The following is a 72,089-nucleotide window of genomic DNA, read 5'->3' on the forward strand; positions in this document are numbered from 1 at the left end:
GTGCCGCAATTAGGGCCACAAGTAATTGGACACTGTTGAGATGCCATAAACTCCTCTCTGCCAAACCCAAAGAAATCAACTCCATGATGTTACTGGAAGGCAAAGACCACAACTTTCCTTTATTTTTTTCCAACAATATGGTCAATGAAAGGACAGCAAAGTTCACAGACCCTCCCTGTGGCTGGAAGAAAGGACAGTTTGGAAAATTCATCCCCCAAACTGAACCTACAGAAGGAATTGGGAAATGATCATAGGATCATGAAAACATAGATTTAGAGCTGGAAAGGACATTATAAGTAATCTAATCTAACCTTCCTCATTTTACAGATGAGAAAACTGAGGCCTAAAGGGATTAGATAACTTCTAAGGGGTGGGATGCCCCAATGAGACTTCAGCAAAAGTTAAAGATACATCATAGAAGCTAAAAGACAGAGACATTTAAAGGTGAAGAGGGAAGTCTTCTGGTGGAAAATAGACTTTCCCTACCACAAAAAGGCTGGGAGTCTTAATATTCTAATTACTTAGGAAGAAAGCAATTGAAAAAGGAATGTCTGGAGGGCATTGACTGAATTCACCCCTCTTGTCTGAGCCACTCTGCTACATAAGATCTGGAACATATGAGGTAAAAATAATTGACCACCTTAAGGCTATGTAAAATGGTTTATGGATGAAAGGTACTTTTCAGGAGGAAGAACAGGTTGAAAAGCTAAGGGTCCCATTGCCTTAGCAGCTGAAGAGAATACAGTACACCCCACCACCACCATCCTGCCCGGAAATAGCTGAATGTGGGGGGAAAAAAACCTGGAGCTGTCATTCTAAAAGAGAGCCCCAGAAATCAACACACTGACCTATTAGGCAGATGTGTCCAACCCTGAGAAAAGCACAGTGGTTGAGTTACCTTCCTGGCCTACTTCAAGAGAAGATGAGTCTGGTGAGGAACTATTACAGTCACTGAAGGTCCTGCTCCATCCAGAGCATATGCAGGTTCACCTTTTCCAGCAACTGTTTCAGCAGAGACATTGCATTGAGAAGCAGTAGGAGATAATGTTTGTAAAGTGTTTTAGAAACCTTAAAGTACTATATAAATGTTAACTATCATTCATAGCAGTGGTGGTAGTAGTAGTAGTGGTGGTAGTAGTAAGAGTAGGAATAGTGGTAGTAGTGGTATATTGAAAAGTAGTGAGGAATAATGTTCAAAAGGTAGGTTGGGGTCAGAATGGGGTGGGGCTGAAAGCTGGGGATGATATATATCAAGCACAAAGAAGGACACTTTAATAAAAAACATATTAATGCCAGAAAATTATTCATTCCACAGCACATTGTTTGTTTGTTGTTGTTGCTTTTTCAGTCAAGTCCCATTTTCAGACCTTGCCTAGGGAGTGCCAAAGCCTTTTCCTAGCTCTGCTTAGGATCACACATCACTAGCACAATGGAGTGAAACTTCTACTGATTATTACCTATTGATCTTTCACTCATCTCTCCTGCTAGTTTTTCTCCAGAAAATAATGGTCTTCCTGCCACTCCAACATCCTCCCATCAATATTAATATATATTCAGTCAGTTTCATACAACAAAGGATAGTTAGGACAGTCAGTGTGGAGAGACAGCTGGGTAACTCAGAAAATGCCTCCTGAAAGCCAGAGATGCCTCTTCTGGGAAAAGGCTTTCTTATGTGACTTTAATGACTATTACACCATCAAAGAAAGAGAAAGACGAAATGGCTATTTGGCTGACTTGGCCTTTAAAGGCTTATACAATCTGATTTTCACCTAACCTTTGCAGTACTATTTCATTATTCCTACCCTTTTTCTACCCTGTGTTGGAGTCAAGCTGGTGTCCATCCATCTTCTGCCTCTGGGCTCTCTGTGGAGAATACACTTCTTCCTCCCTACCATTTTGTAGGCTCCTCTGTTTCCTTCCAAGCACAACTTGAAGTGTCATCTCCCCCCACAAAGTTGTTAGCACCTTCTCATGACAAAAATTAATTTGTATATACTGTGAAAGTCAGACTCAGGGTCAGCAAAACTTGAGTTCAAGTCTTGCCTATGACACATATTGGCTGTGTGATGCTAGACAAGGCTAGAAGAATTTATTGAGCACCTACTATATGCCAAGCATTGTGCTAAGTATTAGGGACACAAAGGCAAAAACAGTCCTTGCCCTCAAGGGGTTCACAATTTAACAGAACAGCGTACAAACAACTATGTACAAATGTATATGTGCGCATGCGTAAACACATACATATATGTATGTGTGTATACATATTGTGTATATATGCATAGACAGCTACATAATATATGTTTGTGCATGTATGTATATATGTATATATATGTACATGTGTGTATGTGTATATATATACATACATACACACACATGCGTGTACATATACATAGTTGTTCAGTTTTTGTGGTCATGTCCAATTCTTCGTGACCCCATCTGGGGTTTTCTTGGCAAAGACAGCGGAGTGGTTTGCCATTTCCTCGTCCATCTCATTTTACAGATGAGGAAACTGAGGTAAGCAGGGTTAAGTGACTTGCCTAGGATCACATAGCTAGTAAGTGTCTGAGGCTAGATTTGAACTCAGGAAGATGAGTCATACTGATTCCAGGCCTGGCCTTCTATCTACTACACCACATAGCTCTGTGTGTGTGTGTGTGTGTGTGTGTGTGTGTGTGTGTGTGTGTGTGTAAATCTATATCAATATTTATATCTCTATCTCTTTAGAAACAATCTCAAAGGGAAAACACTAACACTATAGATGACCAGAAAAAGCTCCATGAAGAAATTGGGGTTATAGGAGAGGATTGAAAGAAGCTATTTGGGGGAGGGAAAGAGGGAAAGGCATAGGGGACTTCCTTACTGAGAGTTCCCTATATCAATGAAATCACAAATTGTATGTGTGTATATACCATATACATACATATGTATACACATACATATACACACAGACTCAAAGTGGGACTGTGCTATATAGGAACTAAGTCAAGCTATGAATCTCACCCCCTTCCCCTCCCCAAAGAGGACAGTGATACAAAGAGGGGAGAGGGAGAATGCCTCCCAAACATTGCGGGATTAAGTTTGTATATTTGTAATTTTATCTTTTGAAATAAATATTTATTTTTGTAAAAGCTAATCAACTGCCAGTGGCCAAATGGAATTGGGGTACAGGGGACCCTCACTACACTTGAGGGAAAACCATGGTGAGGGCAGGGGCTAATGGCAAAGAGCCACAACATCCCTATATCTCTTTAAGGGAACCCTAAAGGGGAGAGATGAAGCCTGACCTACCTGGCCTTCCAGACGATAGGGGCCAGAATGGCTAGTGTTACATAGCTACACGGACTCACAGACACAGACAGACAGACACGCATACACACACAAACACCACAGTGTTCCAAAAATCTTAGCTCAGTTTGATCTGCAGAAAGCCATGTAGTTTTTGGACTAGGTTCAGTCCTGGAGAAGTCTGACCTCCAATTAGGAGGATTATGCTATCTACAATCTATTTCACAGAGACTATCTCATAGTCATTGGTTCATTAAATCCCCAGGGAAGATGCTAATTATAGTAATAATTATAACTCCAGAGTCTGAGTTTCCCTAAAGGAGGGAGTGAAAGAAGTTCTCAATATATAATATGAATAAGGTTTGGGATATGTAATTTATTTCTACACAGAAAAAAAATGCTAATCTTGGGAAAATCACATTACGTATTAACAAGTTTAACAGGATTCAGTAACAACTTATAACTATGGTTACAGTCAATGGGGAGGGTAATATTTAAGCCACATCATGATATTAAGCAGTTTTGCTATAATGCTAATTAGGTTTTTTAAATTTCTCCTGGGCTGGGGACTATCCAATCAAACTGCAAAGTTTGAGTTAATTTTCATTCCTCCCCAACGCAGAAGCTTCCCTTACATCTCCTGGACAACCACAGTCACCACCTGGCAGGCCACCTAGCACCTTCCAACTTTTCTGAACTCACATGATGACTGTCAGTCTTGGATACATTTACTTTTGGATACAAGTTCCCCTAAAATAGTTAATAATAATAATTAACATTTATGTAGTACTTACTGTGTGTCAGGTACCATACTAACACTTTACAATTAATCTTATTTGATCTTCACAACAACTCTGGAAGGTAGGTGCTATTATTATCCCCATTTTACAGAGAAGAGAACTGAAGTAAACAGAGATTTAGTGACTTGCCCAGGGTTGCACAGCTAGAATTATTTGAGAGAAAGGACTGTTTTTTTTTTTTTTTCCGATTTGTAATAGCAGTGCCATCACATTGTAATCTTTGAATAATAAGTGCTTAACAAATGTAGAGTCAAGTAGACCTTGCCAGGTCAAAAAATGCTCTCCTGAAGAAAAGGATTTCCATGTCTCTCAGATAATCAGGTCAACTTTACATTGATCAAATTTCTGGAAAAATTGTTCAACTCCAGCACTGAGTTTGCCTAGGAGGTTATACATCTTTAAACTAAACTTTTTGCTAAGTGGTTAAATCTCTGTGTTTTCAAGTTTGTTGAGCTGCTGCTTTTTCCCCAAATAGAAGAACCTGGGAGGCAGTTCTCCCTGTCAAAGATTTGCTGGTGAATTCCTTAGGGTCACTCTTCTAGCGTACAGAGTCATTCATCATTCTAGCCAGCATGCACAGAGGGGGCCCCTGGTGATTTACATGTTCCAGATAAAATATGATGTCTCTCATGATGTTATCATCATTTTGGCTCATGCATCTGAACACTTTTGGGGAGAGGTGTTTTTTTTTTTCCTTTTTAAATGATGAACAACTCCCAGACAGATTATATTGTACTTGTCAAGGAAAAAAGATATAGGTGTGTTTTTTTAAAAAAAGATAAACAACTGAGTCACCACTGCTAGTCAGCTTAGCAACAGGAAAACACTTTCCCTTTAGAATTAACCTTTTATCCCACCTGGATAGCATCATCAAACTGTCTTGGTCCTGTCTGCCTTTATTCTTAATCCATTTAGCTCTGATTTTTTTTATCTTATAACCATGTCAAGCTTTGTGGCTGCTATCTTAACAGGAACCCTCACCTCCATTTCAGCTGTTCTGAAAGGTACCAAAGCATGAATTAAGCCTTCTTTAAACCCTTCTAGCTACTGAGTTACAGAGTTCTTCTGGTCCCATCCAAATGGTTTGAACAGATTCTGTGGGAGTTTTATTGTATGGCTACTTGTCTAACACTGGTCAGGTTGCTGAGATAACCATGAGGTAAACTGAACCCAATTGCAAGTGACCTTATATGACACTCAATTTTTCTCAACCCCATGCAGAAGGACTGTATTTGGATAGGAAGGATTTTTAAGCTGATTTCCAAGCAATTCATATCATGTTTTGTTTTGTTTTGTTTTGTTTTTGGGGGGGAGTGAGGCAATCAAGGTTAAGTGACTTGCCCAGGGTCACACAGCTAGTAAGTGCCAAGTGTCTGAGGCGGGATTTGAACTCAGGTCCTCCTGATGCCAAGGCCATAGCTCTATTCACTGTGCCATTTAGCTGCCCCCTCTTTATATGTCATTTATGCACTTCTCAAATTTGAATTATATTTCTTTGTTTTGTTTTTGTACTATATTTCATATGTTCTGTTGTTGTTCAGTCATGCCCTACTCTACATGACCTCATGGACTTCCATGGGGTTTCCTTGGCAAAGATATTGGAGTGGTTTGCATTTCTTTGTATTTGTTTTCTCTCCCCCTATTAGACTATAAGCTTCTTAGGTCCTGGAGCTCTCTATCTTTCCCAGAACCTAACACAGTGAGTTGCCTATAACAGGGATTCTTTTGTGGCTGTTGTTTTTGGATAATTCAATATTTTATTTTCCCCCAATTACAAGTCAAAATAAATTTTAACATTCATTTAAAAAAATTTTCAGTTTTAATTTCTCCTCTTCTCCCCCTACTCATTGAGATATAGCAGGGATTCTTAATCTGGGGTGCATGAACTTGTTTTTTTTTTTTAAATATTTTGACAATGGTATTGTAATATGATTGGTTTCTTCTGTAATGCTATGTATTTTATTTTATGCATTTAAAAACATTATTCTAACAGCAGTCTATAGGCTTTACAGATTGTCAAAGGGGTCCAAAACTGAAAAAAAAAATGTTAAGCACTCCTGTCCCATAGGATAAAATACAAATGATTCAGATTAGTGTAACAACAAACTAATGTTGTCCAAGGTGCCAGTAAGGTGATCCTTAGATCTGGATATTGGGTTCATTCCTAGGAGGAGCCAAACCTCTAAAAGGAGGAGTCATGTTCTTTATAATTTTTCCCCAAATCTTTCTATTCCCACTACAGATCTCTAGGGCAAACCACTAATAGTTTTAAGTTTGGTTCATGTCTGGGCTCTCCCCAAAAAGGTACTCAACGTAGAACAGATATAGGACAGCTATTTATTTCCTCCTTTACAAAATAAGTGCTTACAAAAGTCTCATAATTATATATTGATACTTAAAACAGAGGCAAGTGCATGAGTTTAAAAAAGGATAAAGTTGGGGAGAGCAGTTGAGCTAGAACAAGTACACATAAGATATTTAAGTAGTCACCACAATTTGAAAGAACTGAGGAGCTGATTTTCAAGATATCACAGAGATAACAAATGATTTGAAAAAAAAATCACAGATGACATTGAAGCTATCATGGGTTAATCAGCAATTATTAACTGATGTAGCTATTTTATCATACTTATAACCATGGGATGATCAACATGTGTTGAATTTATCCTTCATATATTAGGAAAAGGGCCCAGGTGGGATTTCTCAGGATTTTTCCTGCATATTTACCATCACCCAATGACCAAAAGTTGTAGAGAAGATCCCTTCTCTTATAAACTTAACTTCATGAGTCCTAAACTTGTCATTATAAATTTATTTATTATTTACAAAAAAAGCACTTCATTCCATAGGCCAGAATATAGCTCTAAAGTTTTCCTTAAAGAGCTCCCCACCTCTTACATATAATAAAATTGTTCAAGATTTATTGATAAATAAAACCACAGATAATTTTGTTAAATGATTCTCTGATTATCAGTATTGAGTGAGAGAGATGTATAAATCTGGTTATTACTGCTATGTAGTATCTCTTACACAGAGTCTAAATGCAAGAGAGATTCTTTGTAGATCAATCAATTGTGTATTTATTCAGTGCCTACTATGTGCCAGGAACTGTTCTAGGCACTGGGAATACAAAGACAAAATGAAAAACAGTCCTTGCCCTTACAGAGTTTACATTCTACTAGGAAGTAACAAGAAGCATACATACTGTGTGCCTCCCTCTAATACAGTGTAAGATTGCTGGGCCAGGGACTGCCACTGGTTTTATCTTTCCATCCTCCATACCTATCAATACTTTATATTCAGTAGGTGTTAAACAAATGTTTGTTGAACAAATATATGAAAGCATGTATCTCTATGATAAGAACTTATACTTACCTAGTGTTTTGCACCATAGTAAGCATTTTCCTCAGAATAGCTCTGATACCATGGAAAGAATCAGAAGAGCTGGGTAAAAATACCATGTTTATCTTACCTACGTAACTTTGGGCATGTTATTTAAATTTCTGGGTTTTAGTTTTCTCATCTGAAGGGGTTGTATTCAATATCCTCTAACGTTACTTTCACCTCTAACTCCTTTGAATTCTATGAATTATTATCACTATTGTTATTTTTATCCCCATTTTGCATATATGAAAACTGAGTCTTAGACTGGTAAAAAAATATGCCTGTGGTCATCATTCATCTAGTAAGTATCAAATCAAGGACTTGAACTCAGACCTCCTAAACCCAAGTCCAGTGTCCAACCCAGATCTCTTGATTTCAGGTACAATTGGCTTTTCCATCTTACTGTATTCCTCTACTTTCACTATTTTATTGCAAAAGTAGTTCATGAATTTCAAGTTTTCATTATTAATAATTAGCACTCATGTAACATTTTCCTTTGATTTAAGAGATTTAACAAAGGTGAAGACCTTGCAGAGACAGACATTACCCTAGGACACAATCCACTGTGCTTTGAAACAATTGATTTTTGAGCAGCAAAAGCATGTGCTTAAGTCAATATCCTTTAATGGCTAACTTTAATTATTTGATTAATAATGTACAGTTATAAATTGAACATCAGTAACACTAAATAAATAGAGGTGTTCAATAAAAGGTAGGAGGTACTGTCTAGAAAAAAGGGACAAAGTAATTATTAGGTTTGGGAGTTGTCCTAGAAAATACCTTGGTTGGAATTATTCCAACTAATATTTTAACTGCACTACATTGTACAACTGTACTACAACTATTATATATTACAGTTGATAAGAATATTAATCAGTAAACATTTATTGAAAGCCTACTACCTTCCAGCTCTGGGAATACAAAAGGAGGCATATAGTCCCTGCCCTCAAGGAGCTCACAATCTAATGGGGGATGACAACAAGCAGACAAATATATGTGAACAAGCTATATATAGGATAAGCAGGAAATAATTAATGGAGGGAAGGTACAATCATTAATAGGTGTTGAGAAAGGTTTCCCATAAAAGATAAGGCTTTAGTTGTTACTCAAAGGAAATCAGGGAAGTTAATAGGTAGAATTGAAGAGAGAGAGCGTTTCAGGCATCAGGGACAGTCAGAGAAAATGCCCAAGAGCATCAGAATATTCATTGCTAAGATTATTTTGGTAGCTAAGAGGAGAAAGTAAACTTATTGGAGTCAATGGAGGACTGGATGAGGAAGTTGATCAAAACTGCAATTCATCAGAATTAGAATTACTCAAGGAGTTGATTTTTTTCAGTCATTTTGCAAAGGAATCTGATAACAAAGGTCCAAGAAAAAACCATCTAGTTCTTCACTTGGCAATCAAAACACAAACATGCAAATGATTTATCTCATTTTTAATCACTGGACTTCAATTATTTTTAACTATAGGCTATTATATTCTTATTATCAGAGATGATTTGATAAAATAGGCACACTTCTCTCTTGAATGTTTCTCATATGTTTTCACATACCCCTTTTTAAAATCTTACTTTTAATCCTAGGCTATGTCTGTATCATACTAGAATATCCAGATAAAGCCAAAAATTTAAGCCAGTCATACAGATGATGTGTCAACATGGCGCCAAATAGCTAATTCCCAAGAAACATCTGGATGTTTGGTAATGCTTGACTATATTTTTCTTCTATTTTCACCAAGATATTTTAGCATTATATAAGATGGATATTATGTTACATATACTATTATATTACATATTATTATAATTATATATTGTACTATATATATATTTACATATATATATATATATATATATACACAAATTATATAAAATCAAAACTTGCTTTTAGAGATCATTTGGGAAAATCCCTCATCTCTAAGGTCAATGCCTAAAAATTATCATAGACTGATCATTTTTCTCCCATTTCCCTGCCAGCAGGAAAAAGAAAGAGCACAGGAAAGGCAAGCTTTCTAAACCTCCATGGACACTGGGCCCAGCTTTAGGGACATAAAATAGCATCCTCACTAGGGAAGAACTGAGGGAACAAAAATTGAGAAAGCCAAGGCATATGGCTACAGTCTACCATAGACTATAGTCTATAGTACAAAAAGCTATGGCTATAGTCTATTACATTTCTGCCTCTGATTTTGTTGTTGTGGCTAAAGTGTTAGTTATTGAGATATTTTCCTGGACCTATCTCAGAAGACCAATTTTCATCTTTTTTAATCAGTCTTATTAGAGACACCACATGGTGTGATGAATAACTCTGAAGTGAATTCATGTCCCACCTCTGACAATCAGAAACTCTCTGGACTGCCAGACCACAAGAATAAGTTTTAACAGTTGCTTAACTATTGGTGGAGGGAATTTCCTCACCAGGAGTTCCTTATACCAATGACATTATAGGTCTGAACCAACAATAATAATAGATATATAAAAAGAACTGTGAATTCTGCTTTACTTACATTACACATTATATGATCTTTACACCAATCCACTTGGGTGGGTATTATGGTTATTATTATCCCCATTTTGCATATGAGAATACTAAGGCTCAGTGAGGATGACTTGCTCATGTTCACACACCAAGGCAGGATTTTAACTAAGGATTTTCTTAGGCAAGTTCAACATTCTATCCTACACTGCCTCTCTGAGTCAGTCTGTATTACTTCTTCCTCTTAGATAGACAACTGCAAATACATCACTTGGAGTGCAAGGGTTTGCAATGTAAATGTAAAATAAACTCCCCAAGTAATTACATTCAGTTTGTGAAGGACCCTAAATCCTGAACTCAGCTGTCATTCCACTTCAGTCAAGGAAAGTTCTCAAGTTTCTCCAATGCACTCAGTCAGCAACTGGGCACCACAATAAATCTTCATGTGCTTATCTCTTTAGGGGTTCACCTCTTCAAATTGCCCTAGCGCATTATGGAGATGGAATACTAAACTTGTCCATTGGTGCTGGCAGGTGCTTGTTCTGTTGGGGACAAATGAAGGCTCTCCCTACCCCCTTGGAAGTATTGTTACCATCAGGCTGAAGGTCCAATAAAAATCAGATCATCCTAAACACCTGGCTGAGCACATGGTCCTGAACCAAAGGCACCTCTAATAAGCCCTGTTAGGCTATTCTGACCTAACTTTTGGGAATAAATCACAGGAAGGCACTCAAAACTCTTCTTACAAAGTTCCTATAAACTTAGCAAATGCTTTTAAAAATGGGGATCAAAGGAATCTTCCCTCATAACACCTTTCCATATCTCCTTATTGAACACCAACTGGTTTTTAATGGATAATTTCCCTCTAATTTATCAAGACAAATAGAATTTCATTTCCGTTTTCCAAGATGGTGCTCACTCCTTCCCCACAACGTAGGTGTCATTTATAAATGTAATGGAGCAAATTGTCCACATGTTCAAATAGTTCCTCAGTAGGGAATTAGATTCTTAAGAAGCTGTATTAACCCTTTTAGGTCACTATGACACTATTTAATATGCTAAAATGCTGTAAGGCACCTTCCTCAGTGCTTCCTGGAGGGTGATTTAGCACTGGGGTAAAAGAGAGTTCAATAAATATTCTGTTAATTCCCTCTTTCTTACTTCGTAAGGTTATTGACTCTAATTCATCCCTGTGAGAAAGAAGGCTGCTTGCTGTTTTGCTGTAGAATAGGGAGAATTTCTCCATTCTACTCCTTTTGCCATTCTTTGATTCCATGGGTCACCATGCTTTTCCCCCAACCCATGCTATCACTTAAGGGAGGATGACTAGGAATTGGTAATTCTTGGGTTATCACCTATGACCTTCCTCATGTTCTTTTCCCCTCAATAATTAATAAATATATAACTAAAATTGTATCAAATTGTATTCTTAGTTTGTCTCTTCACTTTTTTAAAAAGTATTCTAACTCATCAAATAAGATGAAATTTACAAGGCACTTTATAAACGTTGGGATGTTTGGGGGGAGTAACAAGGTCTAGACCAGTACTGTCAAACTCAAATAAAAACAGATTCCTGAAGACACATATTGATTTAGAAAACCACAAATTAACATTATCTGTATTGTGTTATATTTGTATCTACTTCATTAAACATTTCCCAATTACATTTTAGTCTTGTTACACAAGAGAGTTCCAACAAAGCCCTGTTAGTTTAATTTAAAACACATTTTTTCAAGGACACCACCATGCTTCTAGCTGTCCAGGTTTACCACCTTGGAGCTATCCTTGAATCTTGCCTGTCTCTCATCCCTATAGGTATTCAATGTCAAGTCTTGTCGATTCTACTTCCATAACATCTCTCACATCCATCCCTCTCCCCACCTGCATGGTCTCTACCCTGGACTGTTGAATAGCTTTCTTATTATTAGATATTCTTTTTCTTATGAACCTTTTTCCTTATTTGCTTCGTTCATTTTCACACCCACAACATGTCTTAGTCAATACTTATGCACTGTCAGTTTTGTTTTTAAATCCCAAATTTAAATTTTAGATTTCACAACACAATTTCAGGAAGGCATATAATATAGAGAGGGAACATGTCATATGGATAGAGTTGGGCTGAGAGCTAGGAAAACCTGGGCTTAAGTCCTGCCTCTGATGACCCTGGCCAAGTCTCTTAACCTCTCAGTGCTTTAAGCAACTCTTTAAGACTGAAAGTTACAGAGAAGGTGCCAAAATGTATTGATAGAAGAAATCTTCTCATTTAGAATTTCCCTCTACCAACAAAATCACAGGATCAGTCACTATCATATGTCATATGAGATTATACACACACACACACACACATATACATATATATATACAGTGCTTTGCAAACCTTAAAGTGACATATAAATGCTAGCTATTATATACATTAGACTGAGCTATTATTATCATCGCCAAGATCTTCTCCACTTTTCTCACTAAAGATGCTGCTGTTAGTTAACCTCAAAACTCTGAAAATAGTAAACCATCTTCTTTTCCAAAACAGTAGCATACTGTTATCCATTTCACATGTGAGTTCCATCATCTAAAAACCCAGAAGCCTTGATTACATGTATATACTATATGGTTTCTTGGTTCTAAAAAGTACTCATGCAATCTAAATCAATTTAAAGGGAATAGACAGTGGTATAATTTAAACTCTAGGCCCTAGAGCAAGTATTTGAGAAAGACTATCTTGCCTCTACACTAAATTCAAAATAAACAGATGTGCAGCAGTCATCCCATGGTCCCCTTGCAAGCTTACGTAGTATTTACTCCCGTTAATGCAGATAATGGACAAAATGTCTATCACTTATGATCAATAACAGCCTTAGTGGGCAGTTGTATTCTGATATAACTGTTCCTTTGCACCTAACACGTAAGCCCAATAGTTCCAACAAAGCCCTGTTAGTTTAATTTAAAACACATTTTTTCCATTTGTTTCTGTGCTGGTTTTGTTTCCGGCTCTTAATGGTATAAATATTTGCCAATGAAGAAAACATTTCCTTAGCAATCAAATTTAAAAAATATGCTGAATTCTCTGTAGAGAAAAATTTCTATTTTGCCAGGATCATCAGTAAATAGACTTCATTCTTTGAATTTCTAATTTCCGAACTGTGAAATCTGAAGAAGCACCAGGATGACTTGGGTAACCAAGCTTTGAAAAGATAGTGACTTAGCGCCATCAAGTGGCTCAATCTGAAGATTTGTCAGCTGCTCTTGCCCTTCATTGTTTTCCTATAACCTATGAGAGAAAAGCTTGTGCCGGTGTTTTCGTACCTTCTCATAATTTTTTCTTCTTTCTTTTTGCTTTAATGAGGTTTTTTAACAATGAATATGTACGTAGAACCTACATTCACTTTAGCCCCTGAACAAATATCTTAGAAATAAACATGTTCAATGCTGCCCACAAGTGCCTTAAATAGAAGGAAGATTTGGCAGTCAACTAGAAATTTGATCAGTGAAGACAGTCAATCAAGATAATTTCGTTGTTGACTTTTTATCTTGTTTGGGGGTTGTTGGGCTTTTCTTTGGGGGGGGCAGAATGAGAAAGATCGACTATCTTCACTAATCAAATAGATAAGGTTAGGTAATTGCTTATTTCCCTCTACCCTCCTTGACTTCATTCGAAACAAACCACTCTTAGTATATTTCATAGTAGTAAAAGTCAGACATTGAATACAACTTGGAATGCAAATTTTTAAAAAGTATTTCTGTGGTCTTGGGTTAGGAGTTAGGGATGTGACTGAAGTTTCGCTATCCAAGATGCAATTTTGGTTTATTCGCCAAATACTTATTCATGGGAAAGAGGAGAGAGATAAAATTTAGATAAGATATAGTTCCTGCCATGATGAAGGTCACAAGTATAATAAGGGGATAATATACTTACTCAAAAGTTTTTGATTGGATGATAAGTAAAGTAGAAAAGTACAAAACAAGGTAGGGTATAAGTTGTAAGGGAGACATTAGGGAGAGGAAATATCAGAGTAGGCTTCTTAGTGGAGATAACATTGGAATTAGGATGCTAGCTATTATATACATTGAAGGATGGATAGGAATCCATAGAAAGTAAAGAAAAAGAGGGAAATTTTTTCTGGCATAGAGAGCAGCATGAGTCAAAGAACGGAGGTGGAAAACCCCAGGCCACATCCAGGGGACAGAAAATAGTTCATTTCTCCTGGAATACAGACCACATAGAGGAGAGAAATATGAGATAAGGCTGGAAAGGTAGACTGTATAGGTCTTTTAATACCAGACAAAGGAACTGGAACTTTACTTGGAAATCAATAGAAAGGTATTTGAGAGTTTTCATCAGGGAAGCGGCATAAATAGATCTACGAATAGGGAAAATTATTTTTGCAAAAGTATGAGAAAGGTTGGAGAAGGGAAAGAGTAAATAGGGGAAAACCTGTTGGGAGGCATTAGTGAAGGTGAATAGTAATGAGGATCAACAGAAATGATGATGACAACAGAGTAGCTAGATGGAAAGAAGGAATAAAAGATGAAAAATAGGAAGGAAGGAAGGGAGAAAGGAAAAAAAAAGAATTATTAATTAAGTGCTTATGATGTGCCAGGTGGACAGCTAGGTGGTAAGGTGGATAGAATGCCAGGTCTGGAGTCAAGAAGGGTATGCTTATACTATACTATGATACAGAAATGTCCAGGAAGTGGTTTGTTGGGCCTGGGTAAAAGCAAGATAAAGTGAAGTAAGGTTGCCACAATGAAATGTGAAATTTTAGTTATGTTCCTGGGGTAGAATATATAATAAAACCTTGGACATGATTTGAGAAATGAGGGAAAGGAAAAGGAAAAAGTCAAAAATGACACCATGGCCTTAAATATGAGAGACTAGGTAAATGAATAACAGTTGCCACAGAACTTGGGAAATCACAGACAGAAATAGTGAATTCAGAAAGAGCAAGTGTAAGGGAAAGATAGTAAGCTTAGGTTTGGACATGTAGATTTTGTGGTGCTGATGGGACAATGAGTTAGAGACATCTAATGCCCACTGAAGATATAAACATCAGAAAAGAATTCAGGCCTAAAGACAATAATTTGCAAATCATCTGCATCATCATGCAATCACCACGTAAAGTTAAAGTTACGTCATTGAACAAAATTCCTAAAGGAGAGAATGTTCCAGGTCATGTGAGCAACAAGACGTCAGCCTAGACATTTTCTTTGATCCCCACAACCTCTCAAACCTCTCCAAAATAGAAATTGTGTACCAAAAATAAAGCACCTTTAGCTGTCTCCACAGTCTAGGACACCCAGAATCCAAAAGAAGGTAAAAACAAAGCAAAACAAAAACTTAGGAATTGACACTCACTGACCTTGAACTCACTCAACACCTCTTCCCCTCCTCCCATGCTACTGGCTGCATTAGCAGACACAAGGACACAACTCATACATCAAAACCCACCTCTACACCTTGGTCCTCCCTTCCTCTTTCTAGTGCTGTGGAGACCCAGGCTCTAGGCTCCAGAGGTTTGCTTAGGCCTAATGATCAGCTTGACCACAGTCCTTCAGAAGCAAAAGCCTTCCAGGGGTTGCAACCCAGAAGCTCCAGAGCTGCAAAGCTCTGAATTGCTGGGGAAAATAGACTGAATTTCGAGTACCTGGACAGAGAACTAAGGAACAGAAGGGATGGGATTGGTCACAAGGACAGAACACCATGTGTGTGGGAGGTGTAGGGGCAGGTGAAACTGTGTAGCACTCTACCAAACCTGAGGAAAAAATAATGGCACCCAGCTGGGACCAGTTCTGACTATTAAAATGTCAGTTGGGGCAGACACCTAGGCTGGTGAACTATGAATTGTCCAATGTGGGAGGATGTTGAAATGCTTTGAGATCCAGTCCCCAAGGAAAACAATAATCAGAGGGGAAGAAGTCAGGAAGTGGGTGATAAGGAAAATAAGGTGGAGGAGGGAAGACTGAAAGAACCAAAAACTTCAGGAAGAAAAAACTCAAAGAACATGAACACAAATAGATAAATCAATAGGAAAAATAGTAACAAGAAAAGGAAATATGACTTGCAAATCTAGTAAACCACTTCAATCATCTATGAATGAATACTGCAAAATAAAGGAAATTGACCTAACATTTGATGAGACAGAGAACCCTGTGGAATTTCAGGAGAACATGGAACCATAACACATAGTTCCTGAGTGGTCTAAAAGAGAAATGAGAATTATAAGAACAGAATTTATGTCTTGAACAGAAAAAAAAAAAACAAAAAAACAAGCAGAATAGAAAACATTGAATCCACAATGGTAAGCCACCAAAGAAATCAAAGAGAGAATAATATATTGGGAATGTAAATTCACAGAAATGAAGGAAAACCTAGAAAAAGAGAAGGAAACAATAACATTAAAAAGAAAATAATACTCATGTTGTAAGCAAAATATACTGATATTAAAGACAGGATGCATAGAGACAACCTAAGGATTCTAGGTCTCTCAGAACAGGACAGGAGAAAAAGGGCAAGGGTGACAAAGACAGACCCTTGGGAAACACTCACATTAGAATATAAGACAAGTTATCACCACTATTATTTGGCATAGTGCTAGAAATGGCAGTTTATAGCAAATAAGAACAAAAGAAAGAAATTATAGGAATAAGCATAGCCAGATGGTGATTTTCAGATGATATGATGATTTGCTTAGAGAACTCTAGAAAGCCAATTCAATTTAAACAGCAAGTTCGGCAAAGTAGTAGGCTATAAAATAAAACTATACAAATCAACAGCTTTTCAGTGTATTTAAAAAAAAAAAACTAAGTAGAAGGGATTTAAAGTCAAGAAGAATTTGACAAGACATTTACTATTTGTGTGATCCTGGGCAAGTCACTGAACTCTCAATCTCAGTTGCCTCATCTGTAAAATGGGGATAATAATAGTATTTATCTTTTAGAGTTATGGTGAGGATCAAATGAGATAACATGTAAAGTGCTTTGGAAATCTTAAAGTGCTATATAAATGCTAGATATTAACTATTAGAAAGAAAAAACTTCATTCAAAATAACTATAGAATGTATACATTTTAGGGGAGTCAACCTAGTAAGACACACACATGAATACAACTATAAAACACTCTTTCTAGAAATAAAAACAGACCTGAATAATTGGGGAGATATCAATTGCTTATGAGTGAGCTGTACCAGTACAATAAAAATGATGATACTACCTAAGTTAATTTATTTATCCAGTCCTATCCCAATCAAACTCCCAAGGGAAAACATTACAGAGTAGAAAAAATAGTAATAAAATTCATCTGGAGGAACAAAAGGTCAAGAATCTCAAGTAAAAATATGAAGAAAAAAAGTAAAAAGAAAGGAGATCTAGTAGTACAAGGTCTCAAACTATTTTACTAAGCAGTGACCATCAAAACTATTTGGTATTGGATGAAAAAAACCAGAGTTTTCTCCATGAAACAGATTTGGTATACAACAAACAGAAATAAATATAGCACAGTTTTAAAAAGTCCCTAAGTTCTGGGGCACTTCATTAAGAATTCACTATTTAACAAAAATTGCTGGGGAAACCAGAAAGTAGTATGATAGAAAAAAGAAAAAAGGCTTTAGATCCACATCAGGCACCATCTACCAAGATTAATTCTAAGTTGGTTACATGATTGTATAAAAAGGGTCACATCATAATCAAATTAGAAGAGCAAAGATGGAAACATTGTGATTGCAGACATGGGAAAAATTTGTAACCAAATAAGGAAAAGAGAGGATGACAGAAAATAAAATAAATAATTTTAATTATGTGAAATTGAAAGTGTTTTGTAAAAACAAAATTAATGCAATTGAGATGAAAGGAGAAACAGTTAACTGAAAAAAAAATCTTTGCAGCTAATTTCTCTGATAAAGGTCCAATTTCCAAAATTAAAAGACAGCTAGGTTAGAGAGCTGCACTTGGGGTCAAGAAGACCTCAATGGTCTATTTTGGTTTTAGACACTTACTTAATAATAATACCCACCTCCCAAGGTTTTGGTAAGGATAAAATGAGATCATGTTTGTAAAGCATTTTGTAAATCTTAAAGAACCATATAAACGTCAGTTGTTGTTGTTAGACTGACTCAAATATATTAGAAGACAAATCACTCTCCAATAGATAAATAATCAAAGGAAATTGTGGTAGAAATAATAATCTAACTCCTTGCCCCAAATGAATTAAATTAACTTTTTTTTTTTAAATGAGGCAATCCAGGTTAAGGGACTTGCCCAGGGTCACACAGCTAGTGAGTATTAAGTGTCTGAGGCTAGAATTGAACTCAGGTCCTCCTGACTCCAAGGCCAAAGCTCTATCCACTGCGCCACCTAGCTGCCCAAATTAACTCTTTCTTAAAAGGTTTGAGGCCTTCCTCAGGACTTAGTTGACTCATGAAAAAGGTGTATACTTATTGCATTTGCTTTCTCATAGCCTGGATTCAAAGTGGTCACAAGGAGTTCCAGGACTGCTGTGATCATTGGTTAGTGGATCACGATAGTTAACTCAGGAAAAGAAATTCATTCAACTGAATTAACTCAAAATTTTCTTATTGCCTTTCCTTGCTGAATGTATATCATGCCTAATAAATCTCTCTTTTACAAAACTATTGAATGACAAGTGACTTATTTTGTGCCAGCCTAAACTACCAGAGGATGAGCCTGAAAAAGGCCTAGCCCAGGAAAGATGTGAATGGGCAATTTTCAAAGAAGGAAATTCAGGCTATTGATAGATAGCCACATTTTAAAAATGTTGCAAATAATTAATATGAGAAATGCAAACCAAAACAATTCTGAGATTTTACCTCACAACCATCAGACTGGTGAAGCCGACAAAAAAGAAAATGGCAATTATTGGAAGTAACGTGGGGGAAAAGACACATTGATTCACTATTGGCATTGGTCTAGACATTCTGCAAGGCAATTTTGAACTATGTATGATCTTTGATCCGGCAATTCCACTACTAGGCCTATATTTCAAAACAGTCAAAGAATGTTCAAAAATATTCTTGACAGCTTCTTTTTTGTTATAGCAAAGAAATGGAACCTAGGGGGTGAATATTAAGAGATCACTGAACAAGTTGTGGTTTATAAATATTATGGAACCCTACTGTGTTTTAAGATATGATGAAAGGGAGGTTTTCAGAGAAACTTGGGAATGCTTATATGAAGTGATGCAGAGTGAAGTGAGCAGAACAAAGATAATTCATATAATAACAATAGCGTGGTAAAAGCAAACAACTTCAAAGGACTTAAGAAGACTCTGATCAAAGCAATTACTAACTACAATTCCAAAGGACTCATTTGGCAATAGGCACTAGGAACTTTAGAGAGCTCGATTTCCTTAGAGTGGTGGAGGCAGAAGCAAAATTGCAAGGGAATGAGAAGACGATGCATAGCAAGCGAGTAGAAGACAAACTTTTTAAAGAAATTTAGCAATGAGGTGAAGAGAGTTCAGATAAAAGCTGGATGGGATAAAAGGATCAAACGTAATAGCAACAGTATGTTTTTGCAATGTCTGTGCTAGATGCAATGCTATAAAGGTAAAGGTACACTTGGAAACTAGCACACAACACCCCTTCCCCATCCCTTGCTCTCTCAAAATTTGTTTCCTGCTCATTCTCTCTTATTGAGCTCAACGGGCAGGTGAGAAGATATTATTTGAAACATATCAGAAATTGTGAAAAATGTAAAACACTCTAACTTGTGTCACCATTTTGGTTGGCCAACATTGCCCTTCAGTGATAAACTCTCAAACTCACAGAATTCCACAATTTCTCAATTTCATTGGCCATGTGATTGATTGATTACTAGTATAAAATAGCACAGAAAACACAGACAGCTAGAGGCAATGACTTTGCACCTATATTTATTTATTTTCTTCCCCCCCTCCCACCCCAACTTAGTTTTAAAGGGAAATGCTAAAAAAAAAAAGGAGTCTCTAGTTGAAAAGTAGAATTTCAAAGATTTGGATCTTGAAGAAGATGATAAACCTTAAGGTTTGATCATGCTACCAGATAGCTAAAGTAGGATAGATAGAGGACATTGTAGTTGAGGAGGTTAAAAAAATTATATGATCAGGATGCTACAGAAGTTGTCAACATGAATAATAAGGTTCCTGAGAATGATGGAGTAGAAATAAGGATTATGAGTCAAATACCAAGACAAATAATAATAAGGTTGGACTCAAAGATTAGTTTATGAGAGCAGCAACAACAAGGAAATTATGGTACAAATAAATGTACTTCATGGTCTTCACAAGACAAGAAAGTCTTGAGGGAAGGCTATAGAGGAAGAGGTATTAGAGCAATTGCTTGGGCCTGGAAAACTCTTCAGTGTGACTAAACCATATTAAATGTAATTGGGAAATGCTTAACAAAACAAATAAGAATGCAATAAAATACAGATAATGTTAATTTGTGGCTTTCTAAGTCAATATTTTATAAGTCAAGTTTCTATCTGAATTTGACATCCCTCTGATAGAAGAATGGTCTAGAAATGGCAGTGGAGAACCTCTCTTCCTGGTTCTGTAAGTGAAACAGAGTGGAAAAGTAGGTGGTCCTAAGAGAAATCATTGTAAGGGATATGGCTTTCTCAGAGGACAGTTGTTTTTTCAGTTACCTCCAGGGAGAGAAAGGAAAGTTGATTCAAAAGTTCCAGGATGTAGTCAGCTCTACAACTCACTCGGTGGAGTGAAATGGTTGAACTGGACCCAGTGTGTATTAATACTAATTAGAATAGGTATGAGGGTTTAGGAAGAGGCATTCCACTTTCAACAAAGGCATTAAGACTACACAATTAGCATCCCAATATAGGAGAGGGAGAATGGTATGCTACCCTTCTTTGGCAGAATTTAAATGACAAAAGATTTGTAGTTAATTGATCCCAAAGTTTGAAATAAGATTTGGAACACTAAGTTTTTGAGTGTGTGACTTCCCATAAAGTCTTAGGACGAGGTATGCTTATATCCTTTAATAGTGGACTTTCCATAACTATCCAGGTGAAAAGTGATGGGAAAAGTAGCTACCTAGTTATTTCATAAAATGCATCTTTTAAGTTTTCTGAATTAAACAAAATAGGAAACAGAATGTGAAACATTCCGGAATAACCAAACTAAACCACCTTTAAGGTCTGAGAGCTCTATTTGTCCAAAACCCAAACTTAATCTGAGAATTAATCAATAAATGAAGTTAATGCACAAATGAATAAACTTACACAGAAATATACAAGTGAAACTAATGAAATTTGACATTCAGGCAATCACTCATTTTAGTCAAAACCAAGTCAATTTTTCCTCCATCTCTGATTCATGCGGTACAAGAATGACTTTGGTACAAGAACAAGTGTTCATGGTGTGACCAGTGGGGCACAGCAGCTGGCTGCTGAGTGGATAACAAGAAATCACATACTAAAAAGAAAGCTAACCAGAGCAGAAAAACTTAGGGAGCAGGAGTGGAAGGAGTAGGGAGCTTTGAATACTGAGTTTGATTGATAACATAAAAGATGTGGAGAAAGGAGGGCAAGGTTCAAGACAAATGTACTGGATCACCTGTGTGTTCATTTCTTTCCTCAAAGATCATAATATTAGTGGTATAGTAGGTGGTGACACAGGGGAGCAGGTCAACACAGTGTGGAGTTAGTGCCTCCACACACAGGGCTTGACAGCTGCAGACACACCTGCAGGCAATTCCACTTCAAACTATATAATGAGGGAACTAGCAGCTAAAGGATCACCAGCGATCAAGAAACCAGCTCCACTCTTTCTATATCAGCAAAGGGCAGTTCTAAGTAAGTTGAGAATGAGACACACAAGAGCAAGTCTCATTGCAATGTATAATAGTGGTCACTATCTCTTGGGTAGTCTGGGTTTCTTTATCCTTGAGTTTTTCTGTACTTTCCTAGGTAGCCAGTTGGCTGGATCAGATACCCAGGTAACATGCCTGTTTCTCTGTTTTCCTTAAAAAAGAGGAACTGCCACTGGTGTTTATCTGAAGTTGAACAGGAGGCTAATGCAGGATGCCAGTATGGGCCAAGATAATATACCTGTGATCAAAGAGTGTACATAGATTTAGCTATCTATCACTTATATAGTGAAACACAAATGAGGTATACCATAAATGACAGCTGCAAAAGACCTTAGCAATTACAATCTCTTCATTTTATAGACAAGGAAATGTAGACCCAGAAATATGAAGGGATTTGCCTCAAGTCACAAAAATTTAGGTTAAAGAAGAATCTGGAACACAGACCTCCTGATACCCAGTTCAGTACTACTACAGTATCCCATACTGGAATAATTCTTTTCTTTCAAATTCACACATTTTGTCATTGGGCTTTGCAGTATTTTTAATAAGAAAGTTGAGATTCCTGCAACGATTTTCTGATGACCTAGATTCTGCTAACAAATGTTACTGAATTAAATAATGAAGCTCATGTTTACGCTTTCATATTCACGTAGTTTATGATAGATATTAATATTTTCAGAAAGAATTCTCAATGCTTTAGACTTAGTGCTCAGACACATATATGTGAACTTTACACAATATTCTATCATCACTTTCACCACCACCATCATCTTCTTCATCAGTAAACATTTATGTACTGGCTATCTGGGGATATGTAGAAACATAAAACAGGATCCTTGCTCTCAGAAAGTTTACAATATAATTTGAGACACAAGATATAAACATATATAGCAGGGCATTTCTAATGGCTCCTCCCCCTTACAGAAGTGATGACGGGGAAGGAGATCAGTGAAATACCAGGGACAGTAATGGCATACAGACCTTTAAATCCCAGTTTCCTTTTTTGTCCATGAAGAGACTTGTTTCATCATTCCATATAATTTCTTCCTTGTAGACTCTAGTAGAGACACTTCTGAGACTGGGGGCTCTTGGTGGGAAGGGATGATGCTTGGTAGTGAAGGGTACTGGTTACTGCAGCTCTTCCCAGTACTGCCAAAGCAGCCTAAGAAGGGAACAGAAGAAACACATGACCTGGGAGAGATATTAGATAAGTTTACTGGTCATGGACCAGATGATCTCTGAGGTCTCTTCTGACTTAAGATTTTGCAATTCTATGCATATTGAGTAGACTGGTTTCCTTAAAGGAAAGAAATCAAGTATGGAGCCAGATTATAGATAGTTTTGAATACTCAGGTAGGAAATGAGTCAAGGACCATGCCTCTTTGTGTCTTTTGAGGGCTAATATTGTATGTGATAGTTTCCCCAGTCATTTGATATCTACTCCCTCTTTGAGGAATCTTGAAAACTGATCTCAAAGCTTTCAAAATTGTATTTCAACACAGATTTCTTCTGCGTGTATTTTATTTGATTTGGCTTCCTTTTCAAACTTCAGCTTTCTACATGTTATTTCTACTTCCCCATATAACATAGGGGATATTGAGAGTACAACATCTATGTTGGTTGTATCATCACTAATGATAAGAATCTTCATACTGATGGATCTGGGATCTAACTGATGGGGTTGCTTCTTCTAGTGATACAAGTCTTAACTCAGAAACCCTTTTGAATTTCTATATCTTCCTGTATGTCAATCAATCAACAAACATTGCTTAAACCTTTATCTTGTTCTAGGCACTGTGGCTACAAAGACAAAAATGAACTGATCTCTGTGCTCAGGGAACTTAGATTATAATGAATAGATTAGAATATATAGATTCTATTCAAGAGTCCACTCGTTTATACTCTTTTTGAGGGGAATTTAATAACATTTTTTAAAAAAAGATTATTTTGTGTGCAAGGCACACTGAGGACACAAAGATAAAAATAACAGATTCTTTGCGCTTAAGGAGTTTACATGCTACCAGTGGATTATAGCTTACATATGGAATTAAATGGAATTAATACAAAGTAGGGTGTTATGGGGACAAATACTAGGAACCAAGTGAATTCCTCACAGTCAGGGTGATAATAATGATAACGATGATGAGAATTATGATAGATGTAAAGATCCAGATTTTTCTTTTGATCTTGACCATAAGATTTCATTGATATGGGGAGTTCACAATAAGAAAACTCTCCTCACAAATATAGATCTACAACTTTTCTGCAACTTTTAGTCTATCTGGGGGCACTAAGATGTATTCATTCTCTCAGTTTACAGTAACTAATAGACATGGCAGCTTGAAATTTATGTTGGACAACAGGTGAAACTCAATTTGAGGTTCAATATTTTTAACATATAACCACGGATATATTGAAAAAGTCTAACAACTGGCCTGTGCAAATATACATATGTACATATATACCCATGACACACTTTTAAGCTTAATCTTCACTATTAACATTTTTCCATCACTTTCTTAAGTCTTTTGCTGTTCAGTCGTTTTCAATCATGCCTGACTCTTCATGACTCCATTTGGGGTTTTCTTGGCAAAATAATGGAGTGGTTTGCCATTTCCTTTTCCAGTTCATTTTACAGATGAAGAAACTGAAGCAAACAGGGTTAAATGACCTGCCCAGGGTCACACAGTAAGTATCTGAGGCCATATTTGAACTCAGGAAGATGAGTTTTCCTGACTCCAGGCTTGACATTCTATCTACTGTGCCACCTACCTGCCCTTCTTAAGTCTAGCAATCAAAAAGAACAATAAATCAAGCCCTGATTTGGTATAAATGCTCACAATGAAAATTTGACATAGGCTCTCATGAGCCAGTACCAGTTGGCTCCAGCACACCCTTGCACATAACACAAAAAATGGGGATAATTCATATATGAAGCAGGATAGTATCATGGAATCAGAACAACCTGCGGTCTAGTTCAGGTTCTCCCATTTACTTGTATGATATTTTACAAGCCACATACCCATTTTACTGATGAGAAATAGAATAATATCTGCCCTGCCTATCTCTTGGGCTTAGGATCAGAAGAGATGACATATGTGAAGTGACTAAAAATTTTATATTTGTCATATAAACATAAAATATTAGGATAATTAGAGATTCATGATTTTTTTCAAACTTAAAAATTCCTATTAGAATATGAAAAGGTATGATAGCTCTTTTAAGCCCAAAAGAGGCTTAAAAGACATTTTTAGGCTCAAAAGAGTCATGGTACTTTTTCATATTCTAATAGGAATCATTTGTTATTTGTTGTCATTCACATTTCTTTGCCATTCATCACTAAGTAAAAAACTGAATGAAATGTGTTCCAGTTCTGTAAAAATTACTGAGAAGGAATTCCTTTTTAATTATCTTATAAATAAGTGAATTTGTAAAACTTCATATAGTTTTACTACAAAATTGACTTTGTGACATTTTCATTCCCATCTTTCTTTACCTGTTGTTTCATCCCTTTGACTTTATCTGCTGACTATTGTCATCAACAAGGTATCAAATGGAAAGATACATATAGACCTATATGTGTCAGAAGACATCTTGCCCAAAGTCTGAACAAAATAATTATTTACTCCTTGAATGTTCCTCTCCCTAACCTGCATGATACTGCATTATACCCTGAGTTTGGAATATTGCAAAGTCTCCTCATTAATAATTACACATACTGGTCTAATGATATATATAAACCATGCTATAAGATGCAGCTACATGGGCATTCCCTCAACTTAGTTCATCAACATATATCTAAGACAAGTATTATAGATATCAGGCAGGCAACAAGCATTCATTAAGTGCTTACAATGTGCCAAGAACTGTGCTAAGTACCAGAGATACAAATACAAACTAAAAGAGACAGTCCCTGCCTTCACAGAGCTTACATTCTAATGGGGGAAGACCAACACATAAAAGGGAGCTGGAAGGGAGAGGGGCATGATGGCAAAATCTGTAGAGACAGCAGTACGTGAAGAAGAAAATAAAGAATGGCTGGTCTAGGACAATCTCCAAAATGGAAGCCCCAAAAAGAACTCACCAGTGGGACGAGGGGGCCAGCATGGCAAAGGTATATTGTATGAAATAAAAGCACTCTGGCACTGAGGGAAATGCCAGAATGAAAGGGCAGGTAAGTCATAGTCAATGAACTGAGATTAAGCTACATTACATTTGAAATACAATGTTTCAAAAGATAACAAACTATTAGCTCCAGTAAAATCTCAAAAAGCAGCAGGTAATTATTAACTCCAACGTTTACATGGTTGTGAATCATGAAATGTGACAATCACAGGATTAAAACTATAAAGGAGCTAAAAAGCAATGTCGAGAGGCATGGTTGGCATAAACATAGTGCTTCATGTTACCAGTGACCACCTACACACAAGAAGTAATGGAAAAGACATTAATAAGCAAGTGTAAGAAGAGAAAAAGAGATGAGCAAGTTACGTGTCAAGAATGAGAGACAACAGATGGATAGCCCAGTTGGTTCACTGGTTTGCCTGAAACATCAAAAGAATAAGAGGAATGTATCCAGCTTGTTGAGCAGATCTTCTATTCAGGATTTATGGGAAAAATACAGATATACACAGAATGAAATGGCATAGTGGAGTTGTATAAGCACCAGTGGAGGAAGTACCAATTCAGATTACTCATCATGGATCCACCAAAATACAAGATACCAACTAGGTTTACCTACATCTCATCAAACCATTTATGTTTCTCACTTACAGAACTACATAGTTCAATTCCAGAATGATGGTAGGCATTTTTTTGTTGTTGTTGTTGTTGTTGTTTTTTACAAATTTTGAACGAAAGGAAATATGCAGGGGCAGCTAGGTGGTGCAGTGGATAGTGTACCAACCCTGAAGTCAGGAAGACCTGAGTTCAAATCCAGCCTCAGACCAAACACTTGACACTTACTAGCTGTGTGACTCTGGGCAAGTCACTTAACCCCAATTGCCTAAAAAAAAAAAAAGGAAATATGCTTAGTATGCTATTAATGAAAAAATGACATTTTAGTTCATGTGCAAAAATTGGTTAATGATTAACAGGTTATTGTAAACATCATTGTTATTGTTTAACATTAATTATAATTAAACTTATATCTATAATATCTACGATATTATTAATATTAATAACAGTTAATGGTTAACAGTAAAAGGAAGTTAATAATAACTGTTATCTTTTTTAAAAAATACCACTATGTACATGCTATTGAATTACCCTGTATAATTGGATTTGTTCTTTTAAACTGTCTTTTGACTTAGCATAAAGACTAGCTGTGAATTGCTAATATCTACAGGTGCTTTCAGAAATTACAAAAAAAAAAATGGCCTGTTTTATTCTTTACAATGTCATCTTTTCCTAATCTTCATTTCTTTCAAATATTGTCTAAGTTTGTAAGATGAATGCCATGTTTAATGCATGTTTTATGGCATATCAAGTGGACCCAGATTATATGGTATATATTTTGCTTCCTTTCCACCAACTGGGTTTGCATAACCCTATTATTAACTAGAGAAGGTTCCCAGTGGTTTCAGACATTCCATAGTTAGCATGTACGATAATATGCTTTTCTTATTATGTGACAATCTAGATTTACCAAAAGAGTCAAGATTCTTGACAAGAAATTACAAAATTGGGAAAGGTTTTAGACCAAACTTAAAAATGCAAAACGTGTTCTTGAACATGATACTTTCTTATGCCACATATGGCTAAACTACTTGAAAACATTCATCATGAACTCCTACTTATGGTATCATAAAATCCTTGAACCTAAAATAGTGTATTTGAAATAGTGTATTTAAAAACACATGGTTTCTAAAGGCCCTGACTAGAAGGGATAATATTTTCAGAAAGCAATTCAGGCAGAAATAATTAAATATGGCCTTTTTGATTTGACATTAAATTCTCTCTATATAAAAGGTTCATCCATCACTATTCACATCTCATATAGTCACTATTTTTCAGGGGTGCAGTAGAATTTCTATGAGCGCTGGGTAGTTTCTCAAACATGTCTATATAAAAGTAGTGTACAGCTATTTTAAAGCTTAGAGTATGCAGCACCCTGGCACACAAACTATAGGGCAATAGAAGATATGTTTTGAGTGTACTGATCTTAATAATCAAACCAATGCCTGGACACAAATACCAATAGTTTCTTTCCCTTCTGCACCTAAGTCCAACACAGCTGGCAGCCCTCTTGTTTTCCATTTCAGCAAATGGATATTTCGGCAGAAAACAATCTTCACTCCCCCAGCACAGAAGAACCATTCTCCAACTAAGCAGGTAAGGCATTCTCTCTCCTTCCACTGTTCCAGAGGCACAGGACTCATATTTTCCTCAAATTCATCTCTCTTCCAAAATCCCCCATTTCTTTTAATGACTCTACTATCTTTCCAGGAACCTAATGACAAACTTGGAAACATCTTTTATTCTTCTGTCTCCCTCAATTCCTAGAGCCAATCAGTTTCTGGGTCTTGTCTCTCCTACCTCTCATTTATCAGCCCCTTAGCTCCACTCACCTAAACTCCAGCCTGGCCCAAAAGCTCATTACCTCATGCCTGGTTTCCCTTTATCTAGTCTCTTTCCCACCCCCCTCCCCATGTCTAGGCATGAGGTAATGAGGGTTTCAGCCACGCTGCAGTTTAAATGAGTAGAGCTAAGGTATTGCCAAGTTAATAGTCTTAAAACCTAGATCTAACATGTCACCATACTATTCAACAATCTTTAATGGATCTCTGTTTCCTGTAGGATAAAATATAACTCCTCAGCCTGGCATTTAAAGTGCCCCCCCATCCTGGCTCCCACCTACCAGTCTTTTTCCCCCCATATTACCCCACTTCAGGTGTTCTGCATAAGAATGAAATGGATACTTGGGATCCCCAAACACTCCCTCAGCCCCAGCCCCAGCTCCCACCTTACTTCTCCCATCTTGGGAAAACTCAGTCTCCAAGTTTTCCCAAGATACACAGCAATGAATTAGAGACAATTTACATTTGGCGTTTAAGGGAGATGAAAATGTTTGTAATTACTTAGAAGGAAACCTGACAGCAACTGATTTACAAATATTTAAGTTCCGTCATGTCTGACTCTTCATGACCCCATTTGGGATTTTCTTGGCAAAGATGCTGTAGTAGCAGTTTACCTTTTCCTTTTCCAACTCATTTTATAGATGAGGAAATTGAGACAAACAGGGTTCAGTGACTTGCCTAGAGTCACACAGCTATTAAGTGTCCAAGGCCACTTTTAAACTAGGAAGATGTGTCTTTCTGACTCCAGGCCTGGTACTCTATCCACTGTACCACCTACGTGCCCTACAGACATTATGCCACATTATATTTGGTCCTCTGGGTGGATTTTTCAAGAAGTAAATTTATCATTTTAGATAAAACGTGAATTCACTGGTATAGGGAACTTTCTGAATGAGAAAACTCCCTCTAACAAGGAAGATCAGTATATTTTCTGAAATGTAAATTCTAAGACAGTTGCTTAGATCAGAATGTCAAATTCAAATAAAAACTGAGAGCCACTAAGCCATACATAAAGTCCTTGCTGGTCACACATTGACTTAGATTTAAAATGCAGTGTTATCTATGTTTAATTGTATTTTATTTCATTAAATATTTCCAATTACATTTTAATCTGCTTTGGGCTGTACTAGGGAGCTTTGCTGCCCCAGGTGTATTTGACACCTCTGGCCTAGAGCCCTGAAGAGGTTAAGTGACTTGTCCAGGGCCACACAACATGTATCAGAGGCAGAACATGAATGGTGGTCTCCTAATTTCCAGACAGGAAAGGAAACAGGCATTTAATAAGCACCTACTGTGTGCCAGGTACCCTGATGAGTGCTTCACAATATGTCACTTCCAGGACAATTCTCAGTCCATTCCACCATGCTGATGGTCAGTTTGGCCCAAAGCAGTCTCTTAACGACTGCAGAATAGGTGTTTTAATAATGGCTAACATTTATTTATATAGTGCTTTCTCTGTGCCAGGTGCTTTACAAATATCTCATTTGAGCCTCACAGCAACCCTGGGAGACAGCTATTATCACTATCCTCATTTTACAGATGAGGAAATTGAGGCAGATAAAGTGACTTGTGAGAGCTTATACAGTTAGTACGTGTCTGGGGCTGAATTTGAATTCGGATTTTCATGACTCCAGGGTCAGTGCTGTAGCCACTGCGCCACTAACTAGTTCAAATTGGGAAAACTCCCAACATCTCCTCTTCATTTTTCTGCCTCTTCTTTCCCGCGTTCCAGAACCACGTGACCCGCCCCTGCATGGAGGGGGCGGGGGGTGGAGGACGTCGAGGAGGCACCCACCCACTTTCAGAGTATGCCCAGCGCGCAGGCGCCGCTAACGCCCCGCCCCGAGCCCGCCAGCGCCTTCCCCTTGGCTCAGCGGGAGAGAGGCTGCCGCGCCAAGCGTCTGACGTCACCGCGACAACGTCCGGCGACGCCGCGTCGAGGCGGATGACGCACCTTCGGAGCTGTAGTCTCTTCCTCTGCGCCTTATCCGCCCCAGCCCGAACTGGCTCAAGTGGTACCGGGTCCGAGGGCCCCGGGCCGAGCGTCTGTGCCGATCACGGCCTGTATGAGGGGACTTAGGGATTCGGGGCCGGGAGCTATGTGGTAGGACGGCTGCGGCGGAGGCCTGAGCTCCTGGAGATCAGGTGACTCTGATGCTTTTCCTGTTTGTCTGCCGCGGCGGGCGGGCGGGCTGGCCCGTTGCTATGGCGCCGCGGGCCGCGTTCCTGGCGGGCGGCCCTGGCGGCTCCGGCGCCCTCTTGGCCCAGGGTAGACGGTGGAGAAAATCCCTCTGCCTTGGCGGGGTCTGGGAATCGCTAGACCTTTCTCGTGACTCGGCTTAATGTCTTGCCCCTCTTGTTCTTTTCCTAACCTGCCCCCTACATCTCCTCCCCCTCTCCCGCTCTTCCTCCTCTTAGGACCAGGGGTGACCTGATACCTCACAGCTGGAACCGGACTCAGGCTGGCAACTTGGAGAGCCGGCTTTTAATCCTCTTGTTAGCAGAGCTGCGCTGGCCGCAGGATGGTGGAGAAGACAGTGCAGGCTGGAAGGCTGACCCTGCAGGGGCTTAGGCCGTTGGATATCGGTAGTCCAGCCCCCTCGTTTTACGGAGGTGGAAACTGAGGCCCCGACGAAAGACTCAGTCTCCCGACTCCGTGGCCTTTCGCTGGCCGTTCCCTCCGTGCATGGTGTGCTCTTTCCCTGGAGCTTCTTTGAAGCCCTGACTTCCTGCAAGAACCTTCCCCACTGCTAGGGCCTTCTCTCTGAGATTACCTTCCATTTGCATTGTAGACTTCTTCTGTGTATATACTTGTTTGTTTATTGCCTCCTCCATTACAAAGTGAGCTCTTTGAAGGTTGCGACTCCTTTTGCCTTTCTTTGTGTCCCCACTGCTTAGCAAAGTGCCTGGCAAATATGTTATGTTCACTCCTTTACTACTCTTCAGACCCCATGGATCTCTGTGGGGTTTTGTTGGCAAAGATACTGGAGTGGTTTGCCGTTCTCTTCTCCAGGTTATTGCACAGATGGGGAAACTGAGGCATACAGGGTAAAGTAAGTGATTTGGCCAGGGTCTCTCTCTCTCTCACACACACACACACACACACACACACACACACACACACACACACCCTCCCCCTCTCCCTCTCCCCCTTCTTCCCCCTCCCCCCCCTCCTCTCCACACGCAGACATTTTCAGAGTTGTTTAGATAAATAAATATATCTGTCTAATAAATATATAAATATCTGTCCACTTTGCCATCCACACATACTGACATTTTCAGAGTTGTTTAGGTAGATAAATATATCTATATAATAAATATATAAGTATATCTACATAATAAATATGTCTATCTGTATCTAAATATTTTGGTACTTACTATGTGCCAAGCACTATGCTAACAGCTGAAGATATAAATATAATCAAGTTCCCATTGCTGTCGTTTGTTTGACAGGATTTTGTTAACATTTTTTTTTACTCGATATTCATTAATGATATTCACCTATAGTTTTCTTTCTGTGTTTTTTCTTTTCTTGTTTAGGTATTGGGACTATATTTGTCTCAAAAGAATTCTGGTAGGATGCTTTTTCCCTCAGTTTTTGAGAATAATTTGTGAAGTAAGGGTACTAATTATTTAAAAGTTTGATAGGAATGGATTCATCAGGACCAGAGTTTTTTTTTTTTTCCTCTTTTGTAATTCTTTTATAGTTAGATATATTGCCCTTTCTGAGATGGGGTCATTTAAGATCTTTTAACTGGTGTTCTAGAAATTTGGGTATTTTATATATTTTTTAAATACTCTATTTCATGTTCTCAGTTTTGTTAGCACATGGCTACATAATATGTTTTTTCATCTTGCTCATTTGCTATTTTATTGATTTGATTTTCTGCTAAAGCTGTATCAATTTTATTAGTCTTTTAAAAAAGCAAGCTTTTGGTTTTATTGTTAATGCGACATTTTGGTTTCTAGTTTAACATTTCTGATTTTTAATATCTCCTTTTGTGCTTATTTTAGGATAGTTTGTTTTTCTAACTTAAAAAAATGCATATTTAGTTCATTAACTCTCTTTTTATATTTTGTTAATGTGTGTTTGTAGGGATATGATCCCCCTTTTCCCCCCGGTTACTTTAGCTTCAACCTAGAAATTTGGGTATGTTGTTTCAGTATTATCATTTTCTTTCACATAATTATTAGTTTCAATGATTTATTCCTTGACCCATTCATTAAGTCTCCATTTGGATCTGAGTCTTTTGTTTGTGGTTCCTGAACCAATGGCAATTTTTATCGAGATATGTTCTATAAGGGATATAGTTACTATTTCTGCCTTTTAGCATTTGTTTACAAAATCTTTGTTCCTAGTTACGTGATCAGTTTTTGTAAAAGTTACATGTGATGCTGCAAAATACCTACATTCTTTTATATTCCCATTTAGAAGCTGCTTTAGTTTCTCTCACAACTAATTCAGTTATTTGTTTGCCTTTTTTGCTTATCTTCCTGATAAATTTAACCAAAAAATCGAGAGGGGGGTTCAATACCCCCCCTCTCCTGTCTACATCTTGTAAGTCAGTTAATGTTTCCTTTATGAATTAGAGTTCTAAGGCATTTCGAATGTATAAGTTTATTACTGATATTGGTTTGTTGTTTCTAGTGCCTTTCAGCATAATGTAATTTCTTTGTTCCTTTTTATTTTTTGAATGTTTTTGCTTTGTCAGATAGCATAATTTTAACTTCTGCTTTTTAGGATTCACATTTAAAATTGTGAGTTAGATTCATATATTCCTCCATTTGTCTCAAATATTGAGTATTTTCACCTTACAATTTTTTTTATCCCTCTTCCTCTGTAAACATAATACAATCTCCAGTTACTTTAGCTGACTTTCTTTTAAGGTAACCCAGTTTCTGTTATCTCACTCTTACACTTCTTCCCCCCACCCCCATTTGTTACCCTTTTCTTCTTGGAATTTTGCTTATTCATTCCTTTATCTTTCCTGCTTTTATATAGTTATTTGATTCTTCCCCTCTTTTTTCCCTTGCCTTTCAAGTAGATCCCACTTCTCTCTTCTCCTTCATTCGACTAACTAGTCTTCATTAGTTTAAAAAAAATTTTTTTTCTCACCTTATTCTAGAAAGGATTTCTCTCACCTCTTCATTATCCATACTCTCTTTCTACTCTAGATCCACATTCTCTGGTTCATAACCCGTATAGTTATTCTTCTCAGAATCAAAATTTCCCAGGTACCCATTCTGGGCTTTTCCCTCTGGGTAGTTTCTATAACTTTCTCCTTTGTGCCTCACTCCCTGAACAGTTCCAGTTTCTGCAGGTAACAGGGAGAATACTGTGCCTTGGTTGGATACTCTCTACCCCCACTTTGCTCCCCCATTTGCCTCAAAATCTCCCTATGTCTGTATCCTCCCACTTCCTTAGTTGCCTGTTGTCCCGAGGAAGTTTTAGCCCTTCCTGTCTCCTCCCCAGGTAGGAGGTTTTTTTTACCCCCAAATACCTCAGACCATATCCAGCACAAGGTCCCTATCTCCCTTCATAGAACACTTCTGTGATAATTGTTAACTTTGTTATTATCATAATTATTATATGATGTTACGGATATTGTGTGAGATAATGATAGGACTTTGATATGGAATCACTTAGACTAAATGGTCCTAATGCCCATAGAAGCATATAGGAAAAATAGCTGTATTTTCCCACTATATTTAGTTCTGTATCAGGTGGATAAGGCTTGTACCTTTTTGGTTGTATGAACTCAATCTGCTGTAGGGACCTTGAGTCATTCTCCTAGAGCATAAGTGGAACCTGGCAACACACTTACCTATAGGCAGCTCAATGTTTTTTGTGGGCTTGCATTATGAAATGGAAGGTTGTATGAAATGGTGAGGGGAGAAAGGAGGTAGAGGAGAGTGTGATGTGTTAATGTTAGTTATCTTCAGTTAGCATTAGACCCTTTCACCAGTTTGTCCTGATAAAGAAACTGTCCCCAATCCGAACTTCACCCAAGCCTGGTGTCCATGAGGAACCCCAAGAACGTTTCTGCCACATGTGGCTCTGATTAGGAATGCCCCTCCTACCTGCTCTCAACCCAGCCCATTTTGAGGTATATAACCTTGCCATCTGAAGCCCAACTTTGTGTATGTTCCGTCCTCAACACATCTCCTTCACCCTCTCACTGGGTTGAGTTTCTTGCACGTGGAGACAGACCTCTGTCTCTTTATATCGCCATAGTGTGTATATGTGCTTTGTCAACTTGCTGCATGACATAACAGTAAACCCTATGATTGTATCATTTCCCTAAGTACTAATTTTCTGGAAATTCTGAACCCAGGTATTTGCTTTAACCTGAACCTTGGGTCAAATAAACCAACCTCTCTTCAGCCAGAGGAACATTCATCAGTGGAACCCTGTCCCACCCACAAAACAAAGCCTCCCTTTTTTTTTTTCCTGTCCCCTATTTAATCTTCCCACCCTCCTCCTCACCTACTCTGCAGGCCCTTTTCTTCCTGAGAACCCAGAGAAGTCACCTTACCTTCACTGAACCCAGACACATCACACTCTCCTCTATCTCATTTCTCCTCTCACCGTTTTATACAACCTTCCATTTCATAATGTAGGCCCATAAAAAAACATTGAGTCACCTGTAGGTAGTGTGTTGCAGATTCTGTTTATACTCCAGGCCTCTGACTTCCCCTTTCACAACTGTTTCCTAGTATACATTTAGAAAGAATACTTACTGGTCTTTCTGCTCTGTCAGAAGCAAATAATCTCTTCAGGTCTGATTTTCTTTCTAAGAATGTTTCAAATACCTCTTTATTATTGAACATCCATCTTTTTTCACTTATGGCTGAACTCAGATTTGCAGGGCAGGTCACCCTGGGCTGCATCCTGTGCTCCATTGCTTTTGGGAATACTTTCCCAATACCTTGTTCTATTCAACTTTCCCTGCCTCAGTATTTGAAGAGGTTTCTCCTGGTTACTTGGAGGGAATTTGTTTCTGAATTAAATTGCTAAATTTAGCCACTATATTTCTTAAAGTTTGTAGCCTTGTTTTTTTTTGATCAACCTGTGAATTCTTTTAATTAGTATTCTGTGTTCAGAAGTTCTGGGCAATTTTCTTGTATTATTTCTGGTATTATGTATGGTGTTCAGGTTTTTTGGCTTGTCTTGTTTTTCTGGGAGGCCAGTAATTCTTAGTTTGTCTCTACATGTCATGTCTTCTAAATCAGTATGTTTTCTTAGCATATTTTCTTTTAATGTTATTGTTTTTGCTTCTCTTCTTCTAGATTTTCCTTTACTTCTGTGTATTTGCATTCCAAATGCATCATTGTCTCTCTTGTTTCTTTGATGAAGCTTGGCATCACAGATTCAAGTTTTTGTTATGCCAATTATTTCTCCTGTGCACACCATGAATTTTGCTCTCCTAATTCTCCTTTTTCTTTTAAACTGCCCAATAAAAATGTGTTGTTGCCAGCTAGGTAGTGTAGTGGCTAGAGTGCTGGGCTTGAAGTCAGGGAGAAGTTGAGTTAAAATCTAGCCTCAGACACTTAGTGACTGTGTGATCCTGGGTAGTCACTTAACCTCTATTTGCCTTAGTTTTTTCAATTGTAAAATAGGGATAATAATAGCACCTACTGCCCAGGGTTGTTATGAGAATCAAATGAGGGATTTGTAAGTGTTTTAGCACATTTCCTGGCACATAATAGGTGCAAAATGTATATTTACTCCCTTCTCTTATTTCTTATGGCTCTGCTACTTTGGTGTCTTACTAGTGTTAATAGATTTTTCTAGTGTCTAAAATATTTTTTTCTTAATTTCAGGAGCAACCATTAAGAAAGGAAGAATGCAGAAATCTGAGAGTCATGGAAGCCTTCAGATGAGAAACAGAGTGACAGGTACATTCTTTATATCAAACTGAAGAGGTAGTCAAACAATTTGGTACATTTTCTAATGATATAGTTTTTAATATACATAAGGGTGCAGAAGGTGAATCTTATTTTACCCTGGATATTTTTTTTTCCAACATATAGGGACCTATGAACAAAGAACACCATCAGGTTCCAAAGTACAACATAGATCTGTGGTACACCAAAACAAGTCATTACCTTCCAGCAATTCTCCAGATCTTGTAAGGAAACCTCACCCTCGGCCAAGTGATAAACTTAATCCTAAAACTATTGACCCGGTAAGTAAAAGGAATAGTTTAAAATGAACATATTATTCACTTTACCATGTTAAAAAGGATACATTTGATTATGATATTGTTATTCCTTTGATATCTTGAATTTCTTCACCCCCAATTTTAAGGAGAATACAATGAATAGGTGTGGTAGTAAAGAGGAAGAAGAGCTCAGAGTACATCTCAACATTTTATTGATTATGTATTTTGTAAATCATCTATTTCAATCCCCTACTGGATGCATGAATCTTTTCTATAATATATGTAATCAGTTGTCATCCAAGTCTTAGCTTGAACAGTTTTAATTGTTTGAAAGTTCTTCCTTATAGTAAGCAGAAATTTATCTCCCTTTAACTTCTCAGAAATGCTGTTACTAAAAGTCATGGAACCACTGCAGTTTTGGAAAAATGCAAATTACTCTTGCCACATGACTAGCCCACTTTTTTTTCTGGTCATAAATCTACCTAATGACATTTTTTAATGTCATTTCTCTTGCAATTCTTGGTTGGTAATGTTTTGCATATGTACCCAATGTGCCCTTTTTCATTGCCCTTTGGTTATTCCTCGAGATTGTGGTAGTTCATTATTTATAGCCATTAAGCATCACAAGAAGAAGAGAGATATTTGAGACATAAATCTTAGTTTCAGACTGAAGTTTAAGGTCATTAAAGTATTGCAATTTACAGGTCAGTTTCATATTCAGTTCTTTATTGAGTTCATTATCACTTTATATAATGGTTGAGCAACTCTTTGGGTTATGTATCCAATTGAATATCACAGTACAAACTACTGGCATGTGTTATTTATTTAGTTTTTCTATTCTGTATACTTGGGTCAGTTTCTTGAGCAATTATGAGTATGATTTTGGTAGCCATATAGCATTTTGAAGTTTGATGAAATCAGCATAAATATCATCTGCAGACGGTAGCATCTGATGGACCTTACCACTTGTCTGTTCAACTTCAGCCTCCCTGACAGGGGCAAGAACTCATCTCCCCTTTTTTGGCTGGCATAATAATCAGAGTCATACAAAAAAATATATCCATAGTTACGTCTCCCCAATATATTTTATAATTTGATGAGATTAGAGATGGGGAAGCAGGCATATGACTTGATTTTAATTTCAACATATCCAAAACTAAATTCATCATTGTACTCTCAAAGCATTACCTAGAGCCTCCCAAACTTCCCTCTAAACCAATGTTCTCTTTTGATTACATATTTCTCCACTTAGAATGAAGATCATGTGGTTTGTTGGCCAAAGTGAGTTTTTTTCTTTTTTTTTTTTAATTTTTTTTGTGGAACGCAGTTCTTTTGTCATTTTTGTTTTGGCAGTTAGTTTACATTAGTTAAATATCTCAACAAAATGGTGATGTTTAAGTGTTTTTTTGTTCTTTTTTTTTAACCTGTTTTCCATTTTTATTAACAAGGTGCTATTTAAATCAGTCAGGTGATAATTTTATTTTTATTGTATTTTTAGTTTGATTTTGATTTGATTTTTGCTCTGATAATTTGATGGTTGGACTATACATAGTTGATTCTGAAATGTCTCTCACATAGTAAATAGTTGTTTCTCGTTTGTTAAAATATCATTTTAATTATTTATAATAGTATTGGTGTTCTCCATATCCAGTAGTTCTTGAATCTCTTCTCTAAGAAAGTATTTATGATATATAGCCATGAAATTTTTCTGTGATTTATAGGCTTTTGGCCATTCTTATTCCTAGTCCTGAATCACATTTTCATGTGTGTGTCATTTTCTCCACCTTTGCCTTAATTTTCACAAGGTCTTAAAATAAATGTTGATCTAATTTGGAGAGTCTTTAGCTAGCATTTCTCTATGTCGTCTGCAGGAGATGTTGGTATATAAGCTGCAATTATTTTCATTGCGTTTTTTTAGACAAGCTTATGATACAGAATGTTTGTATTCTATGAAATGTTTATTTTTTCCCCCTCTTTTGTACAGTAAAAAGAATTCCAATTCCTTTATTTACTCCTCCTAGGAGAACCTGTGAATCATCCTTCCATTTAACTTATAACTTCTACAGTGTCAGGCCTGATTGTAGTTTTTTGTGTGTTTACTTTCTGGTCACAGCCAATAATCTCACATTTTCTAACAGGATGTGTAGGTATTCTATAAGTTGTAATTATTATCACTCTGGGCCTCTTTTTACACCACCCTACCAAACTGTCAAATGTAGTGGGAAGCCATACAGGACCCAGCAATTTTTTGCATTTTTCTTTGTTTTATGTGTTGCTAAAGAATTTGGTATCAAGTGACCTGCCTCCTGCTAATGAGCCTCTGTGTTTAGGCTGGTTTTCAGAAAGCAGATATATTCTGGTTTTGGCTCTGTATAGAAAAGAAAATGTTGTTTGTGTGAATTCTCTCAAACTCTGTCTTGTTTGGAAATTTAAAAAATGAATTTTTTTTTCACCCTCTTTGTGACCAGAAAGCTTCATTTACTACTTGTGTGGCTTAGTGACAAGAGTTTTTGTAAGCATGTATATTTACACTGCATCATACCTAGTTCACCTGAAGTGTAGACTTCTCACTAATTCATAACATGATTGAAGTGATGGAAAACTACAATATAAATTTTTTTTGACAAATATAAAACCAGTAAAGATTTTATACACACACACACACACACACACATACATACATACATACACACATATACATACATATATATTTTTTTAAAACCAGTATTGTAACTCCAAAGTCTGATCTTTTCCCTGTCCCTATATGTAATCTCTTACTACCTTAGAGGTTGGGCCTTCCTTATATATTATGAAGACATAGTAGCATGATGCTTATATGCAAACTCTTGATATACACAAAAAAATTAACATTTTTTTTCTTATTTAATTTAATTTCAGTTTAGTGATCAGCCACGCGCCCCTTCTGCTTTTGCTGCTATTTACTCCAAAGGAGGTATTCCTTGCAGGTAAAATCAATTAGTGATGTAATAGATCATATTCCTGTAATAACTTTAATCAAATTAAATAGTTTTTACAGGTTAAGTATGTTAAGAATATCAATTGCCTTTGGGACTTAATGTCATCTTGGAGTCTCTATTGGAGTATCCTAGTTACCTGTGCTTTACCATATACTATTTAACTGGTTTTTTTTTCAATGACTTTGACAAAGACATAATTGTTTCATTCTTATCCAATTTGCAGATCTTATGCTTGTTAGATGACATATTCAGAATCCTAAAAGGAGCAGGATATGCTAAAACTTTGGGCTGTATCTAATCCAGTGACATTTAACAAGAGTCAGTGTGGAGTCTTATACTTGAATTTTTTAAAAGATGAACTTTATGTTTGGGATGTATGGCTAGACAACTATATATATATCTCTAGAAGTGATCTGTGGATTTTAGTGGGATTACAAGTTTTGGTAAGAGTTGACAGGATATGACAATAAAAAACCAAATATAGTCTTCATCTGCCTTAAGAAAGGTTTAGTGTCCAGAACTAAAGAGGCTGTAATCCAACTGTCTGCTGCCCTGGTCAGACCATAATAGAAGTATTACTCAGTTCTGGGCACTGTATTTTAGTAAGAGGTAGTGAATATGGTGCTAGATTAAATCTTACCTTGAGTATTTAATAGTTGTGTGACCATGGACAAGACACCTAAACTTCTCTGATTCTCAATTTCTTCACAGGAATATCTGTGGTACCCACATCACAGGGTTGTTACCAGGTGCAAACTTAAAAAGTACCACATACATTTCCGTTATTGTTAATGTAATTATTAGCTGGAGAGTTTGCAGAGAAAGGCATCCAAGATCATGCCATATGTGGTTTAGTGGAAAGAACTGTAGTTATTTATCTAGGAGCTGAGAAGACTCAGGGAGGGTCATGTTAGATGCTATCCCTGGCTGTTATTAGCCCTGGTACTTGTCCCCATTGTCGCCTACCTCTTCACCACATACCATGAAGATCCTCAATCATAGATAAATGTAGAAAAACCTAACAGGATTCTGTATTATTGATTCCATGAGCTCTAGGGATTATTTCCCAGTACTAATGCAGTCTGATTCCAGCTTCTCAACACTAGAAATTTTATTTGTTGTCTCACCTCTACTAACTACTGCATCACTCCTCCCCAAAAGTTACTCAGTCTGAGTTCATATCCAGCCTCAGACCAAATACTTGACACTTACTAGCTGTGTGACCCGGGGCAAGTCACTTAACCCCAATTGCCTTAAAAAAGAAAAGTTAGTCATAAGGTTTTTTGGGAGGCAACAAATCGCCTTTTGTAGTAGTTGGCTATCTTTTTATTGCCACTGCTATACTATGTTAGCATAGCTATTGCCCTTGTATCTGGGTGGAAGTTCAGTTCATGTAGGTGCTCTTCAGGTTCAGCATCTAGGTTTTGCTGTCCTTGTCCATGATCAATAAATATTCTTCTCCTATGATCTGGGTCTTCATGCAAAATGCTCTTCAGATTAAGGCACACTGTAAACCTTTCCCAATACCTAAGAATTTTGGTTTTATTTGAAACCTTTTTTTCTTTTTAAACCTTCAATTTTTGTTTAAATTACCTTTTCTTTTTTGTAACCTTAGATAAAGTGTTTAGCATACGTTGCTGCTTTGTTATTGTAGCTGTAATAGTGATTTAAATATTAATGTTAAGACCATAAATTAAGGTCAAGGCATACATTAAGGATCTTCCAGTTAATAACTGACTGGAGTTCAGAATGGCATGTCTTAATATCCCCCACAGGGATAAAATTTAGTTGTACTTAAAGAATTCATCGGATTACAGATTTAGAGCTTGGATAGAGCTTGGAAGTGACCTTAAAGGTCACCAAGTTCAATCCCTTCATTTTTACAGATGAGTTTAAATTACCTGTCTAAAGTCACTCAAGTATTCAAACCCAAGTCTCTTACTCTGAATCTAATGTTCTTTGCACTACAGCATGGTGCCTCCTTCATCAAATCAATATTACTTGATCATGAATCCTTATCAGGGGATAACTTTTCTAGAACTAAAAGCTACTTCACACGATGTTTTTAATAAGCCGATAATGTGACAGCATTGCTATATACTAGGAAGTGACAAAATAATTGCACTTGGTAGAGACTCTGATAAAAATTTATTGTGTTAAGAACATTTACAAAGACTGCCATTTCATACTTACCTAATTCACTGTCTTTTCTGTCTCAGGTTGGTACATGGTTCAGTAAAACACAAATTACAGTGGGACTGTCTTCCTGAAACTCTTCCATTTGATCCTCTTCTTATTACTTTAGCAGAGGTAAAGACTTTCTTTCTCCCCAATTATTATCAAACTTTCTGAAGCCATATTAATTGTTAGGTAATGAAATAGAGAATTTCCTGGAGCTTATTTAATGTTTTTGGTATTTAAATAAGAAACATTGATGTGAGAATACTACCTTTGATTCATTGCTGGAGGAGTAATTGTAAACTGTTTCATAAACTAAAAAAAGCTAATTTTCTGCATAGACAGGAATTTATTAAAGATGAAGAAAAACAATTTTTAAATAAAAAAAAATTTAACTAGATTTAAAAAAAATCCAAATATATAATCTTTGTACAGAAGAAAAATGCTTCAAGTATCTATACTATGAGAACTTTAAATGTAAGGAGACAAATTCTTGATCTGTTTAAAAAATACATTCAAAAAATACATTTAGTTTTGTTATAATGGGTCTTATAAGAAACTGCTATCCATTTAATTAATAAACATAAGTATTCTTTCATAACAACACATAGATATTTTTCATAATATTGAAATACATTGTTTTTGTAACTTTTTTTTTTTTGGAAGGGAGACTGTAATTGCATTTTAGTTAAAATTTGTATTACAAAAAAGCTGGTAGTATAAGAAGCACCAAGGGGAATCAGTAGTGTCTTCTGATGATGCCATCTGTAGGGGAGGAATTATTCTTATAATTTAGAAATAGATTTGCCTTCCAGGAAACTCTAACCTATTAGGCATTTGCTGTTTACATGGGTTTGGTATTATGAAAGGCAAATGGCACTGCAGAAATTACCCTGGCTTGCTCTTTGTTCAACAAGACAGTCCATCTCTCAATTTTTCAGCTTTTCACTTGGCTGTCCCCCATGCCTGGAATTCTTTGCTTCATCTCCTTAGTCCAGTCTCAACTCAAATCCAACAAAGGCAAGAGGCCTTTCCTGCCTCACCTGACCACTAGTGCCTTCCTCTTAGATATTATTTACTTCTCATCTACTCTGTTGTATATACCTTATAAGAAATACTTAATTATTTATATGTTGTCTCCTCCATTTGATTATGAGCTTCTTAAGATCAGGGTCAGTATTTTTGCCTTATTTTTTTTTTCTTATATCCCCATGTTTAGCACAGTGCCTGTTAATGTAGAGAGGACTGAATAAGTCCTTTCTAATTGATTGACTTATAATCAGAAGACCTGAGTTTGAGTCCCAGCTCTGTCATACTAATTGTGTGTCACTTTGGAGAAGTCACTTAACTTTCATGAACCTCAGTTTCCTGTTTTTTAAAATGAGAATGGTAATAGGCCACCTATATACTTTTGAGGCTTATTTATGAATAATAAAGCACTTTGTGAACTATAGAAAGTAAATGTGAGTTATTTTTTACATTTTAATAACCCTAGAGCAAATTATTAGGCTTGCTGCTTTCAGGAGATTGATATAAATAGGTAATAGTATAATCATAAAGATCACAGAGTTAATAATCTTATAAATTAAAAAATTAAAACAGGAGCTTTTCTTTTCCCATTAAAAAAAAATCTTGCCCTTCCTTTTATTGTAGTAATGGAAATAAATGGAAAGGTTTGAGGGGAGGATTTATTTATTTTGAACTAGACCTATGATTGATTTCATAAGTGTAGGAAGTTCCTGCTGAGAGAGATGCTCTACCAAATGAAAATCCTCTACCAGTGCAAATGAGTAGTTTCTCTGAAATTTATAGTCTTATAGAATTGCTTGCAGCACTGAAAGGTTAAGGAGCTTGCCCAGGGTCACATGGCCTGGGCCTTGGACTCTCGGATGAGCTCTATCCACTGTGCCATCTTGTGAAGAAAATAGACCTTGGGAAAATGCCTTCTCATCTTATATATTCTTAGTAAGTATTTCATCATTGTACTCATGAGTCAGGATACTAGTTTCTCTTTTTAATTTTCGGAGGGATTTGCATTTCCCATGAACCTGTGCAGCAGTCTTCATTTTTTTTTTCTCCTCTCACCAATTATTTTATGGGATCTCTTTTTTTGTAAACTGGAGCAGAGTACGCTGGATCAATTTGGTGTTAAAGTCTAATAAAAATGGTTGTAGTATAGTACTTTACAGGGATTTGTAGTATTTTACAGTGCTTTATATATATTTTACAGTGCTTATATATACAAAAACACTTTCCTCACAACAATCCTGTGAGTTGGTAAGTGTTAGTTATCCCTGTTTTAAAGATAAAGAAACTGTCAAAGGTTCAGTCCATGGTCACATAACTAGCTATTGTGTACAACAGGTGGGACTCAAAGTTAAGTCCTCTGACAAAAAGTACTCTTTCCACTACATATTGTTGCCTTTTTTAAAACTCAGAAATGTGAAAAGAAGTCATCTTTTAGAAAATTAAATTTAAATCCAGCTAATCTTGGAATAGGTTGGGGTGATTTCTTTTGTGGAGGTGTCCTTACACCCTCTCTTGCTGAGGGAATGTTGCACAGCTTTAGGCATGCATGGATACAACTATTTGGTAGCTTTCTGTTTACTTTGTAAGAAAAGTGTAATATTTAATAGGAAAAATAAAAATATCAGAAGGTCAGAATGGTAATGCTTCCTGTTTTTCCTTTTGGTCTCAGTTTTAATTGTAGTACTGATTGTTACTGAAATTGTACTTTCTGACTGGGAAGGCTTAATAATGAACGTAATCTTTCAGTTATTATGATGCTGCTTGATTTTTTTTTCTTAGTGTGACCAAACTTATATAAAATCACATTTTTGTGTGTTTAACAGGGTCTAAGAGAGACTAAACATCCATATACATTTGTATCAAAAGAAGGTTTTAAAGAATTACTTTTGGTTGAAGGTGCTGCTGAAAAAACTGTGCCCTTGCTACCTAGACTGGTTCCTGTCTTGAAGGCAGCTCTGGTATGGTTTTTTTTTCCTTATTTTTTTTTTTAATTTCAAAGACAGTGTAAAATCAAAAATCCCAGCAGGGATTATTTTTTAATATTTTAGCATAGTTGGTTTTCATCAAAATATATTTTGTGTAATTAATCTGCGCAAGAAAGACTGATCTGTCTTTGAACTTGGTATCTACTTGATGTTCTCAGAATTACAATCTGGTTTTGAAGGGCAGATATCTTTAGAGGAGGTACCAAGAGTAAACAATATTTTTAAATTAATCTTGTATTTACATTCAAATAATACACTAAATATTTTCATTGGAAAATATATTCAGTGCTTTTAATACAGTTGAGAATTTGCACTTGTTTCTGGATCTTGGGATAAGAATTATAGCTTTAAAGCTTGTATGTTTAGTTAGTAATTATCCTATAGTTAAAGATGTTGAATTTTATTTCATCATAACGCTTCCTTTCTTCTGTTCTCCCCCAAAAGACCCATTCAGATGGTGAAGTGTTTGGAAGGGGATTGAATGCTTTAGTACAGTTGAGTGGTGTAGTTGGGCCTTCGCTAAATGATCATCTGAAGCATTTGCTTACAAGTGTAAGTATCAAGAATATTTGTGCTGTTCTCTAATATTTTTAGCTTTTCCTCTTAATTTTTGAACTGGACTTGTGATTTCTGTAGTAATTTGATTGCTTAGCTTGCACTGAGGAAATGCCATTTAAGTTACTCGCCTCTACCACAATTGCCCAGCACTGAGAAGTTAAATGAATTTGCATTAGGGTCACAATCCAGTATAAATCAGAGGGGAGTGGATCCCAAGTTTTCTGTACTTGAGGCCAGCTGTGACAGGTTGTCTAATTTTAGATTCTAATCTGTACCTTTTAATATTATGCATTAGTGTAGTTTAGATTTCTATTAAAGTTAATTCTCAAGAGAAGACTTAAAATTACACTAAAAGAAATTGAATGCCCAGATGCTCTAAAATCTCACTGGTATTTTTTCCCCAATTAGCCTATTTTTAAGGGATGTATGTTAATGAAATTTGGAAAGTTTTCATATGGTTATGATTGAGTTTTTAGTCTCATTTTTGTCTTTGTCTCCCAGTGTCTTATGCATAATATGTTGCTTAGTGGATGAATATATGTTGTCATTTTTTTTTAAGCTTTCCAAAAGACTAATGGATAAGAAATTCAAAGAGTCAATCACTACTGCTTTACAAAAGCTAGAACAACATGGTGGAAGTGTGAGTAGAAAGTTATTCCTCCTTTCATTTATTTAGAAGTAACTGTAAGTTTAAATATTTTTTCTCACTTTAAGTTTTTTTTTTAATTTTAATCATTCAAGACCTGCCTTCTCAACCTCCTACCTCATCCCCTCACCTTCCATTGAGAACAAAAGAAAAATGAAACCTATTAGAAATATGTGTAGTCAGTCAAAGCAAACTTCCACATTATTCATGTCCAAAAAAATTTGTCTTACTGTGAATTCATTTTTCTGTCAGAAGGTGGGTAGCATATATCATCATTTGTCCTCTGGAATCCTGGTTTTTCATCGTGCTGATGAGAGTTCAGCACAGTAGTATTCTGTCACATTTCTGTGCCATACCTTGTTCCGAACCATTTCCCAATTTATGAATAGCCCCTCAAATTCCCATGCTTTTCCACCTCAAAAAGAGCTGTGTAAATATTTTTGTACGTGCTTACATTTTGTTTTGCTTAGGACTAATCCCTCCTGTAATCTGCTGTCCTAATTTCCCTCTGATTTCCCTGTTGCATGAAATGTATTTCTATACTTAACTCTTTGTGTTCTTAATATTATCAAGACATAACCACTCTTAGGCCTCGTCTAATTGGAATTCTCTCTGTGAATTCTCATAATGATAGGGGTGTCAGAAGGGAACACAGGTATCATCTCCCCATTTTTAAATGTAAGCAGTTTTTAATCTTTGTTTAGTTTTTTGTCATTGTTCATTTATGTTTGCCTTTATGTTTTGCTTCATTCTTGTGTTTGAACTTCAAAGCTTCTCCACAGTTATGGTCTTTTTATCATCAAGAATGGTCTCTGTTTCATTAAAGGTCCCCTTTTTCTTCTCTAGCCTTATACTCATTTTGTTTGGTAAGTTATTCTTGACTGTAAAACTCATATCCTTTACCTTCTAGAATATTATGTTTCAAGTTCTTCATGTCTTTGTGGTGGTGGCTGCTAAATCGTGGATCATCCTGACTATGTCTCCTTAGTACTTGAATTCTTGCTGCTTGCAGAATTTTTCTCTGACCTAGGAACTCTGAATTTTGATTGTGAAGTTCCTAGGAGTTTTCATTTAGGGGTTTCTTTCAGGAGGTCACTGGTGGATTCTTTCTATTTCCACTTTGCTCTCTGGTTCTAAGAGATCAAAGATTTCTTGAAATATGCTATATAGACTTTTTCTTTTTTTTTTTTGTCATGGCATTGATAGTCAAGTGATTCTTAATTTTTCTCCTTGATCAGTTTTACAGGTCAGTTGTTAATACTTTTTTTTTGTGACTTTTTTCAGCCTTTTGACTTTGTTTAAATATTTCTTACTGCTTCTTGGAGGCATTGCTTGTAGATGTTTTGGAGTCACTTCTGCATTTGTGTCTTAAGCATCCCTGCTGTCACAATAGTTCATAATGATGCAGTTTTTTATTTATTCATTCTTCCAGCATGCTTCCTGACTTCGGACTTGATGTTAGGGTTGGGCTCTGTGGCACTTCTAGAGGGAAAATCTGGCCTGATTCTCTTGTGGCTTTCTTGGGGTCTTGAGTATTGTGTTATTTCATGACCTCTGCTAATCCAGATAGGCATCTTTCTGCTACTTCTAATGTTTGGAAGTTTCCTAGACCACTGCAAGGTTAAGTGACTCTGCTAGGTTGTACAGTCAGTAGGTGTTATAGAGGTGGGTCTTGAACCTGGGTCTTTGTGAATTAAAGGCCAACTCTATCCACCGTGCTTTGTTGTCCTTTTCAGTACTTCTCAAGTACAAATTCCTTGCGGGGATAACTTTTAATTGTGTTTTCTACTCAGTAGAGCATAATCTGTGTACATAATAGTATAGAATGAAGAAATAAATTTATCTATTCTCTATCACTATTTCTAAGACTTATAAGATAAATGTACCTGTTCTTTCCTTTTTTCCCCTCAAATGAGATAGAGGAATTTTCAGAAATACTCTTCACAGTATTCCATTGAGGAGATTTGAAAGTCCATATCAGAAGTGTTGGGTGCTCTCTTTGAAACAGTACTCAGAGAATTGGTCATTTTGAGTCGCCTTTAGAAGTCAGTTAAGAATACAATTACCTTTTTCCATGCCTTAAAAAATAGTTATAAAAGAGTTTAAGTTTGAATAAATTTCACTGCCTCAGCATCATATGGACCTAACTTTGAATTCTTGAGATCTGTGCCATTGTACTGCAAGCTTTTAGCAGGTCCTCTTAAGTTGCAGTGGTTTTTTTTTTTTTAAAAAGGAACAAAAAGGCACATCACCAAAAGATTGGACACCAGATGCTGATTTTTTTTTTTTTAATTTTTCATCACAATCATTCAAGTGAATATTCATGAGGTTGGTCGTGATCAGTATTGGTGGATGAGCACCCACATCATTGGAATCATGAATTTTTTGAAGATTAAAGTTTTTTTTTTAATGAGTTAAATATATATATATATATATATATATATATATATATATATACACACATATGTAATCTTCCATATGCTATAATTTAGCTACCCAGAGATTTCTCACTCACATGTCCTTGAAGATAGGCATTAATTATTTCATTTAACTGCTCCAGTCCACAGGGTCATGAAGAATCAGACACAATTGAATGACTGAACAATTACCATCTTAGGTAGCCCCAAATTTCATTTAGGAAGGCCATCCTAATTAATACTGAGTGTTAGGTCTTCTCTCACTTACCCTAATTCCAAGTTTTCAAGAATAAACATTGAAAGAACGACCTGCTTTGATAAGATTTGTTGTTCAGTGTTTTTGAGAGTTGATCGCTAATACTACACATAATAGTCTGTTCTTTTTTTAAAAAATGATCTTATTTTTCATTTCCATTTTTAAATGAGCTTTTGGTAAATTCTGTTAAGTCTTAGAAAAGTATTATATGTAGAATCAATCTGTCCCACTGAGTACTACAACATACTAATGATGCTAAATCTTTTCTACCAACAGGGCAGCCTGATGATTATCAAAGCTAAAATTCCAACCTATTGTTCCATCTGCTCTTAAACCAGAGGAATGATAAAGCCATTTGACTAAGTGGTGAGAGATGTCAGAAGCTTATGATGAACATTGTAGGATCCCTTTTGAACATGTTTCTTTTTTTTTTATCACAGCTACTGATTTGTTATTTATGTGATAAAAATTAATACACAAAGTTGATTCCACTGAATCATAGTAAATAAGCATTTATCAGCATGGGAAAATGTTTAATTATGGAAAACTGTTGAAAGGACTTCTATAGTGCAATTTTGTGGGGTTTGTCAATTTTTTTTCTTACTACATTTGGTCTGTATTAAGGACCACAGTTTTGTTTACAGTTTAAGCTCTGATATTTATATTTTAATGCCTTTTAGTTATAGTATCACTTAAGTGATTGCATTAATTTTTCTTAATTACTGTCATATTTTGTAGGGTTTTTAGACCTATCATAGAAATTAGTAAGAATGGTCAAACTGTTTAGTAACTCACTGATAAATTATTGCTTATGAACAGGTTTTTTTATGATGTGCAATGCTTGGTAAAAACATCCAGAACATTTCAAAATATGAATTTTTCAATAGTGTAAAATTCTGTTGTGTTAAAACATATAAATTATTATTTTACTATAACTTGCTAAAACTATACATGAGTTTAGATGTGTAATATATAAGTAAATGTTATTTTTTATATTTTCTAAAAGAAAGGTGACTTGCAAATTGGGATATTTAAGAATTCAACTCTTGAAATTCCAAATTGTATTCACAAAATTTTTAGTGTTAACTTATTAACCCTTTTCCCCTTAAAAATACATAATAAATATGTTGTAGTTCTCACTCTTTTTTTACCTTATGATTTCCTACATTACCTAGAAGAGTTCTTCACATTAGGCCAGAGGTGGTGAGAAAAGATTAAGGCAGCTCAGCCTTATTCCAGAAAGAAAATATTCCAGTTATTTTTTTGGCCAAAGCTGCTGCTAGACAGTCAGCCAAGAAAGCAGCTGCACTGAGGATACACAGAAGGGTAAGGGATCGTCTTGCTCTTGAGGTCATAGGCTAATGGAGAGACACCATGCAAACAGCTGGGTAGGTACAAACTATATAAAGGATAAATTTGAAATAATTAGCAAAAGGCACCCTTTAGAAGGTGGAATTTTAGTTGGAACTTGAAGGAAGGCAGGAAGAGGAGAGAGCTTTCTAGACATGGAGAGCAGCAAGGAGACAAGTATTTGCTTGTGAAGTTTGCTGAGTGAAGGATGGGCTCAAGTGGGGAGACATCTTGTGACAGAAACCAACCAACAGGTTTATTCCAGTAGTCTAGTTGTGATGGGAGCCTGGAGCAGAGTGGTAGCAGTATCAGAGGATAGAAGGAGGCATATATGAGAGCTATTACAAAGGTAAAATCAGTAGGCCTTGACAGCAGTTGGATATTGGGCAGGGGGAGTGAAATAGTGAATATAACAATTTGCAAACTAGGGTGACTCATAGGATGCTAGTGATGATAGTGCCCTTGCCAGTAATAAAAAATCTTTTGGGAGAAGATAATAAGGAGTTCACCAGGTGACATAGAGAAGAGAGGACCCAGGACAGAGCCCTGTGGGATACCCATGATTAGTAGGTTTGACCTGGGTGAAGATCCGGCAAAGCAGATGAGGGGTCACATAAGTGGAAGGAGAATGAAGAAAGATGAGGATTGAGGAAAAAGCCATTGGATTTGGCATATAAGGGATTAGTAGTAACTTTAGAGAGTAGTTTTGGTTGAATAATGAAGTTGGAAGCCAGACTGTAGAGAGTGAACAGTGAGAGGAAGTGGACATACTGATTGATTGGAAACTTCCTTCTTAAGGAAGTCAGCTTTAAAAGGAATGAGAGATACAGGATGATAACTAACAGGGACAGATCAAGTATTTGAGAATGGGGGGATGAGCATGTCTGTAAGCAATAGGAAAGAAAGCAGAGGGAGAATCAAGAGTGGGAATGATAGAGGGGTGCAATCATCTGGAGTATTAATCACTCACTCTGCCAGGTAGAATGCTAATGGCTGGAAAATAAAGAAAGGCAAACATAATAATCCCTGTTTTAAAGAACTCAAGATTTTAGAGGCAGCTAGGTGGCATTATGGGTAGAACACTAGGCCTGTAGTTAGGAAGATCCAGCCTCAGTTACTTACTAGCTATATGACCTTGAGCAATTAGCCTCTGCTTGAAGAGGATGATAATCAATCAATCACACCTACCTCTCATGGTGGTTGTGAGGGTCAAATGAGGTAATATTTGTAAAGTGCTTAGCCTAGTATCTGGCATATGGGCCCATATTGTAATGGGTGGTATATGCACCTAGAAGTTATATACAGGGTAGATGGGAGGTAATCTCAGGAAGTCAGTTGTTGGGGTGAGGAAGGAGTGTCTGTATTGGTCAAGTTCCTGCAAAAAGTAGGGCTTGAGCAGACTCTTTTGAAGGAAACCAGGGAATCCAATGGGCAGAGGTGAGGAAGAAGGGCATTGTAGGTATGGTGACATTGAAGACAGACATTGAAAAGATATGGAGTTGTGTGTGAGGAACAGCAAGAATGCTGATGTTGCTGGATCATACAGTATGTGGAGGACAGTAAAGTATAAGAAGAATGGAAAACATATAGAGGGGCATAGTTTTAAAGACTTTAAATGCCAAACAGCATTTTATATTTGATCCTGGAAGTTAATAGTCAGTGTAGTTTATTGAGTAACAGCGACATGATCTGCCTTGTGCTTTAGGAAGAACATTTTGGCAGTTGAGTAGAGGATGGAATGGAGTGGGGAAAGACTTGAGAGAGACAGAGGCTAACTGGAAGGCTATTGCAGTAGTCCAGATGTGCACCAGAGTTAAGGCTTTTTAGAGAGAAGGGTATAAATAAGAGATGTTACAAAGGTGGAAATGAAGGAATGAGACAGGAATAGAGGATAACACTAACTGAAAGATTAATATATATTTAAACACAAAAATACTGAAATGGAGGAAATCTGACAATGGAGAAGCCGAAGAAAACAATGTTAAAAGTACACATGAACTTTATAACAGCCAAAGCAAGTCACCTTAATAACAGGATGCACATAGATAACTTACAGACACTTGGTCTCCCAGAAAAACGTGGTAAATCAAAAAACCTGAACACCACAAAGCAGGGGGTGGAAAGCTACCTGGTATACTTTTGAATATAGAAGACAACATCAATCAGAAGATGCTAAGTCAAAAGAAGTTTGCCTTCTAAGGCAGTGACTGCCACCACCAGCACCACCCTTATTCTTCAAACTCCAAAAAACAGTGGTTAAATTTAACAATTTCAAAGGCAAAGAAAAACAATTGTCTAGGCAACCAAGGGAAAGACCTTCAAACATAAAGGAGAAGAATTTAATGTAACAAGATTTTTCCTCTTAAGATTAGAAATTGCAGGAGAGAATAAAATAGCAAATTTTGGGGAAAAAATTCAAGCCACCACCCCAGAATAACAATGGCGGACCCTACAAAATTAAGCTTAATCATTAACAACACCAAGAAGTGATACTCAAAGGGCATTTCTGCACAGAAAAATACTGAGCAAAATATTTGACATGAAAAGACACCAGACAATAGAAATAAAAGTAAATAAATACAATTGCCAAGGAATCAATAATAAATTTAATTGCTCTTTGTTTAGAGGTGGTTTTTTTTTTATTCTCCCATATGGAATTAAGAAGAAATCAAAGAATTAAAAAAAAAAAGGATTAAGATGTAGAACTGAAGAAAGAACCGGTATTGGTGCACCATGGACAAATACCATGAACACCCCCCTCTCCGCCATCCACACATGAAACTTATGTGGGACAGAATTGTTGGACAGTGCATATAGGGATAAGGAAGGTAGGGGACAGAGGGCAAAACTCCTTCCAAAGTCCGAACAACCAAGGGATGGTGATTCCTATAGTCAGGTGGGTAGTCACCTTGACTCGAATGGCTTTATCAGCAGAAAAGGGACATTGTATCTGGGTGATTGAATTGGGTGGGGGACAGGAAGGGATCCTACTGAAAGGTACTCCCTTGATGGAAGAGGTGAGAGGCTGTGTGTGTGTGCATATGTGTGATGGAAACCACATGATGGGTTAAATCTAAAAGGAATTGGTGCCTTGGGAGGCTATCTTCTCTGGGAGTGTTGTACTATGCACAGTATTCTGACACAGAAAAAGGTTAATCTATACTCTTTGGGGCAGCTGGGTCCCACACATGGCAACATCAAGCCAGAGAGATGGTAGCGTAGCACTAGGGGAAGGTAAAATAAAGGGAAGACAGGGAATAGCAGGGGACCACACTATTTGGGATATCATGATTTCTACCATGTGGCACTGGTTCAGCACAACACTACTTACTTCTCAGAAAATACAGTTTCAAAATAGCCAAGAAGGGAACAGAACAAAGAAAAACTAAAGAAAAGCACAAGTTGAAGTTTTTGAGCTAACCACTTAACAAAGAAAAGAGTAAAGAGGGTAAGAGCTAGGTAAGTCCATAACAAATAAAAGTCCCAGATCGAGAAACAGTAGGTAAATGGTATTGGAATTAGGGAGAAGAACCCCAGGGAATAGAATTATATCAAGTAGTCTAGGAAAACTATTCAGTGGAGCAACATATGATGACCTTAAAGAAGGAATAGAATAATTTAAGGTTTGCAAAGCTCTTTATCATGTGATTCTGACAACAGCCCTGTGAGGTGGATGCTATTAACTGTTTTGTAGGAAGGAAACCAGCTGAAAGGTTAAATAACTTGTACTTTGTTTATGGAAGAATTTTAACACAGCTTCCTGACTCTGAGTTCAGCACTCTACCCACTAACCACCTCACTCCCTCAGTATTGAAAATTAACAAAAAAAAAAAAAAGGTAACAAGAAAATGGAGGAAAATAAACTTAAGTCATAGCTTTAATTGTAAATGAACTAAACAATTCAAGAATATCAAAGTGATAAAATGGAAAAGAGAACAAAACCTCAATTTGTTTTTTAGATGAAAACAAAATCAAATGAAAGAGTAATTACTATGTATCAAGTAAACCCCCAAAAAGCAGAAGTTGCAATTGTATTAGCAAAAATAAAAATATCGGTCTAGATAAACAAGGAAATTATCCCTAAAGGAACCATAAATAAGCTATTACAATATTAAATACATGCTCCAAATGGCTACATAAAGGAAAAGTTAACAGAATTGCAAAAAGGCATGGTAATAATAATACTCCTTTCTCAGAACTAGACATACCTTACAAACAAAACAAGAAAAATATAGAACTAGACAAAGTGTCATAGAGTTAGGGCTAAAAGATGTATGGTGTTTTCTGAATGGGAACATTGAAGAATATAGATTCTTAGCATCACATGACAACTCTCTGAAAATTAACCCTATACCAACGCCGAGAGAAATAATATAAAAGGCAGAACTATATGCTTGTATTTCACATAATACAATAAAAACTAATAAATATGGGGAATCAACATCTCTCTCTTACTGGTTCCTTCTCTCCTGCCTTTAAACATACCCAAATCTCTAATTTTATTAACAACAAACCTTTAGTTGTTCCTGCATCTCTTTTCCCTTTCTCAGTGAAACTCCTACAAAAAGCTATATCCCCTAGAATAACATCTAAGAGTCTAGATTTTTAAAGAACCAAACTATGTTTCCTTGCTCCATTCTATCTTTCAAACTTTGTAATTTATGCTCCATCCTTCATTCTACAATCTAGTCTCCTCTTCAAAAAGGACACTCCATTTTCTGTCTCTGGTTTTGCACTGGCTGTCACTTGGAATGCTTTCCCTTTTCATCTCAGCCCTCTTTTCCCTTAAGAGGCAGTCTAAGTACCATCTTTTACTTGAGACCTTTCCTGATTCTCTGAACTGCTAATGTTCTCTCTCTCAAACTACCTTGTATTTAACTACTTTTTTACGTATTGGTATTTATTCTCTGTATTCTTATTATTGTACATGTCTGCTTCTAGAATGTAGCTTCTTGAAAGTAGGAATTTTTTTATTCATTTTATTTGTATTCACCACACCAGCACAGTTCCTGCCACGCAGTAAATACTTAATAAATGCTTGGTAATTCACTTGATCATTAATGAATAGGTACTGGACCTGTGGACCTAACAGATAAGTATTAAACCAGTGATTTCATTAGTATGGAGAATATTTGGGTGAGAAATCTCCCTCTACCAATACAGGTTAGCACTTTGTCTGTAATTTATAATTTTGGAGAGTTGCCTAGACAGCTGAAAGATTATATGATTTGCCCAAGGTCACAAAACTAGTATGTGTCAGAGGAGGTCTTGAATCCAGATCTAAGCTTTATGCCAAGTTGTCTCATTAATGAATAATGATCAAAAATCTTTAAATAAAATCCTGGTAGAAAGATTACAGTAATTTATGTCAAAAAAATCATTCATTGTAGTAAGTTGGATTTACACTAGGAATATAAGGATGGTTCAACATTTGAAAAACAACATAATATTAAAAACAAGAGCAGATGATTTCATTATTAGATGCAGACAAAGCCTTTGATAAAGTATAACAATCACGGATGCTAAAAGCTTTAAAAAACAGATTTTTAAATTATAAAAAGCATGTATCTGAAGCCATAATTTATCATTATACGGGGTGTCTCAGAAGTCTTGGTATAGTTTTAAACTTCAATAAATTCATTGAAATAAATGCTACAAACTTATAAAAAATGTAATTTTAAAGTTTAAAGTTTTTTAGTTTTGTGAATTTTGAATAAATTTTAATCAGAATTTTGACAGGGACGTCTTATCATGATTATGCCTTGCAAGTTTCTGGATGGTGCTTTCTCAGACCAGTGGATTGATAGAGGAGGTCTTCATGCTTGACCTACCTCAGTCACATATCTGTCTTTGTTAGAAATTTTTCTTGTGAGATCACATCAAAACTGTCATGTATGCAGCAAAATTGTTGTGGTTTGGACGATATTAAGACCAGGATTACAAATGCTAGATTAGATTGTGAACTCCTTGAAGGTTGAGACTATCTTTTAACTTTTTTTGAATCCCCAGTGCTTAGCACAGTGCTTGGCACATGGTGGGCACTTGATAAATAAATGCTTATTGACTGACTGACTTATAATCACTAAACAGCAACTGATGAATGTTTTTACAAAATTTGAAAATTAGAGCAATGCATATCACAAAACAGGATTATGTTAAATTTTAATAAGAATCAATACTTTAAAATTTTAAATAATTAGCCTTGCAAGTTTTTTTTTTAAAGTTTGTAACATTTATACTTATAAAGTTATTAAAGCTTAAAACTACACTGAGACTTGGGACACCATATATTTAGTGATAAAATAGTAGAAGCCTTACCAATAAACAGAGGTAAAGCAAGGACACTTTCTTAATGTTTCCCATTCTAGAAGTACTTGCAGTCACAATAAAGAAGAGAAATTAAAGGCATAAAAATAGAGAATAAACAACACCATCCCTATTTGTTGATGATGCTTTACTTAGAAAATCAACAGAGTGATAAAATTTACAACTTCATTAAAGTTATAGATTTTATAATAAACCTTTAAAAACAGCATTAATGTATCTGAATGAAATCTAGGAGGGAATAATGGAAAGGTAAGTCTCAAAATAACTACAAAATAAAATTTATGGGAAGCAGTCTATCAAAGCACTATCCTTTTACCTATCTACATTGTCTATATATCTATATACACACATAATATTCTCTTTAAAGAAGGAAATAAAAACCTAAATAATTGTATGGATATTCAGTGCTCATGCCTGGGCCATACCAGTGTAATAAAAATGGCAATATTATAAAAAGTAATTTACATATTTAGTGCTATAATACCAATAATAGTGCTAAAATGCCAAAACTAGAGAAAATATAACAAAATTTATTTCAATCAACAAAAGTTCTAATGTATCAAAAGAAGTAATAAAAAAAAGGGGGGAGAAAAGTAAGCACTTCCAGCCCTCAAGTTGTATTATAAAACAGTAAACAATAAAACTAATTGGTGTTGGTTAAAAAATAGAAAAATAGAATAGTGGAACTGACTACGCAAGGAAAAATCAGAACTAACTAAACTTTTTGACAAACCCAAAACAAATTACCTAAGGATGACATTCTTATTGACACAAATTTCTGGGAAGAGTGTAAAGCAATCTGGCATTAGAACAACACCATATATCATATGAGTATGTGACCTGAATATTAATGATATTTTAAAATTAAAAAAAATAAATAGATCAGGTACATTTCACAGCTTATGGCTGGGGGAAGGGAGGAATTACTAACAAAAAAAAAGCATAGAGATGGTCACAAGAGGTAAAATAGAAAATTTCAATTATATGTAATTAAAATGCTTTAGCTCAACTAAAATTAACACAGCTAGGATAACAAGAGAACCAACCAACTGAGAAAATATTTTTTTGATCAGATAGTTCTGATGGGGGATAATATACAAAATGATATATTGATAAATGCTTAACAATCAGATCTCTCAGAGGAAAAATTTATTTATAATACACTTTTAAGTCTGAGTTTCATTACTCACATTTTCTCCATCACTTTCTTAAATCTCAACAACAAAACAATAAAAGCCTCATTTATTTGTAGGTTTGCTGAATTCTGAAAGTATAAATGCTCACAGTGAAAATTTAACAGTTGGCTCTTGAGCTGGTTCAACCTGACTCTAACACACCCCTTTATGCAAGCAACTAACAGAAGTTTATAATCGTACACCATTACCCAATATATAGTTGTCATAATATGTGAATTCTTCAAAAGAATTGCAAACTAGTTAAAACCCAATGAAAAAAATGTTTCAAATCACTAATAATAAGAGAAATGCAAATCAGCACAACTCCAAGATTTCACCTCCTATTCAGAATGGCACCAATGACAAATAATGGGAATAGTAAGTGCAGAAGGGCTTGTGGAAAGAGTGGCACACTAATAACTGTATTGTTGGTGAAGCTGTAAATTAGCATAACTATTTTGGAAAATGACTAGAAGACACTTTGGAATTACATGATGAGTGTAACTTCAGAGTTTCCACTGTTGTGCAGAATACCCCAAGGAGGTCAGTGATAAAAACAAAGGTCATAGGCACCCATGCATGTACACACACACACACACACACACACACACACACACCTGGGTTTTGTTTGTGTGGTAGCAGACAATTTAAAACAAAGATGTCCATCTACCAGGGAAGGACTAAACAAGTTATGGTACCTGGAATTTTACTGTGCTATAAGAAATAATAAATATAATGAATACAGAGAAATATGGGGAAAATTATATGACCTTAAGTAAAGTGAGGTAAGCAGAACCAGGAAAACAATATGCTGCAATGCAAAAACACCACTAAAACAACTGACTCTGAATGCTGAGAAATTATAATAACCAAGCCTGGTCCTAAAGAAACAGTTTGAAAAGGCACAGGTAGGATATTATAGATTTGGAACACTTTCTGTATTGTTAGACTTCATTCAATACATTGGGAAGTTTTGTTGAACTTTATTTATTTATTACCTTTTTGGTGATGAAGGATAACTTCTGGAGTGTGGTAGGGAAGGTGTATATTGAAAGTTAGATTATGTAAAAACAAAATTGTTTTTTCATAAGTTACATATATATTGCTTTTACATAGATATGAATTTAAAGAACATTAGGATAAATAATATCTTTCACCCTCTCAGACTTCAGGCTAGAGATATTTGCCAATCCACGAACGGGATCTAACGTTGGAGGACCTTAGAGAATTTGTGGTAATAACTACTTGCATTTTTATAAGGCTGTAAGATTTACAAAGCTTTTTTTCTTCAAAACAATCCTCTGAGGGAAGTGAGGAGCAGACCCAAAGGCATCTCCTTCCCTAGGGGCTATCTGCAGTCTAGAATCTTGGGGTCTGAAATTGGAAAATTCGCTGTAGGCAGAGGTACTATCGCTACCTCTTTTTTATAGAAAAGGAAACAACCTGAGGATGGAGGGAGTGACCAAACATTTATATAGAGCCTACTATTGTGCCAGGCACTGTGCTGAATGCTTTTACAAATATTATCACTTTTGAATTTCACAACAACTCTATGAGGTAGGTGCTGTTATTATCCCTGTTTTACCATTGAGGAAACCAAGGGAAACAGTAAGGGACTTGCTCAAAGTCACATACCTAGTAAGTATTATTCACTGCACCATGGAGCTGCCTCCTCTCTCATTTAGATGAGAGGTTAAGTGACTAGGGTCCCACAGCTAGTACCTGAGGTAGGCTTTGAACTTAGGTCTTCCTGGCTCCAAGTTCAATACTCTTCATGTCCCTACACAAATTAGAGGCAATTCAGTTTCTTATTTCTTAACTTCAGTGAGTCACAACCTCTGTGAGCCTGTTTCCCCATCTACAAAATAGGAATAATAATGCTGTTAATTATGAATTAATATCAATTAAATGTTATTAATAATGCTAATAAACTAGTATTTATATAGTACATTAAAGTTTACAAAGTGCTGTAAAATATTATTTTATCCTCACCTACCTGGGAGTAGGTGCTATTATTATCCCCATTTTATAGATAAGGAGAGGCAAAAAGAAATTAAATGATTTTCCCATTTATCACACAGTAAATATCTGAGACAGGATTTGAACTCAGATCTTGTGGTTCCAAGTTTAGGATCTTATCTGCTGTATGACCTAACTGTACTATCCACCTCACAATTATTATGAGGATTAAATGAAAACAGAAAATATATGCACACACATAACTTAAGTACTTAATTCTGTAAGTTACATAATCTTCATCAACATTTTGAGCCCATGTAATGTGCCATTTAGTTGCCTTTTGTATCCATCTATATGATATACATATCCACAATGCATGTATTTTATAGGATATTTATAATGCCTATTTCACAAATGTGAAGAAAATAATTCATAAACTACATGTCCTGATTTTTCTTCTGGAATATATAGTCACTATATTTATGTTCCTCCCTAAGAGAGTTTAGGGAGGGAGGCTGGAGAAAAGTCCTTCACTATAGTTTTAGCTGTTGCCATGCTGTAAGAGACTGCATATACAAAACAAAACAAAACAAAATTTTCTCTCCCCTATTTTCCATGCTAACCTAGGAGAAATTGTCACATTTATCTATGGATCCTCCATCCTTTCCAGAAAATCCCATGGAAGAGTGGTTGGGAGAAAATTAAGTTTAGATCCCTTTTCCTATTCTATTCAGTAAGTCTGGAATGTAAAAGAAGGGGATGAATGAAGGGTTAACTTTTGTAATTGCTGGCTATCTTAAACCAATATTTAATTTTTCTTACATTTAATAGAGCATATGTATTTTCAAAAATTATCCTTATGTTATTTGATACCACTAACAAAAAGTAAATATTTTAAATAATTTTTGATTTACTGTAAGGGTACTCCTAGAATTTTATTTACAGTTAAGGGTTCAACAACTGTAAAGAGTTTGGAAGCCATTTGATAACAGAATTGAGGTTAGACTTTGAAAATTTACTATTACAAAACTGAATGCATTAGCTAGTATCTTAGAAAACATGGTTAAGATCACTTTAGTACTCCCTATATGTTACAGGGTCTCAAAAATGTCAATGAAGATTACAGTAGCTTACAAAATGCCACACCTAATGAAGTCATTTTTTTTTTTCATTTAATCCTCATTTTATAGATGGGGAAACAGGCTCACAGAGGTTGTGACTTACCAATTAATAAATAACATAACCAAGACTTTAACCCATGTCTTAACTTCCCATTCATAGCTGTCCCCTACATAGCTGTCCCCACTTTGTTCTGGGACCTGAAGAGACGAAGAGGTGTCTCTTGCAGTGAGTCAATGAAAAATTTAAAAAAAAAAATTAGTTGTGTTTTTAAGGGGAAAAAGAAGACCTAAAACATAAACATAAAGTTATATACATTCTACTTTTGTTTATTTTTCCTTTTGAAAATACAAAATGTATACATTGAGCTGACACACACATTCTAATGGCAAATTTCAGGTGTACATGTATTGTACTACTCTTAATCCTACACTGGTGATAGCAGAACATCCTTCAACATCTTATCTTTACACCAGAATAGATCCCTGATTTATTTTTGTGAAACAAAGTTGCAAAATTCCATCTACCCCAGAAGCTTCTTTGTCTTTGTGATATTTGTAGAAAAATGAAGATATGGTTGTATCTTTAGTATTATTGGGGAAACTTTACTTTATAGGCCTAAGATCCTTGAAAGTAACAATGATATTTAAAATTGGGGCTTGTGTGCTGTTAATCCATTCACATAATCTAGGTAATTGAATTAATAACTCATTTTCTACTGTTCCATTATTGTAATTATTAATATGATGGTTTTTCCTTCAAAATGAAATTATGCTAATGTTCTTCCCCATTGTATAGTCGAGTGTTCTGTGTATCATAGAAATGCAAAGGGCGAGGTCAGGCCAGAGATGAACCTGACCTTAGGCTAATTGTTATTAATCATTGATGTGTATTACTGGATGCTCATCTACTAGTGAGCCTTAATTTAAACCTGGGGGAAGGGGTCGGGTTGGGGGAGGTACATCCTTCTCTTCATTGTAGACAATGTGGACATTGTGGACTTGGACATTCTTGTAGTGATACTAGGATCCACTAATTTTCTTTCTTTCATAGGAAGTGTGAAGCCTAGTTAGGGCTATCATATTGAGCAAGTCCCAAATTATATATGTTATGTGGGATTTGGGTTCTAATAAGGAAAACCAACAAATGCTTATTAATAAGCCTTACTCCAAAGAAGTATGCTGTCATCTGGTAATAAGTTATTTGAGTTCTAATGGTAGAAAAATGCCAGATAAATGAATTAGAGGCTTTAGCAAAAGGAGACTTCAACAAAAGGAGGAAAAACCCACAAAAACAGGGACTGCATAATAATTTTTTAATAGCGATAATTGTTTTTCTTTGTGTACTCAAAGTATATAAATGGAATTACAGCATACAAATATGGAAATGAAATCTAATTTCTGTAAATTAAACACTGATGCCAATATTTTAGAAAAACACTTATAATCCTGGGGCTGGATTCTAGTACAAATGGGTAGCAAAAAACACTATCATAACATCACCTTGATGTGCGAAAGCCTCAATAATCCCAGGGTTGGAGTATCAATAAAATTATGTGTTTGTCAGGTACCATTTCTTTGAATAACATCATGGTAGGAAATTTTGGAACATCCTATTAACTCAGGAGCGTAATGAAAAGGATGCAAATTGATATCTTGGAAATAAACAATTTTGGGGATAGCTTTATAATAAAACAAAGCTTATTTGCATAATATGCTTCAGTATAAAGCTGAGCAGTCTATGCTAAAAGTGATAACTCCAACTTTAAGTATTGTTTTAGTTCACAATTATCTATTAAATTCAAGATCTAACCAACATGTTAAATCACATTTTCAAAGAGTTGCATGGAGCGCATTATATTTTCATCCTGTAAGGAAACAAAAATACATAGATTAAATTTGAATTGTTTCAATTAAAGGTATGCTATTACCCTGATCTCCCATTCCCCACTCTAAAATACACACTCACATGCACGTGAACCCACACTCACACACACATAACAACCACCACAACTTAAGCAATAAAACAAGTGCTTGAATACTGTTTTTGTAAACTGCTAATGCCTTAATAGAAAGATACATATTTTAGATACAGATTCTATTTATGGAAGCATCTTAATTTTCTATATTTTTTGGTCTGATATGTTGTCAAGACTTTAAATCGCTATTTTTTGATGATAACTGAAATCTCCCGAAACCCAACAACATATAAACATATAATAACAGAAACAGTAGGAGCAGGAGAGGTGACTCAGCAAAAAAGCCAGGTCAGAGATAACTACAAAAGAGCAAAGCTAAAAGATGGCATTGGACTAATTGTTTTCTGAACTCTCTTGTAGATCCTAAGCTCTCTAGATCCATTTTTCTAAATAAGTGGTTTTAAAATGGCAGAGGAAGATTTTTATTGGAGAAGCTTAGTAGGGATGCAGAATCTTTGGGCAGTTTTTCATCCTAAGGATGTTCTACAGAAATTAAAGAGGCAGCATAATATAAAGAGCTTTCCTAAAAGCAAGGAAGACCTGGGTTCAAGTTCTACCTCTAACATTTCCTGGCTATCTACGACCCTCTCAGTGCTGTAGGAAACTGACATCTCAGTGGATTTCACTGAAATTGAGGAAGTGGTCATTTAGAGCTTGTTTCCCAGGAATATCCCTAGAAGCAGTTGGATGCCCGGCTGAAATGATCTTGGCTTCCATTGCTGGTAGTGGAATTTCTATGAGGAGATAATTATACTAGAAGCAGCATTAAAGATTTATATCTACCTGGTTAGTTTTTTTTTTTTTGATCATTAGTACTTTGAAATACATGTTGATAAATTGAAAGGGTTATTGGAGAAGGCTGGGAATTAAAAAGAAAATTATATTTTAAGCATCATGGAAATTTGATATGAAATGACTTAAATAGGATCATTGTAGGGTCTTGGATTTAGAACTGAAAGGGTCCTTGAGGCACATCCAGTCCAAGTCCCTCATTATACAGATGAGGAAACTGAGGCTCCAAGAGTGTGAGTGATTTTGCCATGGTCATGCAGCCAGAAAGCCTCAGAAATGAGATTGAGATCAAGGGCTTCCTAACTTTAAGTCTAGTGTTCTCCATTCTACTCCATGACCTTTTTCATTAGTACTTATAGGCTAAATAGCAAAAATGTTGAATTTTTCCCATTTAGCATTTTCAGAGCATTCTACCATAATTTGTTTGCCTATAAACACTTAGGTGTAGTAGCTACAAACAAAGATACACTTTTATAGAGAATTGATTTTCAACTCTAGTGCATGCTTTCCCATTGATGAACAATTATGAGTTTGTTTGCTTACATGGTAGGAAGGCACACCATGTTTCTCAAGCACAAATGAACTTGGAAGCTTGAATTCTTTTGTAACTGTTGTAGATAGTTAGACATAAACTCACCCTCTTCCCCCAATATATGGCACGATTGTGATGCAGAAACATCCACGTACTTAAAAAAATAGCAATGTAGGCAAAGAATGCCACATAATCAGACCTGTCAAGGCTGGTCTGCTATATCCTGATGCTAAGCAGATTGTCTACATTTTCTGTTAAATATTGCACCCATGAGGAGATCCACATGCTTATTTTTTTAAAGGCCACATGCTTTTAAAAATAAATTACTATTCATTAATATTGACTCAGAAGTTCCCTCCCTTAAAGTTTTGGAAAACACAAATGTAGATGGGCAATGGAAATTGCTGTATATGTATGCTCAAGTATTGGTGCAAAGGGAAGAAGTTATGAGTTTGGGCTTGTGTCAAAATGTTATATAAATGAATTAACAACTATTTTTGGCAGAAACCTATTTCATCCATTCTGAACACAGGTGAGCAACATCCATAATTTATAGACTTAGTGCCTTGGGACACAGAAAGGTTACTTGCCCGTGATCACATAGCCATATGTGTCAGAAGCAGGACTTAAAGAGAACTTTATCCACTACAGAATATTGTTCTTATGTTGTTCAGTTGTGTCTGACTCTTTGTGACCCCATTTGGGGTTTTCTCAGCAAAGATACTGGACTGGTTTGCCATTTTCTCTGGCTCATTTTACAGTTGAGGAAACTGAGGCAAACAGGGTTAAGTGACTTGCCCAGGTTCACACAGCTAATAAGTGTCTGAGACCATATTTGAACTCAGGAAGATGAGTCTTCCTGATTCCAGGCCCAGGTCTTGCACTACCTAGCTGTATTTTTCTTCTCTTTTTATTATTATTTGTTATTATCCTTGGGATAGCCTAGGTATCAACCCTTGGAGGCCAGGCCCTGAGTATACAGAAACATAAAGTTCAAGAGGGTTAGCTGACAGCACTGTGCCTAGTTATTAAGCTAATTGAGGGGATGTGGTATCTTACATTCTTTACTTATGATACTTACTTTTTGGCAGCTTTCAATGAATTCATCTATGGTAACTACCCCATCTTTATTTTTGTCCATTTTCTGTTCAGAAATAAGATAATTAATGTTGCAATAATAATAACACTTTAAAAAAAAAAAGATGTCCAATGAAAGAAAATGCACTGCCTCCAAAAGCAATCCATTCCACATTCTGATCTTTACCTATTTTGGTTGTAATACTACATATATTTTTAAACTATACAAATTACAGGGAAGCACTTGATAGAGGAGCTCCTAACTCTGCACACCCACTATTCTCCTTTTCTGTTCCTACCTGGAAAAATGTTTCCACATGTTGTCTGGGGGCATCCTCTTTAAGAACAGGATATGTGCATTTACCCATCATATCATATATCGCTTTCATTATATCAAGCATTTCCTGAAAAGAATAAGTAGCTTGAGTAAGACATTACTCTATGTGGATGGGAGGATATCATGATATCTCTTATTCCCTATTTTTCATTTATCATTTCATATCTTTTTTTCGTATCCCAAGACTGCATTTTGTTTAACACTGCAGACATTTTCCAATAAACACCCAAACAATACCTGTTCCCCACAAAGGACATTCTTCAAAAAGAGTTAAGCAAAAGTGCTCAAGTTATTATGACTGATTCCATATGTTACTTTCCAAGTCTGTAGTTGACCGTCTAATAGAAAAGTATTGATTTGAATTACCTGTCATTTATCTCTGAATTTTGTCACCATTAGTCTTACCTTTATTAATATAATTAACAATTACCATTATTAGCATTAACTAACATTTTTATAGTCATTGTGTATATTGTTCTTTGGGCTCTGTTTCTTCACTCTGCATCACTTTACACATATTTGTCATTTCAGAATGATAGTATCCTACTAACATCATATATACACACACATATATTATATTTCTCACAATTTATTTACCTACTCTCAAATCTTTCATACACATTTTGTTTCTAGCTTTCTGCTGTCACAAATAATGCCACCATAAACATTTTTGTACATGTTGACTTTTTTTTTTTTTTCGGTCAATCTCCTTGGGGTATAAATCCCAGTAATTGGATTTCTGGGTCAAACAAATAAATGATTCAGTAATTCTTTTTGTATGATTCAAAATTACTTCCCAGTAGAAGTGAACCAGTTTATAACTTCTACAAGAGTGCACTGCTATGTCTGCCACCCCCTAGCATTTCCAAAATTGAATTCTACCCCCCTACACACTTTTTTCTTTTGCTATCTTTTGCAACTTGATAAGTATGAGAATTCTTTTATTTTGAATTCTTACCCTTGTAGAAACCATAGCTTCTTCAAAGCATAGATCAACTGCCTCCTCTCAATTAGCATTCATTCTCCTCCTCTAAATCATTCTGTTTTTACTTTGTATGTGTTATATATTTATCTTTGCAACTATTGTTTTAGCAGGGACTATTTCATTTTTTTTTTTTATCCCAGGTAACTAGCATAGTTCCTGGCACTAAATAGATAATAAATACTTGCTGAATTGACTTCCTTTCAGATGGTAATTGACAGTTTATTTTTCTTCTTTCAAAAATATTGTTCATGTATTTTGACTACTTGTCTGGAGAATGATAGTCTTATAGATTTGTTTCAATTCCTCATACATTTTTGATATCAGAATTTACTCATACATTAAATGCAAATATTTTCCCCAGCTATATCTTTTCTCTTAATTCTAGCTGCAATGATTTTGTTTAATTGTATATCATCAAAATAGTTTATTTTGTCTTTTATAATCTCCTTATTCCTTGCCTGATTAAGAATTTCCCCCTAAACAATAGTTCTGAATGAATAAAAAAGGATTTACTAAGCATTTATTAAGTGCTTGGTGCTATAAGTGTTAGAGATACAAGTACAAATGGAAACAATCTCTTTCCTCTAGGAACTTCCATTTTAATAAGGAGAGATATACATATAGGAGAGTGGTAACCAAAGAGAAAAGTTTGATCTGAGGATTCTCTGGGATGATGTCTATGCTGGGAATGTGCTTCCTCTTCATTTCCAATGCTTAGAGTCCCTGATTTTCTCCAAACTTCTGCTCAAATACTATCTCCTACATGAGACCTTTCATGATCCTCATCCTCCAATTGACAATCCTTACCTAAAAACATTACTTTTGTATTTTAATTTGTAAATGTCATGTATCTATTTATATCTATATATCTATATCTACTCACATTATACAGTGTTATTCCAGACAAAAATCTAAGCACCTTGAAATAAGGGAGTATTTATATTTTTGTCACTGTATCCTTACCATCTGTTGCAGTACCTGGCATATAGGAGGTACCTAATAAGTTCTGGATTGATTTTGTTAATAAAAATATTCAGAGAGATAAAAATTTTCTCTAAGAATTGAGTTAACTGTATCCTATAAATTTTGGTATATTGTTTTATTATTTTCCTTCTCTTTAATGTATTTAATTATTAATTCTTTGTATATTCTTTTTGTTCTTTGACTTCTCATTACTTAGGCATCATCATTTAATTTACATCTGATTCATCTTATTTATATTTCGCTGATTGATTCTTATTTTATTATAGTATGTAAAAATGTTAATATTTCTGCCCTTCATTTTTCTATGAATTATTAATTGTAGCATATGATCAGGTTTTTTGTTTGTTTTTGGTAAAAATGCTTTATGATGTTAAAGTATAAGCATATTCCATTATATTCCCATTCAATAACCATTATGGGTATGTTAGATTTAGTTTTTCCAAAATTTCTTCTTTTGACCTGCTACTTTGATTTAGCCCTAAAATAGACATACTAAAGTCACCTACAATTATTGTTTTGTTAATTCTTTTTTTATTTTGGTTAGCTTTTCCTTGAACTACCATTATCTATGATACCTTCAAGCATAATGTAGTATTTCTTTTTGCTTCTCTTCACTGTGCCTATCAAACTTTGGAGCACTAGAGCCACAAAAAGTTAGGATAAGACATTTTTCCAGACTAAGGAAACTTAGGAAGTCTGTGACACCTGAATAGAGACCTGTCTGGATCATAAAGCCTGTGGTGCCAGCACCAGCAATGGGTCTTGGAGATGGTCACAATAGCAGCAGCAACTTTGAGAGCTTTCAGCCCATAGATTGTAAAAGGATCAGACAACTGGTCAGAAAGATGTTAGAGGGGATCCTTTGCTAGGGAGCAAAGAGTAGGGGCTCTTCATTGCTAAAGATCAGAATGTAGACCAAGAGAGCAGTTATTACACATTTCTAGGATAAGACCACCTTGAAAGTACCAAAAACTTGCAGACCCCCAGGACTAGCTCTGAAAACAGCAGCACAAAAAACAAAACAAAACAAACAAAAAAAAAAAAACCTGAAGCCTAGGCAGTGTCTCACCACCCCGTGGTGAACAAAGCCCAACTTTAACAAAGTTCAAAGTCAAGAAATAGGCTGGAAAAATGAGCAAACACACACACACACACACACACACACACACACACACACACACACACAAACCCTTGACCATAAACAGCTACTACAGAAGCAGGGAAGACTAAGATACAAAGTCAGAAGAACACAATAACTTGAAAACATCTACAAGCAAAGCCTAAAAGAAAAATGGTAATTGGACAGAAACCCAGCAAGAATTCCTAGAAGAGTTAAGGTAAGAGTGGTAGAGGAAAAACTGGTAAAAGAAATGAGAGTGATGAAAGGAAATGATGAAAACAGAATAAACAGTTTAGTAAAAGAGGCACAAAAACTACTGAAGAAAATAGCACCTTAAAAAACCAGAATTGACCTAATGGTAAAAAAGGCACAAAAATTTACCGAAGAAAAGAACTCTGGGGGCAGCCCAATGGCACAGTGGATAGAGCACCAGCCCTGAAGTCAGAAGGACCTGAGTTCAAATCCGGCCTCAGATCAAACACTTGACATGTACTAACTGTGTGAAATTAGGCAAGTCACTTGACCCTGATTGCCTAACAAAACAAAAAAAAAAAAAGAGAGAGAGAGAGAGAGAGAGAGAGAGAAGAAAAGAACTCCTTAAAAATCAGAATAGGCCAAATGGAAAAGGAGGTTAAAAAAAAAAAACCAAAACTCACTGTAGAAAACAATTCCTTAAAAATTAGAATTGGGCAAGCAGAAGCTAATGACTCCATGAGATATTAAGAAATAATAAAACAAAGCAAAAAAAAAAGGAAATATAAAAGAAAATGTAAAATATTTCATTTAAAAAAAAAACAAGCTGACCTGGAAAGTAGATTGCGGAGAGAGAATTCAAGAATTCTTGGACTACTTATCAGTCATGATAAAAAAAAAAAAAGATCCTAGACATCATATTTCCAGAAACTATATAGAAAAAAATGCCCCTTTATTTTAGACCCAGAGGGGTAAAATAGAAATTGAACGAATGCATCAATCATTTCCTGAAAGAGACCCCAAAATGAAAACTCCCAGGAGTATTATAGCCAAATTCTGAGCTCCCAAGTCAAAGAGGAAATATTGCAAGCAGAACGAAAGAAACAATTTAAATATCATGGTGCCACAGTCAGTATCACAAAAGATTTAGTTGCTTCCACCTTAAAGAAGTGGAAGGTTTGCAAGATAATATTCCAGAAGGTAACAAAAAATAATCTACTTAGCAAAACTGAGTATAATCTTTCAAGGGAGGGGATGGGGAAGGATATTTAATAAAACAGAGGACTTTCAAGCATTCCTGATGAAAAGACAAGAGCTGAATAGAAATCTGGCATTCAAACATAAGATTTGAGGGAAGCTTAAAATGAAAGAGTAATCATAAGGGACTCAGTAAAGTTAAACATTACATTTCTAGATGGGAAGATGATACATATAACTCCTAAAAGCTTTATCATTTTTAGGGAAGTTAGAGAAAGTCTACCTAGATAGAGGGTAGGGATGTAAGTCAATTATGTTGGGATGATCTCAAAAAAAAAAGAAAGAAAGAAAGAAAAGAAAGAAAGAGAAAATAAGGAAAGGGTGAGAAAAAGTGATGCACTGGGAGAAGGGTGAAGGGAGAGGTACACAAGGAAGAACTTTTACAATAGATGAGGTCATGGGGGAGGGGAGTGACAGGCATAGCTTGAACCTCACTTTCATTAGAATTGATTCAAAGAGGGAACACACACACTCAATTGGGTATAGAAATCTATCTTACCCAACAGAGAAATAGGAGGAGAAAGTGATAAGAGAAAAAGGGAGGGAAATTATAAAAGGGAGAGGGGATCAAGGGAGGCAATGGTCAGAAGCAAAATAGATTTTTGAGAAGGGGCAGGATGAAAATAGATACCCACAAATATTCATAGTAGTATTATTTGTAATAGCAAAAGCTGGAAATGAACTGTGTGCTCAGTGACTAGAGAATGAATAAGACCATGAAGTGTGACTATAATGGGCAATAAGGAACAAAGGATTTCAAGAATTCCTAGAAAAACTGAAAAACTGACATGTATTAGTACAGAGTGAAAAAAGCAAAACCATAGGACAGTGTCCACAATGACTACAATAATGTAAATGAAGATAACTCTAAAAGAAAATAGAACTCAGGTCAAATATAGTGGCTAATATTCTGTTGACTGAAGTTAAAATACACTCCTATTTTTGTTAGGAAATGGTAAAATATAGCATCAGAAAGTAACATATTCTGTCAGTCACAATTAGATGGTTTTGCTTAAACTATTTTTTTAACATTTATTTTATTTTTAAATTTATGAAATAAACCAAGCATTTCCATAACATATATTTCTTTTTTTTCCCCTTTTTTTCTCTTCCCTTACCCTTCCCCAGATGGCTACCATTAGACACAAATAGATATATGTAAAATTATTCTATACAAATTTCTTTTTATTAGTTCTTTCTCTGTATAAAGATCACAGCTTTCTTCATATGTCCTTCATAGTTAATCTGGATATTTATAGTAGTCAAAATGACTTATTTGCTCAATGATATTCTTAAAACAATATTACTATTACTATATACAATGTTCTCTTGGTTCTGCTCATTTTACTCTTCATTATTTCAAGCAAATGTTTCCATGTTTTTCTAAGATCATTGAGCTCATCATTTTTTTTTATAGCATAGTAGTATTTCATCACAATCATATACCACAACTTGTTCAGCCATATTTTTAAAGGAAGATTCTATGGAGAAATTTTATTGGGAAATAATTGTATCAAAACAAAATGTATCAGTATTAAAAATAAAATTTCTAAAAAAGAAACAAGGCAATCCATATATCATATATATGTAGAATATTTTATAATTGAAAACAATCATATGGTCAAAATTCCTTTTTTTATAAATGAACTGAGTTCTTTTGTTGATCAATAAAAATATTATAAGCCCACACACCAAATTCTTCTCAGAATATTTTCCCTAAGTAAAACTAATTCAATGCAATATTTTTGATTGCTTGGATCAGGTATAAATTCGATGACTGTAATTGAATAATTTAATTTAAAACTCTGTAGTGCTGAAAATAAAATTGGTTCTAAATAGAATATGTGAAAACAGCCATGCCTAGAAGATAATTATTACCTCTTTAGTTATATATCCATCTTTATTTATGTCATACAAATTAAATGCCCAGTTGAGTTTTTCTTGTACTGTCCCTCGAAGCAAAATGGAAAGACCCATCACAAAGTCCTAATGAGAGAGAAAATTAAACTTAATACGGTGCAGTATAATCCAGACAAATCAATCAGTCAACAAACATTTTACCCAAAGAGAGCAATAACCATGTGCCAGGCACTATGCTAGGGTCTGGGGACACAAATATAAAGAATGAAACAATTCCTACTCTTAAAAAGCTTACATTTTGAAAGGAAAACAACACCTCCATATACAAATATGTACAGAATAAATATACAGATAATAAATACAAATTAGATAAATGAAATAGATTTAAGTAAGGAGGGGACTAGCTGTTAGGTGAATCAGGAAAGGCTTCAGTTAGAAAGTGGTGCTTGAGCTGAGTCTAGAAGAGAGGAAGTCTATGAAATAGAGATGAGGAGGGGGTGCGTTCCAATCATGGGACACAGGCAGTGCAAAAGTACAGAGATGGAGTCCTGTGTAAAGAACAGAGTTGAGGCCAGTTTAACTGTATTATACAGTATGGGAGGGAGAGCAGTATACTATGAGACTGGAACCATAGGTTGGGACAAGATTGTGAAGGGCTTTAAAAGCTAAACAGAAGAGTGTATTTCATCTTAGAGCCAATCAGGCATCACT

The 72,089-nt window shown here is 35.9% G+C and overlaps 2 protein-coding genes across 5 annotated transcripts in view; one reads left to right on the top strand and one right to left on the bottom strand.

Annotated features, from left to right (window-relative positions):
* The first annotated feature begins 30,306 nt into the window (after window positions 1-30,306).
* Window positions 30,307-49,651, top strand: PACRGL (parkin coregulated like). 2 transcript variants are annotated; one of them, XM_027836030.1, is made up of 9 exons: window positions 30,307-30,486; window positions 36,166-36,240; window positions 36,376-36,530; window positions 39,405-39,472; window positions 41,704-41,794; window positions 44,515-44,649; window positions 45,121-45,228; window positions 45,794-45,874; window positions 48,830-49,651. In XM_027836030.1, the coding sequence occupies exons 2-9, from the start codon at window positions 36,189-36,191 to the stop codon at window positions 48,884-48,886; spliced, it is 747 nt and encodes a 248-aa protein (XP_027691831.1). In that variant the 5' UTR covers window positions 30,307-30,486; window positions 36,166-36,188; the 3' UTR covers window positions 48,887-49,651. The 2 variants fall into 2 exon arrangements, with proteins under 2 accessions (XP_027691831.1, XP_027691832.1); XM_027836031.1 differs by lacking the exon at window positions 30,307-30,486 and adding an exon at window positions 32,407-32,491.
* Window positions 49,652-62,302: 12,651 nt separating this feature from the next.
* Window positions 62,303-72,089, bottom strand: part of KCNIP4 (potassium voltage-gated channel interacting protein 4) — a 493,012-nt gene continuing 483,225 nt past the window's right edge. For all 3 annotated transcript variants that reach the window (XM_027836423.1, XM_027836422.1, XM_027836424.1), the window contains 4 exons: window positions 71,397-71,504; window positions 65,162-65,266; window positions 64,867-64,929; window positions 62,303-62,350 (listed from right to left, as the gene is read on the bottom strand). In XM_027836423.1, coding sequence (XP_027692224.1) covers window positions 62,303-62,350; window positions 64,867-64,929; window positions 65,162-65,266; window positions 71,397-71,504 — 324 coding nt within the window. The remainder of the gene's footprint in view (window positions 62,351-64,866; window positions 64,930-65,161; window positions 65,267-71,396; window positions 71,505-72,089) is intronic.

Source organism: Vombatus ursinus, unplaced genomic scaffold (genome assembly GCF_900497805.2).
Source record: "Vombatus ursinus unplaced genomic scaffold, bare-nosed wombat genome assembly UNPS02014818.1, whole genome shotgun sequence".
NCBI classification, from domain to species: domain Eukaryota; kingdom Metazoa; phylum Chordata; class Mammalia; order Diprotodontia; family Vombatidae; genus Vombatus; species Vombatus ursinus.

Excerpts from the sequence above, each read along its gene's own strand:
- PACRGL (XM_027836030.1), top strand. The coding sequence starts at position 36,189 with ATGCAGAAATCTGAGAGTCATGGAAGCCTTCAGATGAGAAACAGAGTG. Across the intron at positions 44,650-45,120 it reads CTGTCTTGAAGGCAGCTCTG|ACCCATTCAGATGGTGAAGT; the intron begins GTATGGTTTTTT and ends CTCCCCCAAAAG. Across the intron at positions 45,875-48,829 it reads TAGAACAACATGGTGGAAGT|GGCAGCCTGATGATTATCAA; the intron begins GTGAGTAGAAAG and ends TTCTACCAACAG.